At 40.7% G+C, this 72,089-nt stretch overlaps 1 protein-coding gene across 9 annotated transcripts; it reads right to left on the reverse strand.

Annotated features, from left to right (window-relative positions):
- Positions 1-12,429: 12,429 nt before the first annotated feature.
- On the reverse strand, positions 12,430-45,777 carry ZBTB14 (zinc finger and BTB domain containing 14). Of its 9 annotated transcripts, none has more exons than XM_057699997.1 (5): positions 19,445-19,835; positions 17,605-17,826; positions 17,203-17,287; positions 17,020-17,101; positions 12,430-15,901 (listed from the first exon to the last, which is right to left on the reverse strand). In XM_057699997.1, exons 4-5 carry the CDS (start codon positions 17,020-17,022, stop codon positions 14,555-14,557), a joined length of 1,350 nt encoding a protein of 449 aa, XP_057555980.1. In that variant the 5' UTR covers positions 17,023-17,101; positions 17,203-17,287; positions 17,605-17,826; positions 19,445-19,835; the 3' UTR covers positions 12,430-14,554. The 9 variants fall into 9 exon arrangements, with proteins under 9 accessions (XP_057555980.1, XP_057555977.1, XP_057555979.1 ...); XM_057699994.1 differs by having other exon boundaries at positions 17,605-18,651; XM_057699996.1 differs by lacking the exon at positions 19,445-19,835 and adding an exon at positions 18,482-18,886.
- Positions 45,778-72,089: the final 26,312 nt, after the last annotated feature.

Consider the following 72,089-nt stretch of genomic DNA (forward strand, 5'->3'; position numbering starts at 1 on the left):
CCGCCTTCTGCAATATTTTGGAAGAGTTTGAGAAGGATAGGTGTTAACTCTTCTCGAAATGTTTGATAGAATTCGCCTGTGAACCCATCTGGTCCTGGGCTTTTGTGTGTTGGGAGATTTTTAATCACTGCCTCAATTTCCGTACTTGTGATTGGTCTGTTCATGGTTTCTATTTCTTCCTGGTTCAGTCTTGGAAGATTGTATTTTTCTAAGAATGTATCCATTTCTTCCAGGTTATCCAATTGATTGGCATATAGTTGCTTGTAGTAGTCTCTCATGATCTTTTGTATTTCTGAGGTGTCCGTTGTTACTTCTCCTTTTTCATTTCTAATTCGTTGATTTGCATCTTCTCCCTTTTTTTCTTGATGAGTCTGGCTAATGGTTTATCAATTTTGTTAATCTTCTCAAAGAACCAGCTTTTAGTTTTATTTATTTTTCTTATGGTTTCTTTCCTTTCTTTTTCATTTATTTCTGCTCTGATCTTTATGATTTCTTTTCTTCTGCTCACTTTAGGGTTTCTTTGTTCTTTCTCTAGTTGTTTTAGGTGTAAGGTTAGGTTGTTTATTCGATCATTTTCTTGTTTCTTAAGGTAGGACTGTATTGCTATAAACTTCCCCCTTAGAACTGCTTTTGCTGCATCCCATAGGTTTTGGGTTGTTGTGTTTTCGTTGTCATTTGTTTCTAGATATTTTTTGATTTCCTCTTTGATTTCTGTAGTGATTCCTTGGTTGTTTAAGAGTGAATTGTTTAGCCTCCATGTGTTTGTCTTTTTTGCAGTTTTTTTCCTGTAATTGATATCTAGTCTCATGGCGTTGTGGTCTGAGAAGATGCTTGATATGATTTCAATTTTCTTGAATTTGCTGAGGTTTGATTTGTGACCCAAGATGTGATCTATCCTGGAAAATGTTCCGTGTGCACTTGAGAAGAACGTGTATTCTGTCGTTTTTGGATGGAATGTCCTATAAATATAAATGAAGTCGAGATGGTCTAATGTGTCATTTAAAGCTTGTGTGTCTTTATTTATTTTCTGTTTGGATGATCTGTCCATTGATGTAAGTGGGGTGTTCAAGTCTCCCACTATTATTGTGTTCCTGTCGATGTCCCCTTTTATAGCTGTTAGCATTTGCCTTATGTATTGAGGTGCTCCTATATTGGGGGCATAGATATTTACCATTGTGATATGTTCTTCTTGGATGGATCCCTTGATCATTATGTAGTGTCCTTCCTTGTCTCTTTTAATAGTCTTTACTTTCAAGTCTAATTTGTCTGATATGAGTATTGCTACTCCAGCTTTCTTTTGACTTCCATTTGCATGGAATATCTTTTTCCATCCCTTGACTTTCAGTCTATATGTATCCCTTGGTCTGAAGTGGGTTTCTTGTAGGCAGCATATAGAAGGGTCTTGTTTTTGGATCCATTCAGCCAGTCTGTGTCTTTTGGTTGGAGCATTTAATCCATTTACATTTAAGGTGATTATTGACATGTGTGTTCCAATTACCATTTTCTTAATTGTTTTGAGTTTGTATTTGTAGGTGTTTTCCTTTTCTTGTGTTTCCTACTTAGAGAAGTTCCTTTAGCAGTTGTTGTAAGGCTGGTTTGGTGGTGCTGAATTCTCTTAACTTTTGCTTGTCTGGAAAGCTTTTGATTTCTCCCTCAAATCTGAATGAGATTCTTGCTGGGTAGAGTATTCTTGGCTGTAGGTTTCTCTCTTTCAGGACTTTCAGGATATCCTGCCATTCCCTTCTGGCCTGCAGAGTTTCTGTGGAAAGGTCAGCTGTTATCCTGATGGGTTTTCCCTTATATGTTGTTTGTTGCTTTTCTCTTGCTGCTTTTAATATTTTTTCTTTGTGTTTAGTTGTCATTAGTTTGATTAATATGTGTCTCGGTGTATTTCTCCTTGGGTTTATTCTGTATGGGACTCTCTGTGCTTCTTGGACTTGGTTAATTATTTCCTTTCCCATGTTGGGGAAGTTTTCCACTATAACCTCTTCAAATATTTTCTCAGACCCTTTCTTGTTTTCTTCTTCTTCTGGGATGCCTATAATTCAAATGTTGGTACGCTTAATGTTATCAGTGAGGTCTCTGAGACTGTCTTCTAATCTTTTTATTCTTTTTTCTTTTTCCTGCTCTGTGGCAGTTATTTCCCCCATTCTATCTTCCAACTCACTTATTCGTTCTTCTGCCTCAGTCATTCTGCTGGTTATAGCATCTAGAGTATTTTTAATTTCAGTTATTTTGTTATCCATTGCTGTTTGTTTTTCTGAGTTCTTATGAACTGTTTCTTGTACTTTCTCTATTTTGTTATCGAGATTTTGTATCATTTTTACTATCATTACTCTAAATTCCTTTTCAGGCATTTTTCCTATTTCCTCCTCATTTATTTGGTCTTGTGGGTTTTTTTCTTGCTCCTTTGCCTGCATGGTGTTTCTTTGTTTCCTCATGGTTGTCCAAACTTTTGGGGTTGCTTGTCCTTGGGTTTTTTTGCGTTATTCTGTGACCAGCAGAGGTTCCTTTATTGTTCGTCTGTAAGCGTCGGTGTGTGGGGAGGGAGAGGGTACAACAGTGGCTCCTTCTCCTGGGAGGGAGTGAGCAGTGGCGCACTGATGTCTCAGTCAGGCTTGGAGGTGCCTGTTGCAGAGGGCGCTGGTGGCTCAGGCGTAAACAGAAAGTCTTAGAGATGGGCCTCTCTCGGGGTTTTTTTCTTTTCTTTTTTTTTTTTTTTTTCTCTCGGCAGCCTCCCTGCTGCTGGCGTTGCAAGGGGTTTTAATCTAGCCCCACCCGAGTGCCTGAGGGTACTTGTTATCCCTGAGCGCCTTAGGTGGCCCGCAGGGCGTCTCTCCACTGCCTGTTGCAGAGGCGCGGAAAGAGAGAGAGAGGCTATGTGCGTGGCTCCTCCCAGCCGCCAGTGAGCCTGCAGCCTCCAGCCACCATCATGGCCGGGCAGCTCTCAGGAGCGGGCACTCCTCTCCGCGGGCCTCCTCCCTCCTGTCCTCTCGGTCCGTCACCCTACCGGCAACAATGTTTCCCACACTGATCCAGCTCTCCTGTTCCCACACTCCCGCTCCTGGACCCTCCGTTCAGCCGCGGATTGATGTCTTGGTCCGGGAACGCTGAGCTGCGCTGCGGACCCTCCGAATGTTTCTCACTCCCTCCCGTCTGCCACAGCTCCACCGCTTCACCCTCTTTGAGCCCTCATAGATGCCTCCCTACCGGCTATGTCGGGCTCCCCGCAGTCCCATCCGGTGTCCGAGGCCGTCTGCTGGTGTTCAGCTGGTTCTCTGTGAGAATTACTGCGTCCTTCCGTGCATTCCCAATGGATCTGTGGGGAGGGATGCACTCCACGTCTCTCTACTTCGCCGCCATCTTTTCCTCTGCCTAAAGGTTTTTATCCCAACTAATTAAATAATTTCAAAACAATAGACTTGAATCCTGAAATAAGCTTAAAGATCATCTAATACAAGTCCCTCCTTTAAATCAAGGACTTAGGAGGATCAAATCAATTACTCACAGTTCACATAGCAAATTTAAGGCACAGAAGAGACTGAAGGCCAGGAGTCCCATCTTTTCATTGAGAGATAGGAAAATAGCAATAAAATACAGTCTTTGTCATGTGTAAAAACCTTCCATAGATTATTTCACTTAATTCTTACATTATTGTTGTCCCATTTTACATGTAAGAAAATGTAAAACTAGAAAACTTCAAGTGTTTGTCCAAGGCCACCAAGTTAGTGGTAGAACCATAAAACTAATTTTAGAGATTTTAGAGTCATAAGTGCAGTGCACAGCTAAAAATTCAGTTACTATAGAAAAAAAAAGTAGAATGGATACTGGAAGAAGGCTAGTAGATAGTCAACCATAGTAAAAACAAAAAACAACAAACTTTAGGAACTCAGGAATCTTAAATCAAATCTTAGTCTTTTATATTAGGAAGTTTTAAGAAGAGCCAAAAATTTATATAAACTAAACAGACCCTATACATACTTAGTATTCTACTTTAGCCTGCTTATAATTCAGATATTAATGTATCTTAACTTACCAGAATCAAAGAATCTAGGTTTGAACCCATTTAAAAGGTTTTTTGTCTGTAAAATGACAGTAATATCTACCTCGAAATATTGTCAACTAATTAAAAAATGTAAACTGTAGAGCTTTCTGTAGATGTCAGATATTAATTAGCATAAGTCTAGTTCCACTCTATCTCCAAAGTCAAATTGTTTTCTGTGCATTATTTACATATCACTTAAAAAAATGAAAGCAGTACAATAACAATTGGGAACTTTAACACCTCACTCTCAACGATGGATAGACTATACAGATAGAGAATCAGTAAGGATACAGTGGATTTGAACAACACTAGAGATCAAATGAACCTAACAGATATATATAGAACATTTTATCATACAACAGCAGCAGCAGAATACACATTCTTCTCAAGTGCACATGGAACATTTTCTAGGGTAGATGATAAGTTAGTCTACAAAACAAGTCCTTGCAAGTTCAAAAAGATGGAAATCATAACAAGTACCTTCTCTGACCACAATGGTATGAAACTAGAAATCAATAACAAGAGGAAAACTAGAAAATTCGGAAATACAATGGAACTGGAAGCCATAACTTATGGGATGTGGCAGAAACAGTTCTAAGAGAGTTCATAGCAACAAACACCTACATTAAGAAGCAAAAAAAGATCCCAAATAAACAGCCTAACTCTACACTTTAAGGAACTACAAAAAGAAGAACAAACTGAGCTCAAACTTAGCAGAAGAAAGGATGTAATAGAGGTTAGAGTAGAAATAAACAGAGAACAGAAAAACAATAGAAGAGGTTAACCAAACTAAGAGTTGGTCCTTTGAAAAGATAAACAAAATTGACAAACACTTAGCTAGGCTAACCAAGGGAAAAAGAGAGAAGACCCAAATCAACAAGAGACACACACACACACACACACACATTACAACTGATATCACAGAAATACAAAGGATTTTAAGAGGCTACTACAAACAACTATCTGCCAACAAACTGGACAGCCTAGAAGAAATTTTAAAATTGAAAAATTCTGAGAAACATACAAACTACCAAGGCTGAATCAGAAAGAAATAGAAAATCTGAATAGATCCATCACTAGTAGGGAGATTGAATCAGTAATCAAAAATCTCTCAATGAAATAAACCCAGGATCAGATGGTTTCACTGGTGAATTCTACCAAAATTTAAAAAGAATTAACACCACCTTTCTCAAATAAATCAAAGAGGATGTAACACTCCAAAACTCATTTTATGAGGCCAGCATCATCCTGATACCAAAGCCAGATAAGGACACTACTATCTCTGATGAATATAGATGCCAAAATTCTCAACAAAATAATAACAAACCGAATTCAGCAGCACATTAAAAGGTTCACTGTGATCAAGTGAGGTTTATCCCTGGGATGCAAAAATGGTTCCTCATACACAAACCAATCAGCATAATCCATCACATTAATGAAAGAAATGAATCAGAATATCATCTCAATAGACATAGAAAAAAGCATTTGACAAAATTCAACATCTGTTCATGATAAAAACACTTAAAGTTAGACATAGAAAGAACATATCTCAATAAAGGCCATATACTACAAGCCCACAGCTAACATCATACTCAATGGTGAAAGATTGAAAGCTTTTCCTCTAAGATCAGAAACAAGATGAGGGTGCCCACACTCTCACCATTCCTAGTCAACATAGTGCTAGAAGTCCTAGCTAGAGCAATTAGGCAAGAAAAAGAAATAAAAGGCATCAAATTTGGAAAGGAAGAAGAAAAACTGTCTCTGTTTAAAGATGACATTTTATGTGTAGAAAACCCTAAAGATTCCACCAAAACTCGGTAAGATCTAATCAATAAATTCAATAAAATTGCAGGATACAAAATTAACATGTGAAAATCAGTAGTATTTCTATACACTAACAATGAACTATCTGAAATGAAAAACAAATTTAAAAATTAATCACATTTATAATAGCATCAAAACCAATAAAGTCCCTAGGAATAAATTTAACCAAGAAGGTGGAAGATCTCTACTCTGAAAACTATAAGACACTGATGAAAGAAATCAAAGAAGACACAAATAAATGGAAAGGTATCCCATGTTCACAGATTGGAAGAATTAATATTGTTAAAATGTCAATACCAGCTAAAGCCATCTATAGATTCAATACAATACCTATTAAGATTCCAATAGCATTTCTTTTACAGAAATAGAAAAAATACTTCTAAAATGTATATGGAACCACAAAAGACCCGAATAGCCCAAGAAATCCTGAGAAAGAACAAAGCAGGAGGCATTACACTTCCTGACACAAGCTATAGTATACTACAAAGCTACAGTAATTAAAACAGCATGGTGTTGGCATAAAAACAAATAGATCAATGGAATAGAATCAAGATCCCAGAAATAAACCCGAGCATGTACAGTTAACTAATATTTGACAAGGGAGCCAAAAATACTCAATGAAGGAAACACAGTGCCTTCAATACACAGGCTGGGAAAACTGGATATTCACATGTAAAAGAATGAAACCAGACCCTTATCTGACACCACTCACAAAAATTTACCCAAAATGGATTAAAGGCTTGAATGTAAGACCTAAAAACATGAAACTTGCAGAAGAAAACATAGGAAAAAAGCTCCTTAACATCAGTCTTGGTAATGACTTTTTGGAAATCACACCTGAAGCACAAGCAACAAAATTAAAATAAAGAAGTGGAACTATATCAAATTAAAAAGCTTCTGCACTGCAATAGAAACCATCAACAAAGTGAAAAAGCCTATGGAATGGGAGAAAATATTTGCAAGCCATATATCTGATAGGGAGTTAATATTCAAAATATGTAAAGAATTCATACAATCAAAAAACCCCAAACAGAGTTTAGGATTAGCAGATGTAAACTATTATATATAGGATGGATAAACAACAAGGTCCTATGTACAGCACAGGGAACTATATTCAATATCCTGCGATAAACCCTAATGGGAAATAATATTTAAAAAAAAGAATGTCTGTGTATAACTAAGTCACTTTGCTATACAGCAGAGATTGGCACAACAGTATAAGTCAACTATACTTCGATTAAAAAAAATAAAATTAGAAATCTAAAAAAAATCCCTACCCCAAATAATCCAATTAAAAAATGGTTAAAGGATCTGAACAGACATTTTCCCAAAGAAGATACATAAACGGCCAACAGGCACATGAAAAGGTGCTCAACTCACTACTTATTAGGGAAATGCAAATTAAAACCACAATGAGATATCACCTCATGCCTGTTAAAATGCCTGACTTCACTTATATGTGGAATCTGAAAAACAAATGAACAAACACAACAAAACACAAACAGAGTCATAGATACAGAGAACAAACAGGTGGTTGCCAAGGGGAGGTAGGGGAAGAGAGAAATAGATGAGGGAGATTAAGAGGTACAAATTTCCAGTTACAAAATAAATGTCGCAGGTATGAAACATACAGTGTGGGGAGTACAGTCAATAAGTATTTAATATCTTTGTATGTGACAGACGGTAACCAGACTTATCATGATGATCGTTTCTAAATGTATAGAAATACCAAATCACTATTTTGTGCACCAGGAACTAACACAGTGTTGTAGGTCAATTCTACTTCAGAAACAAACTCATAGAAAAAAGAGATTAGATTTGTGGTTATCAGAGTTGAAGGGTGGGAGGAGGGGAAATTGCATGAAGGTGGTCAAAATATACAAAATTCTAGTTATAAGATAAATATGTACGAGAGATATAATGCACAACGTGATAAATATACTTAACACTGCTGGATGTTATATATGAAAGTTCTCAGGAGAGTAAATCCTGAGACTTATCACAAGGAAAAAATTTTTTTTCTATTTCTTCAATTTTGTATCTATAGGAGATAGATGTTCACTAAACTTATGTGGAAAATAAGAAAATTCTTATGATCTCATAATTCACAGAAGTGAGTTTGGGAAAATAATGATTAATTATATTGCACCTAAAGTTAATTCATTGCAACCACTGTTCATTCCTCATTTCTCAATGCCACATTTTATTAGAGTTATTAAATATAATTTTGTCTACACTTATCAGATCAACTGATCCAGTAGCCTTCCAATCTGGTTAATACTTCCTGTTTCATATTGGCTGAAAGTTTGCTGGATGATTGCACAAGAGCAGCTAAAATATTCCAATAGTTAGGAAAAAACACTACTCATACACACACCCTTCATTTAATTAAATGTAAACCGTGTAAGAATGATGTGTAATTAAGTTCCCTGTTACCCTCTAACCTTCTCTACCAGTCATGCTGTTGCTAACATTTTAAATCAATTATATCTGATCTTAAAAAACATTTTAAAGCTAAATTTCCTCTCTGTTACTTATGCAAGAAATGAATTTATCTTTGAAATAATAAGCAAGAGTGGGGTAAACTGGGCAGGCAATCACTGTTTGCATTTTGGCTGAAGAAATTAATTATGCAACCAGCCCAAGGTGGTCACAGCTTGAAAGCTAGAGGTAAAACCTGAATTCAAGTTTTCTAGCACCTTTCAGAGAGAAGGGAGCAGATGGGAGGACGTAACCATTTTGATGAACATAAAGAGTTAATTTTTGCACCAAAGTATGTGGCCTCTGATCTGGTGGGATTTCCCTGGCTCACTGCACCATGGGATGTGTAAAGAAAGCAGAGGGGTAGCTTTGTTATTTTGCAATCATCCATGACATTCTATTTGCAGTTTTCCACACCATTTGGGGGCAGCCTCTAGACCGGGAGAGAGGCAAAACAATGTTGGTTGGTACTCAGGCCCCTTGCATGGGAAACGTCTTACAGAAATTAAACTATTGGGAGTAATTTATAATACAAAACTAGGGGCAGCTGTTTGCATAAATGCTTTTCTCTGTCCTCCAGCTGCTCTCTCCCTAACAATGGATCGAAGGTGGTAGGAACGTGTGCAGGGCCAGAGTTGCTCCTTTCTCTGTTTGAGGGCATATGACACAGTGACTAACAGCACAGGCCCTGAAGGCAGACTTGTTCTTCTGGTCTGGCTCTGATAACAACTTGACGTTGGCAGCATTTTTAACTTCTTTGAATCTTGGTGTCTTCATCTGTAATAATGTGTACACAAGAGTTGTCACCAAGCATACAAAGAGACTGTATACATAGTGCCTGATACCTGGTAAACATTCAACATATGCTAGTTTCCATTATTAAACTCCTGATCCTCTTAACTCTCCAGTGACCGAAGTTCAAAACAAGTGAAAGCAAATAAAAAGAAACAGCCACGATCTATAAGAATCACTTACAGGAATCATCTATAAAAGGCTTCTGCCCTCTGACTGAAAACAAAAAATAACCACGTTCCAAATAAATTTAATAGCACAGGATGCTTTCCACAGAACTCCATCGAAATGACAGTCCACCTTATGGTGATTTCAAACCAACAGACAATTTCTTTTTGGGTCTCGCTTAGCTTACTTGCTACCCTGTCCTGATCTATGGGCTCTAAAGGAATATCTGCTGAATCTCAGTTGGGTACCTTGTATTGCTCATGGAGGTCCCTCTTTCCAAGGTATTATCATCCTTGTTCAATGCTGCAGGAAGCCCAGGTTATCATGCTTTTACTCTTCCAATTTTCTTTACATCAATACCCTTTCCTGATGACAGGATCCATTATTTTTAAGAAATGAACCATAGTCTCATTTTACACTCCCGTTTCCAAAATCCAGTATCAGTGAGAGAAGCTGAGAACCATTCTATGAAAATGGTAATACTGAACATATATTTTTTTCTCAGTATACATTCAAAAAAGTCATCTGAGAATGTTTCTTTTGGTACAACTAAATTTCATGAGTATGTATTAAAAATGCTTAATTACTTTCTAAAGTATATTCCATGAACTGCATTGAAATACATGTCACAGCAGAGTTTTTAAAGCATTTTTCACATTGATGATTTTTTGTAAATCTTTGTAAAATTTGGTAAGACCTGGAAAAGTCACTGTTTAATTCCATCCTGGCCGGTGAGCTCCATGAGGTTGGGGGTGGTGTCAGCCCTGTTCACTGCCGCTTCCTCAGCATCCAGTCCAATGCCTGCCACACGCAAGACAGCCAGGAAGCATCTGTTGACTGATACCCTTTAATCTTACTCCATAAAGTACTTTTATGTAAGATGGATGGAAATATCATCCAAAAAAGAGCAAAGTGATTCATTAAACTGGTATTCTGGAACTAAAGATCAGAATTTCTGAGCAGTAGTCTAAGCCCCTTTGGGGAGACGGCAACAGATCACCCTGGAACTTATACAAACCAGAAAGGGAAAGGTCAGGTGTAGACTCAAATACACTCCATTTCTGAAAAGCAAATGTAAACCTATCTCCAAAAATGCACGATTTCAGAAGTGAAACTCAAAAGCCAGCTCTCAAAATTGCAAAGAGCAGGGAGCCACCCAGAAGCCTGTGTACACTGGACTACACTCCCACGACCTACTTAAGGGATGGGGGACTACAGAACCAAAGACAACTTTAAGAGGGATATCGGCTTGTGAGGACAAAGCTGGGAACTGGTAGATTACAGACACGCTAAGATAAACACAGCTTCTGTAGACATCACAGAATGAGGCCTAGGTCTACAGCTTGGGGCGAATGGTTGACAGACGTCAACGTCAAGGGAAATTCCATCTTGCTCCTGCTTCTCTATTCAGAACGCCCTTTAAGAAGCAGGGAAAATTTACGGTGCACCTCAAAAGGAGTAGGTGTGTGCTGGTTATCACTCATTCTTAGACCATAACGTAGAAACCCCATCACTATTGTAGAGATAATGAAATGAAGACTTGGGGCAGCTAAGAATTTGCCTAAAATCATATGTTAACTGAAAAGCAGAGCCAGGATCCAAATCGTTTGACTTCAAAATTCTTAACAGGCACCCACCCTCCCTCCTTGCTATGCTGAAAATATTTATGTGAATAAAATTGGGAGCACCTCTGGAAGAGACCACGGAGTCACACAACTGCGGAAATCGGTCACAATCTACAGAAATTGCATCCAGGGCCCTTGAGATACGATCAGTATGGCAACCTTTAAGGAATCAGGGACAAACGCCACTTCATTTTTTAAAAGGATGCTTAAGACAAGACTGGGAAAGGGCCACTACACTAGCCAGAGGCCAAATTTCTTCTGCCTTTATATCTCATGATTCAGCCCAGGGCCTCACACGCAACGCTCAAGACATGCTGACTTAAGGACACACTGTCTTCATGCACCTGAAGCTTTCTCAAGCGGGACTAAACATATTTTGAACAGCTCCAGGGGGAGAAAGCTCCCAGTTAAAAGGGGGGAGGAAAAAAATGGAGACAGGATGCAGGCACAAACCACAAGGAGCAGTTAGACGTCTCAGGATGGGAGTGGACATTCATCAAGGAGGCAGGGAGGCCCCGTCCCTCATGTGCTCAGATTCAGTGAAGTATGAGACGGAAGCAGGAGAATACATGTAGGCCCTCGTCTCTCACTGGGATGGCCTTCAAGAGTTACCTTGCCTCCAGCTGGATGTCTTATTTGTCTCCCATAGATTTGGTGATGGTGGGGTGTTGGGTAAAGGAGAAAGGCAGGCAGGTGTGCAAGGTAAAGAGCAGAGAGGAACGTGAGAGGTCTCCTCCCTTTCTCTTTCCTTAACTCCTAACTCAGAACTCAAGCCTAGAACCCTTATTATACTAGTTCAATTCCACTTACACAAAAGGCTTTTACATCTGCCTTTGGAACTAATCACCACTAACATCATCACTTGGGAAAATGAACTCCAGGTTCCCAATGACTGAGTTACAGATAACCTTACACAACATAACCCATCACGCTGGGTTACATCAACGTGCATCACTCTCTCATCACCATCTTTCCCCCCCCAACACAACAGGAGGAATTTGTTAGTATCAGCCTCCCTTGATAGTGACCTCTGGAATTTCTAACAATTCTCAATTTGTGTTGAGTTAATTAGCAGTCAGATTACCTACATTTTAGACTTCCTAAAATCCCCTTCCTCAATCACTACCAGTGCCACGGAAGTTGGCATAAAAGCTAAAATCAAGTTTGTAGATATTCTCTTTGGACAAACAGAAAAAATGTAGGTTTTTACACAATGAAAAGGTATTAACGTGGACACTGGAATTTCCTTCCCTCTCACAAGGCAGATTCAGTGTAAGCACATTTCACAATGAACTCACTGTGACAGCAGGCACCCCTGAACTGCTGGACATGAGGGCTTCATCATCCAGGGGACACTAAAGCCAGCTGGTCAGGGAGAGGCAGGCTTAATGACCAGGAGACAGGAGAGCTGCCATGTCACCACCCTGCTGCTGCCCAGAACACAATGAAGACACGCACCCCTAAACACAGATGAACCCGGCACCGGTGGCAGGAATTACAACACAAATATATTTCTCATGCAATATACGACAAATGACACATATTTACAGGCTGCAAATAAAGTGCTGAAAATTAAGCTTCCTTTTTGGGAGACCACCGTGATTAGGTGGTTTCAATGAGGGTTAATGCCACACAGTGAACTTGCAACTCTGTAAAACCAGGACGAAGACAGTATAGAAAATGAACTTTGGTAGAAACCTGGGTATGTGACAGGCTGCTAGGAAAAAATGAAAACAGGAATGACAGAAGTGTATTTTCTTTTATATAAAAAAACGAAGGCCCCAAAAATGATTTGCTGAAGTAGCTATCCACAAGATGTTAAACTATTTTTCCTTTGCTTTGGTTAAAACAGCCTAGGAACCGCAATCGGTTCCCCTTCTATTAATAGTATATAAACAGTGACAAGACTATTTTTAGGACAAAATAATCAACTTTTAAGAAAAGAAGTTAAATTAGTTTTAAACTAAATTAAACATTTACCAATAAATAAGTTCCTTAAAAAGGTAGCATCTTCATCCTACAATCTTGGGTATAACATACACACCAATTTAAAAAATAAAATTTCTCTCACAATAATAATTACAGGTGTTAATGCAACAAGCTAGGAAATGAAATTACTTTAATATATCTTTAAAAAAAAATCCTAGCAACCAAAAATAAATTTTAAAAATTGACATCTTTTGAAAATGGTACATTCTAAAATAACTGACGAATACTTTATTACAGAACATAATTCAAACTATTGTTGATATTTCAATATATTCCTAAAGAAATGTTTGAAAAGTTTCATACACCAGAATTGAAACAGCACTTAGAATTCCGTTTACGGCTATGAAAAGGCAGTCAATTTCCACTTAAAACTGTAACCAGTGAGGAAATATACTTCAAAAACAGAAACATTTGGTCTGACAATCTTTAATATCAGTTAAAAACAGACTGATGTTTGTTGCTGATGGAAGTAACTTTAATCCAATGTGCAAAAAAAAGTGCAGCTGTCTACTTGTACTTGAGATACATAAGACCAACGCTTCTGTACTATTTACACACTTAAAAAATTTTAAACATATTGATTTAAGGAAGGACACTGCATCTCCTTTATGGATAAATCACGTGCTACAGAGAGCCCAAAAGCTTGATGACATTCTTTTAAGTTACACAAACGTATCCGAAGAGGCATACTTGTTCTTGCCCTGATTTTGATCCTAAACAAAAATCCAGTTTCAAAATCAATTAGGAATTATTTTGATCTGGGAAATCTTGGAATTGCTGCAAATGTGCAAACCTTGTCTCTGAGAGCCAGGTTCCTATACTCCCTTTTCTAACCCTCTCACCACTGGTCCATCCCACAATCCTCATCTGCTGCAGAGTGGCAATGCCCGAAATAAGAGGAATGAAAAAACTCAACCCTCACATCACCAACATGCCTTCAGGACATGTGACAACATCTTTGGGGGCAGGTACGGGCAATCAAAAGGGATGAAGAAACACTTCAGCAAAGCAACCATTATTTGTCCACGAAAACCATGAAAAACAGTGATAGAAAATTAACAAACCAAATATATAAATCTGAGACCATTTTGCATTTCCAGAACTTGTTTTCATATCTGCGCACACAAGGTTCTTGGTCAACCACCCACCCGTATTTTCTGCGTCGACCTGAAGTACTTTTACTAAAGTTCTTAAAAATGCCATTGTGACCCTAAGTCACATAGACCGGTGATGATCACGAAATCAATTCACTCAATTATCTCTCTGTGCAGTGCACTCCCGGGTGCAGCAAGCGGAGAGAGGAATTTTAAAAAAGGACAGAAGTCTCTCACTTCTGAACTGGACACAGTTCTCAAATTAAAATCAGAAATCATAAAAAAAAGGGGGGGGGGCGGGTGCTTACTGGCAACATTAATACTAGACACCAGACGGGACAGGGAGACTGTTCGGTCAGAACCAAGGAACGGTATTTCCTTGCAAAGTTTTCAAAACACCCAACCAAGCGCTGCCTTAAGTCCAGTGAATACAATGCTCCGTAAGTTTCCACCGAAATGCAGCGGCTGGCGTTCATGGGTCAGGATGCAGGATGCGGGCGGAGCATCCCTGCCCCCAGCATCCTGGTTCCCCGCCTCTAGCTGCAGGCGATGGTCTCCAGCTGCTGCTCTGCCTCTGCGGCCATAGCCGCTGCCTGCAGCTGCTCCGTCTCGCTCTGCATGGCGCTGGGGGTGACCTGCTTCCGTTCGCTGTGCATATTGTTCTCGTGCCGTTTCAGATCGGACGCCTTGGCGAAGGCCTTGGTGCAGGAGCCGCACACGAAGGGCTTCTCGCCCCGGTGCCTGCGCTCGTGGTCCTTGAGGTGGGACTTGTGTTTGAAGGCCTTGTCACACATGTGGCAGGCGAAGGGCCGCTCGTTGCTGTGCACCCGCTCGTGCTTCTTCAAGTCCGGGGCGCGGATGAACGACTTGCCGCACACCTCGCAGCTGTAGGGCTTGTAGCCCGTGTGGATCTTCAGGTGCTCCTTCAGGTGAGCCTGCGTGGTGAAGCCCTTGGTGCACATCTCGCAGACGAAGGGCCGGTCGGCCGTGTGCAGCTTTTCGTGCTTCCTCAGCCTGCCCTCGTCGGAAAACGTCTTCCCGCAGGCCTGGCAGGCAATCTGCTCCCGGTGGTGGCCGTAGAGCAGGTACTCAAACTTCATGTCGCTGGCAGCTGTGGTCCAGCCTGGCGTCTGTTCGTCCTTCACTTCGCTCATCCCATCATTAAATGTTAAGGCTTGAGGGGTCTGGGACCCCAGATCCTTGGACTCGGGGGTCTCCATGGATTCGACTTCCTGGCCGTAGCAGTTGACTTTCCGCACCTCCTCGCTGCCCAGCTCTTTCAGGATCGCTTCTTGGACCCGGAGCGTCGTGGTGGGCGACTTGCCGTCCTCCTGACTCGGGGGGGTGCCTTCTACCGTGTCGTCGGAGGGGCTGTCGTCCTGGTCTCCGATCTCCTCCACATCATCATCCTGAGTGTCAGCAGCATCTCCGAGGGGGCGATTGATCTTGAGGCAGTACTTGCTCTTGGACTGGCCGTTGTTTTCATCAGGGCTGGACACGTCTCGCTTTTGAGAACAGAGTTTATCCAAAAATCGGATACCGAGAATCTGACCCGATGACATCATGAGGTTAACATCTTCTTTCTTCACAGAAATCTTTGCTGTGTACATGTAATTCAGGACCTCTTCAAATATATCAGAACGGAGAAAATCTATCTCTATTACCGAAGAGCTGTCAACCTCAAGCTTCTTGAAGAGCTTTTTAAAGTAGGTGCTGCAGGCGGCAAGGACACACCTGTGTGCTCTGAACTTCACATCCTCAACCACGATCGCGATGTCGCAAAATTCTCCTTCCAGGCGCTGCTCGTTCAGTGTTTTCAGAAATAGAGTTTTATGATCATCGTCATTATATTTAATGGTTTCAGACATACTGATGAAAAACTCCTACAAAAAATGTTTAAAAAAAATTTTGGTAATTATGAACAACACTTCCATACAGAAAATACAGGGAGATTTTCATTTTCTGATCAATTTCCGGTCCCTAACAATTTCAGAAAGTCAATGTCAGGAGTGGTTCAAGAATGTGAGGAGAAAAGGCAGATCCCCACTTAGGGATTTCCATATTGTTCCTTCTACTTATCTTCACTGTGCTCAGCATTTGCTACTCATAATAACAGCAACTTCTCCTGAGAATGTAATACGTGCCTGGCATTGTGCTACATGCTTTCCTTTCCGTGTCTTCACAAAAGCAACGATCAAATGACCCTGAGAGATAGGTATTACTACCCGCACTTTATAAATGAACTGAGGAACCTGCCCAATATTCTCGTTATTTAGTGGAGTGTCGGGCCTCAGATCCAGGCACTCTAGCTCCAAAACCCGTGCTTCCTGACAACTAGATATAATAAATACAAATAACTCAGCTTCACAGTTTAAGAAACAGGTCTCCCGCAAGCATCCACCAGTGCCGTTGGCTGCATCTATTCTAATTTCACGCAGAGGAAGATTCAGTAAAGTAACTAGCAGCTCTCAGCATTCTGCTTCCTTGACGGAAGAGACAAATCAGTGCTGCTGCATCAGAGAGGTGTATCACTGGCAGAACATTCCCGCCAGTGTTGTCTCCTAGTTTTTCCACACCAGTTTTGGGCCACTTGTGAACAAGGGTCAAGGTTTACTATGACCCTCAGAGGATGAGATGACATTTGGGAAGAGAGTGACCATCGGCTTCATCCCCTCTGGATGTCAATGTATCTGCCATCCAGATAAAAGTGTCATCAAGACTGGATGCACTTGACAAGTGCTGCGAGTGTTTTACAAGCAAAAGAAATCTAGAACTGGCACGGAAGGCATCTGCCACCGTGTTACAGAAGTGATCTTTTTAAAATAAGATGGTACTGTATGTTTCTTTTCAAAAACATTGGTTTTCTATTATTCAACAAAGTATAAATATGAAGAAAATACATATGTCCCCTAAAGAACGCTAATACATAATCGAGAGAGAGACATTTTGAAGCTAACACCAAATAATACTTTCAAGACTTAATATCCAAAGTCATAGTTACCATGAACAACTCAGGCTATTATCTTAACGCTTTAAACACCAAATTCTTCGGATCAGAATAACTCTGATCAGGGGCACGCCAGTCCTACAAGAGAAAAGGACATACAAGAGTAAGGTTGGCTCTTCCCCTATCCCAAATTCTAAACAAGAATGTTTTCGAGAATTGATTTTTAAAAAGAAACTTTCCTTTTTTGTCCTGCCACTGGCACCTGTACCCATTTTCAAGTTTGGAACAGAGAGGAGGGTGGCTGGCAGCATCGGGTCCAGCTCTGAACAGATATGAAGGAGAAAAGGTAAGGGCTGGAGCACTTGCAGCCTGGAGGGGGTATGTGCCGGGAATGGGAAGCATGGGTTGGGAGTACCACTAGAATGTCCCCTCACAAAGCCCATAACAGTATTTGTAAGGACGTTGATTACTGCACAGACTGAGAAAAAGTCAGTGAGTACCCCCTCGCCCCACCATCTCCTGCTGGATACACAGCCTTCCACATTTTTCTCTAGGCTTATATAAACATAAGAGTATATATATATATATATATATATATATGTTTTTTATAAACATAGACAAAGTTAGAGAAGTACATACACCCAACAGTTAACACTGGAGGAGAGGGAACAGTAGCTGCTTTCTTCTGTCCACACTTCTGTGTGATGTAGCACACAATTACTTAAGCCACTCTCATCTTGAAGCTTGCACGTGAGAAATCCAGGTGTTTCTGCCTCTGTCCCTACAGGGAAACTCTAAGGATTCTAAATTTTTGCGGGTTTTAACTATTACCAAGTAGACTCCATCCTGCAGACCAACATCCTGAAAAACATAAAGTCTGCTCTACTGAACAGTGAGTGAGCACACAAACTTGAGTGTGGTGGGTGGGACCACAGTCCTGAAAAGCCCTCCAAAGGCCCCTCTAAAGAAAAGCGATAACACCATTAAGCTGCTAAAGCAGCAGGCTGTCTTCTTATCTGCCAAGTGTGAGGGTTGGGCAGAATTATTTCTAAGGATGCTTCCCACTCTGCCCGTTCCCTGGATGCACCCCAACCTATAGTCACCCCCAAGGGAACGTGGCCAGGCGAAACCTTCCTACCGGGTCACTTCCTACAGTGTCCAGTCCTCTCCCTAGGGCTTGTGGGATAAAAGAGCAAGGACCAGGCAAAGGAGTGGCGTACAATACCCATGGCAACATACCACACTGTGCTGGATTTTTTTTTTTCTTTCTTTGCCAGTGTGTTATTTGGCCCCCATTCTCTCTCCAGATCTCTGGGGACCATGTTTTTCTGTTGAGACGTTCCTATTGCTAAATTCAGGTGAGTCAAACTAGAAGATACCCGTTGCCAGTATCCCTGTAGGTGGAGGGAAAGATGCAGTCCCAACCACACCTCCAGGACTGAATCGCCCCTTTATTACGCTTCTGCAAACAGCTTGCGCAGGGCCGGAGCAGGGGCTCCTGCAAAGACGAACTTACATAAGCGGCGGCGGCCGCCTCCCCGACCCCGGGGCCGCCGCGACAATGGCGGCGGCACCACTTCCCGGTCGCGAGCTCGCAACTTCGGGATGGGGAGGAAGCAGGGAACGGAGCGGGGACCCCGGGCGCCTCCAGAGCCTCTCCAAGCCTCGCTCCCATCTCTTTGGGCCCTGGAGGTGGGGGACCGGATCGAGCCCTTTGCATTCCTTTCCGAACAAAAGCTCCCGCCCGCTTTCCCTTTCAGAATTGGGCTTCTCGGCGCGGGCCGGGGCCGCGGCTCCAAGCGCGGGAGGGAGGACAAACGGCGGCCCCGGCGGCGGGGAGCGGGAGCGGGCGTGCGGCCGGGCTCCGCAGCCCCGCGCCGCGCCGCGCCCCGCTCCGCCCGCGAGCCCGGAGCTCGCGCCCCGCGCACTCCCCGGCCGGCTCGCGCCGGGCCCTCCCCCGCCCTCCCGCGGCCGGGGGCGGGGGCGGCGCGCGGCCGGCTTCCCGAGCTCCGCGGGCGCTCCCGGGAGTGCGAGCGCGGGGGTCCCGGCCCCCTCCCCCTCCGCGGGCGGCTGGGGGCGGCGCGGCGGGGCCCGGAGGCGGAGGGGCGGCGCCCGGCGGGCCGCGCTCGGCGCCGGGCTCCGGGCCGTCCCCACCCCCACCGCGGTGCACTGCGGCGGTGCGAGCGGGGGCGGCCATGAACTCCGCCGCCGAGGCTCTGCGAGCGCGCGCGCGGGGCCGCCACTGCCGCCGCCCGGCCGCTGCCCGAGCCCGCTCGCCGGCCTGCGCGGCCCCCGGAGCGCCCCGGCCCCGCTCGCGCCGCGCCGCCCGCACATCCTGGAGCTGACTGCTGCCCCGGAGCGCGGCGAGAACGCGCTTCTTCCGGGCGGCCCCGCCGCGCCAGCCGCCGGCCGCCCCCGCGCCCCCGCGCCCGCCTCGCGGCCGGCCCGGGCCCCTTCCGCACCCCCGGCCCGCGCTTACCTGCAGCCTGGCACAGCCACAGACACTCGCCGTGGGCTCCCCGCGCTCACCGCACGCAGGCCGGGGACGGGATGGACGCGGGGCGCGGGGGCACGGTGGGTGGCAGTGTGTTTTGGATTTTTTTTTTTTTTTTTTTTGGAGTTTGGGCAGGGGGCGGGGTGGGGGGAATCGTGCACGTCCCTGATGGTAGGAGCCCTCCTCCTGCACGAGCACAGAATGTCTAACCGGCCGTGAACACCCCCACCGGCACCCCCCCACCTCCCGTGCATGCGCGGTGCGGGCCAGGGGGAAGGCGCGCCGCCGGCTTGCGCAGGCACGGAACCCGACCGGGCCTCTAAATGGGCGAGCAGGGAAAGGGTTAATCCGGGACCTTGCGACGCTTTCGTTGGAGACTACGGGGCCGCCCCCGGAGGGCCCTGGCCTGCGCACGCGCGCGCACGCGCGCGGCTTGGGGCGCGCGGAGCCCGCGCGCGGGAGAAGCGGGGGGCGGGGGCGGGGCGGGGCTTCGGGAGCGGGGGAGCGAATGCACGAGCGCCGCTCGCGGGCACCCGCCCCGCCTGTAGCTCCCGCCTCCCGCTCGGACTCTCGAGCTCCCGCCCGCGCCCGGCGCCGGCACAGCACCGGGGACGCGGGAGCCCGGCGCTCCCGTGCGTGTGCATGTGCGTGGGCAGTGCCGCCCTCGGGCGCGCGCAGGCCGGGCTCTGCGTCTGCGGGGCTCGCCCGAGACTCGGGGGGTGGGCGCCCCGGGCCCCCTCCCCTCCGCGCACACCGGCGACAGCGAGACGCGCGCTCTCGGGCGTTGGGTCCTAGCTGGTACCGCTACCGCATTTTTATATAAGGGGGAGTGATAGGCGCTCAGGAAACGTCTGCAGAACAAATGCAAACAGCGACACTTTTCATGTGGAGTGTAAGGGCGACCCCAGTCCCGCATGAGAAAGGATGGCCCCTAAAGCTCTGGATCCGGCCCGGGGCGCGCCCACGCTCTCGCATTTCGCCGGAAACTCGCAAGGAAAAGTCACGCGGCTGGAGGCCGTGGAGCGCCTGGGCTCGGTTTCCTCTCCAGCTACCTCGGAGAACTCAGCACTGTTCCTGCACACCTGTTCAGCAAAGTAATGACTCCACTGCTGTGGAAGCATCGTCGCCTGCCCTCTGACGCGGTGACCGACCTGGGAGGTCCCTCCTGCTCCCGCGTTTTCTGCTCACCTACACACAAGAAGCTGGACGGCACCGCTGCTCCCTAGAGCCGATGGTGCAGCTTTATCACACTTGCTTTAACGGCGTTCCGCCAAAACAGTCGTAATTGACATCCAAAAATTAAAGCAGGACCGTCCTCTTGGGCTTGTGTGATGATTACAGAAAATGCTTGTAACAGGTGCATAAGGTACATACACTTTTAAGAAATTATGATTGTGTTAAATTCCGAAGAAATTCTGTACGTCCGAGGTGATTTTGTAGTACTAATTGACATTGCTTTCAGCCTTTCCAAAGGTGCTTTTTATACACATCCTTTTTGATGTTGACAAAAGCATGGGGGTTAGTGGGTCTATTGAATGAAGCAGGGTGGAATAGACCAGTTCTAGAGTAAGACCTATCCAGCTCAAATATTGGGTACATTAACTTCTCTAAACCTTACTTGTTCTCTGATAAGAACAGGGAATTGGGAGGATTAAATGGAATAATGCTCAGTTCGGTGCTTAGCTCGAATATGAGCCCGATGGTGTTAAATGACCTGCCAGCTCTCGGCAGATAGTGGGTTTAGGCAGCAGGGGCAGAAGCGGAACCACCAGCGTTCAAGCCTACACTTGACACCCAGTTGCCAGTGCTCCCTCGGATGCCATGCTGGGCCTGGTTATTCTTACGTAGCTTTTAAGGTTACACTTCAATCTTGGCTTTCTTTTAAATAGGGGGGTAATAATAGTACTATATCATACGATGATGTTGTCAAGCACTAAAGCTGTCACTGCATTTAGCCGTGAGTGGACAAGCTCTGCTAGTGATGGTTCATCATCTGATGCGAACCCCCACTTCTCCCACACCACTTTGTGGCACAGGTTTATACAATCATGCTGCACCTATACATCATCTGTCTACTCTGTAAAGACTGTCCTTTCGCATATGGTTAGGTAACGTCTTCCTAGGATTTCACCAATTCGATCCAATTAAAATAGTTTGGAAGAGTTCTCAAGCACCAGAATGCATTTCTCAAGAGACAGATCCCTGATATCTTGGTTTTCCATCAATGAATCCTCCTTTTCATTTGCTTTATGCACTAGTCACCTGGGCTCTGCCTGGCTGTCCCTTACTTCATGGGAATCATGGGATGAGTCTAAATGAAAGGGGCGATTCCGTGGGATGGAGGGCGGCGGGATGGAAAACTACAAAGGAAGGGCCTGACCCAGACCTGGCACCTCACCTGCACCCAGCAGCCTTACCCGGGTGCCGCCCAGCATCCATTAGGCCCTCAATAAATATGGGCTGACAGATAAGTGACAACCCAGAACTCAATACCATGGGGAGTTATGAGGACACTGAAGGGTTGATGGGGGAGTCAGGACCTTTCTGAAATACATAGACCTGAGGCCCCTGAAGGAAGTCTTCCTGTCTCTCCCGCCAGGAATGCTGTCACTCTAGGTGGGACTCTCAGGCCGACAACTCTGCTGGGAACACCTGTTCCTCACCTGGGATACCCACAGCCTCATCCTGAGTGGAACCTGCCTGTAAGAAGATTCCTTGTAAGGAGGTTGCTTGTGAGGCCTTTGCAGGAGTCTGGGGCGCCTGAGCCTAGTGTGGCCGCGGGGTGGCCCCCAAGGGACATTGGTGATGCTATTTATCATTTGGGTGGAGTTGATTTCTCCATCACACTGGTCTTGGGCCCTCTGACCAGTGGAAGATGGGCAGACAAGAGGGTGCATGAGTTCTGAGCAGAGGCTAAGAGAAGCAGCCTGTGTTCCACTCTCCCACCTGGGCTTGTGCGGTCCACCGTGAGGGGACCAGGCCCAGGTTGCCACTGCCTCTTCTGCCTGGGCCCTCAAATGACAAACGGGCCTCAGGGAATGAAGCTGACCTGAAACCCAAGCCTAGCCAAGCCCAGGCAGGTGACAGCTCATCCACAAACCCACGAGTGAGAAAGAAACACTGGAAGACTGTGTTTTATGCATTGTTATTGCAGCCAAACCTAAAACATCTACACAAGGAAAACTATCCCACCAAGTGCCAAAAGCACCCTCCCCTTGCTGTTCTGAAAACACTGGACACGGTAAATGAACAAGAAATAGATCTAATCCCTGATGACACGGAGGTATGAATATATGCATTCAAACATGATCACATAAATAATTATACAATTGCACGTTGTGATAATGCTGCTAAAGAAAAGTTACAAGTCCCGGAGTGTTATGGAAAAGAGGAACTCATTCTGATTGAGAACTCAGTGAAAGCTTCTCCAAAGATGTACACGTGAGACCAGAAGGATGAGGGAAGACAGGCATCTTTGGGGTTGGGAGGTAGCATCTCAGGCAGAGGGGGAATAGCATGAACGAAAAGGTGGAAGGGGCTTGGTGGCTTGAGGCTCCGTGGGAGGACAGAGTGAGATGGGTCAGTCGAACAGCGGAGCTCAGCACATTTGAGGCTTTGTGGTCCATAGTGAGGGCTGTGGATTTTATGCTATGCACAGTGAGAGTTATCAGAGGGCTTTTCTTTTAAACTAACATTCATTTAGGTAAATATATTCATCTCATAACTAGGGTAAATGCAGCCCTTGGAAAGCAGATATGGACTCTGAATTTCAGTTACTTCCTATGGTGCGGCTGCTCACGTAAAACTTTTCTCACAGTTCAGGTTATGGGAAATATTTTGGACACCATCAGCTAAAGTACTATCTTTCATTATCTAGAAGTAAAAGTTAACAATTTACTCATGAAATTTACTTTTGAATGAAATACATTTATCACACTGTCCTAAGAAGTATGATTCTGGTCAGACTTCCATTGGAGCAAGTAAATGATGACTTAACAACAACTTTGGAATGAAATGAGGGAAAATGCTAAATTAGCAGAGAGACAAAACACTGCTCTGTTTCTGGGTGAAGAGAGGAAACTTGTTAAATAACAACAATAAAAATACTATACATTATCTGGAAATCAATAGAAAGCAAATTACTGAAATTCACATTTAGAGAATATACATTTATAGAACATTATCCTAAGAATTAGGATCCCATGAAGTTTTCACTGGCGTTACTGTATAATCACTTAAATAATAGCAATGAAACCAAAAGAGGAAAAGCTCAAACTTATTTTAGAAGAAAGATCAAAAATTATTATTGCTGTTTCTAGATGATTTTAGTGGTCTTGTTAAGAACAAAAATACTATAATTATACTACCTACAAATAGAATAAAATGGAGCAATTAATTGATAAGATTTACATTTAAATAATCTAGTTATAAAACATTTTTCTAAGAATTGTAATGATATCAAGCTTCCTTTGGAGCCACTGTATAATCTCTTAATTAATAGCAATAAAACTTCAAGAGAAAAAAATCAAAGTTATTTTAGTAGAAAGGGGGGGAAACACCTTGTTATAGTCCTGTTATCTTCAGAAATATGTTTCTTGGAAGGTGGGTCTCCTTACAAGGTAATTCACTTCTATTTTCTGGTTTTGTAGATACAGATTTGAATCCAGCCTTTGCTATGGACTTTTCTTGTTGCCCATTGGTTGTGCTGGGCCAGAGAAGTTCCTTGGTGGAGTGAAATTCTGGGGAAGTTTGTTCTCACTTTCCAGCGGAAGAGAAGAACAGGGTTTCTCCTGGAACTGCCCCCGAGACTTCTCTGTCACATCTGACCGCTGAAGAGAGAACCTGGGCTAGGAGCTCCCTTTCAGGTGGGAGGGTTGAATCAAAACAATTCTCAGCATCTTCCAAGGTAAGGGGCACCAGGACAAGCTTTGCCTTGCACTTAGGGAAGAACTGTTGCATAAGGATGGAGTTAGCTGAATGAAGGGATCCTTTCTCTGTGGGCTTGAACTTGATGGAGCATCTGGTCTACCCTGGGCACCAGACCCTGAATCTCCATGCCAAGATAGCCTTTGCATCTCCCTCCTCTGGAAACTAGTCATCCAGAGGATCCTCTCATGGTTCTCTTGGGTTAACATTAGAGGAAGCTGGGTGAAGGGCTTATAGGAATGCTGTATGTTTTTGATAACTCTTCTGTAGGTGTAATACTATTTCAAAAGCAAAAGGTTTTCTGTATAGGAAATTATTTTTCTCTGGTTACTTTCAAGATTTTTTCCTTGCTTTTAGTTTTTAGTATTTTAGTTATGATATTTCTGGGAATGCATTTTATTAATATTATCCTATTTGGGATTTACTGAGCTCCTTGAATCTGTAGGTTTATATATTTCTCTAATTTGAGGACATTTTCAGCCATTATTTCTTCACATTCTTTTTCAGCCTCCCATACTTTCTCCTTTTCTTCTGAGATTCCAATGACATAGACATTGGATTTTTTAAAAATTTCTCTTAGGATTGTAAGACTTCATTTTTTAAAATATTTTTTCCTTCTTGTTCAGATTGAATAATTTCTGTTGATCTATCATCAAGTTAACGGATTTGTCCTTTTGCCATCTCCAATCTGCTATTTAGCCCATTCAGTGAGATTTTCATTTCAGTTGTCTATTTCGGTTCTAAAATTTCCATCTTCTTTTTCTTTTAATCTTCTCTTTCTTTTCTGAGACTTCCAATTTTTTTGATTTAAGAGTGTTCATAATTGCTTGTTAGAGAATTTTAATAAAAGCTGCCTCTAAGTCTTTGTTATTTAATTCCAACATCTTCATCATCTCACTGCTACTTTCTGTTGATTGTCTTTTCAGAAGTGAGTTGAAATTCCCTGGATCTTTTGATACGGAATAATTTTGGATTGTGTCTTAGGTATTTTAAATATTACATTACAAGATTCTGGGCCATGTGAAATCCTATGGAAAAATATTGATTTCTTTTTCTTTAAATTTTAGCAGACAATCAGCTAGGTTAAGTTCTGGTCACAGGTTTTAACATCCTTTCTGTAGGCTCTTGCTTGGTATATTTGGATGCTATTTGGATCTGTCTCAGGTGTTGTCATTCATTGGCCAGTGTAGGACCTGTGCAGTGATCTGCGAGTTCAGTTCTCAAAGGTTTTAATGTGCTGAATAGGATCAGATCCACACATGTGCAGCTCCAAGGTGAGCCTAGGATTTGTAAACAGCTTTATGGCATTGCTTTCCTAGGCTTCTTCCTCTTTGTGACTCCCTGGTACCTTCTCCCTTTTCCTATCCTTCAGCCAGAAGGTAGGGGAAGTTGCGTGACTGTCCCTGCATCTAAAGCTGAGTGGTAGGAGAACCAGAAGGAAAACCAGTGTTTAACTCATTGCTGCTTTGGTGATAAGCTTGCTTGTTTCCTGATACATTTATTTTAAAGAGCTATACATTTCCTCCTCAGGACTGCTTTCCTCCTTCCTAACGTATTTTTCCATGTAGTTTTATTTACATTCAGTTCTATGTATTTCTTAGGTTTCTTTATGACTTCCTTTTTAACCCATGTTATTTCATAATCCAAGTGGGATAAACGCTATTTTGTTTCTAATTATATGGGAATTTTTTTGAGTTATCTTTTTTATTTTGGTAACTTCTTGTTTTGAAAGAATATAGTAAGAAGAATTCCTATATTCATTTTACCTTTATCCAGATTTACCAGTTGTTAACATTTTGCCTCCATTTGTTTAATCATTTGCTTACTGGCTGCTTCTCTTTCTCTTTCTCAGTCCCTGTCTACACACACACACGCTCACACACACTTACACACTTTTTCCTGAACCATTTTTTAAGAGTAAGTTACAGATATTATGCTCTCTTTCCCTAAATCTTTCAGTGTGTGTTCCTAAAAATAAGGACAATCTCTTCCATAACGACAGTATTATGATGAAAATCAAGCATTTAACACTGATACACTATTATCTAATCCACAGCCCATATTCAAGATTTCACCAATAAGATCCCTTATAGCATATAGCGTCCCCCCCCCGCCCCCCCCCCCCCCCCCCCCCCCCCCGGTTCAGGATCTGATACAGGTTTACCCATGGCATTTTTGCATTTAGTTATCATGGAGCCGTACTTTCGTCCTTTATTTCCTGAACTTTTTTATATGCTTCAACACCAACACTGGTCCTTTTTCCAATTCTGTGATTTGTGTTGCTAAAACATCCCTATGAGGATGTTTTGCATCTTTTAAATTTTAGAATATCAGGGGCAAGACTCCTTCTCTTTCTTGCTGTCACCTTCTCCATTATCAAAGAATGTCATTATCTTCTTAGAGGCTGGCATTTGTAAAAACTCAGAAAAATTTTGGTTGCCATTCTTTCTTTTTCTCTCTACCTTGTGTCAGTTGCAAAGCTCAGCTACTTGATTTACAGCAAAGTAGAGCATTGATCTACACTTGAGAGTTTTCTTCATTTCTGGAGGACAAACCTTAAGATTTGACTTTTGTCCTTGAACAAAGAATATTTCATCTGTTAAAGTGAAACATATTCTTGTATTAATACTAAAAATATTTTATGCTCCTTGAGCTAGTTGCTGAAGCTTACATTGGTCTCCTTTGGGCTTTTTAAAAAATGTGAACATTTTCGATGTGTGGTACAGCTCTTCATCCATCACATGGGCTATTGGTTGTCAATTATCCTTCTACTCGGTGACAGTGTCTAGACACATGACACTCCAGGCTGTCTGAAGCGCTGCACTCCAAAAGAATGACACTTTTCTAATTTACAACTAAAATTCACATGAAATCTCCTATTATTAATACTAGAAAGAAATATCTACCAAATTTTATTTATATCAAATTCCTTTTTCTGTGACCCAAACTGTTTATGGTCATTTTCCAGCTACTTTTTGAAACTGGTCATTTATCCTATTGACATTATAAGCCTAAAATATGTAAACTATATGTTATATTATTTTTCATGTTTAGTGAACTGTCTAGCGTATGGATCACATATAGAATCATGTTTGCTTTAGAATTTAATATTTTAATTTATCAAAATTATCATCATGATGCCAAATATTATTAAAACTGTTTCAAAAAAACAGCAAAGTATTTATCCTAAGTTCTGGTGAGCTAAAATTATAGTTTCCCTTCAGGTACAAACAAAAAGTATATTGGTAAACTGTTTTCTCAATCATAAAGACTTCACATTCAACATAATAAGTAACTCAATGAAAAACTGAAATAAAAATTTCTCCAACTGGAAAAGGGAACCCGCGTACACTGTTGGAGGGAATGTAAATTGGTGGAGCCACTACAGAGAACAGCATGGATGTTCCTCAAAAAACTAAAAATATGATCCCACAATCCCATTCCTGGAAACATACCTGGAGAAAACTATAATTCAAAAAGATACATGCACCCTTATGTTCATAGCAGCACTATTCACAATAGCCAAGACATGGAAACAACCTAAACGCCCATTGACAGATGAATGGATAAAGAAGATGTGGTACATATATACAACGGACTACTATTCAGCCATAAAAAAGAATGAAATAATGCCATTTGCAGCTACATGGATGGACCTAGAGATTATCACACTAAGCGAAGTAAGTCAGAAAGAGAAAGACAAATGCCATATGATATCACTTATATGTGGAATCTAAAATATGACGCAACTGAACTTATCTCCAAAATAGAAACAGATTCACAGACATAGAGAACAGACTTATGGTTGCCGAGGGGGAGTGGAGGAGGAAAGTATTGGGAGTTTGGGATTAGCAGATGCAAACTAGTATATATAGGATGGATAAACAACAAGGTCCTACTATATAGCCCAGGGAAGGAACTCTATTCACTATCCTGTGATAAACCATAATGGAAAATAATATGAAAAAGAATATCTATCTATATTTACATCTATATCTATACCTATGTATGTATGTATCTATCCATCTATATATCTGAATCACTTTGCTGTACACCAAACACTAACACATTCTAAATCGACTATGCTTCAATTAAAAAAATTTCTCCAGCTGGCATCTGTCTTCATAGATTTGTGCAAAGGAGATATTACCACCCCCAGTACCAGCTCTTTGCTATTCCTTGAGCCCATCAAGCACGTTTCCCCCTCCGTACCTTGTGTACCTCTGCAATATTTAGGCTGAATTTTTTTTTAACGTGTTTAAGATTCTTATTGTCTAAATAAAATTATATAATAGTTGGTCAAATGACCATTGAAACAGCCCAAGCCCATCAATATAATATTCTTCCATTTCTCATCTACCTCAAAATTCAGTCTTCATTTACTGAGTTAGGAGACGAATCTTCCCCGTAACACACAGAAAAGCAGTGGAGTAACGAGTGCCTAATTGCCCAGTCTCTATTTAGTGAATTGAGATCCTGCTGCTACTGCTTACTAGCCAATGTTCCTAGGCAGGTTACTTTGTGGCTCAAGATTCGTTTCCTTATCTATACAATCAGAATAAAAACAGTACCTATGTCATCGTGTTAACGGGTTAATTGAACGGTTATGAGTATTCATTTTGTACCAATTGTGAGCACTGTGGATACAGCAGTGAACAAAACACACAAATATTCCTGCTCAGAAGGCAGACAAGAAGCAATTCAGTAACTGAAATACCTATTACGTCACCTACTGATAAGTGCTATGGAGAAAAATACGACAGGAGAGGGACAAAGGAAGGCTGGAAATATTGGCAAGGCATGTTAAATGAAACCATCAGCAAAGCCTCCCTGAGAAGGTAACACTGAATCTGAAGGAGGTGAGGGGGCCAGGTGGGCAACGATCAGGAAGAGCCTTCTAGGGAGAAGAGACCGGCCAGGAGCCTTTCATGGTGAAGAAACAGCAAAGACAGAAGTAGAGGAGAGGGGTACCCAGGAGACACACGTTCCCCACCCCTCACCCTGCACCAGTCTGGGAGGGACAGGCGACCTGGGACAGAATTTGTTTCAGGTTTCTACTGAGGTACTTCGTTTACGTTTTTTGAACATGAAATGCCCAGCACCCTCTACTTTAACAATAACTTTACATTCTTGCAGACAGCTTCTAGCAAGGCTTCAGAGACTCCTGGGACTAAAATCTTCGAAGGAGGCGTGACAGCGGTGGGTAGGGGGCAGTGATGGATCATGGTGGCCACAAAGAGGCGCCGCAGGTCGGAGAGCTGGATGCCCAGACAGTCACAGCCACAGGCTGTTCCAGAGAGGAGAGAGGGGGTAGGGAGAGCAGACACCTCTCAGCTCCAGGTAGGAGGCGGTAGACGCCTGAGAGCAGGTCTTGTCGACCTTGGCTGCTCCTACTCGCCACCTGGGGGGCTTTAAAGATACTGGCGCTGGGGGTCTCACCCTCAGAGATTCTAATTAATTGCTTTGGGGTCTACCCTGAGTTATCAGAAGTTATGATAGCTCCGCAGGTGACTGGAAGGTGTAGCCACCGGTGAAAAACCACTTCCTTATAGCAAAAGGGAAGGGACCAATCAGGAGCATTCAGAGTGCTAAGAAGTTTACACAGGATGGTACTTGTAAGATATTAACACAATTCCTGGCACAGAGTCCACTGCTGGCTTCCTTCTTCAGACACCACTGCTTAACTTCTGGCATGACTAAGAAGGGGACGTTTGCTCTGCAGGATGGGGTTGACACTAAATGCATAAGGACATCTCAGAGGAGTTCTTTACTCCATCAAGTTAATATCTCTACAGGACTCATCCATCTTTCCATGAACTGCCCATAGTTCTGTCCAGAAATGAGCCGTTCCTTAGCTTCCATGCTTTACAAATGAGACTGCAGATGAGGTCAAATGGAACAAGTAGAAGGTTCATTTTCTCCTCATAATTAGCTGGGGACTCAAGAAGATTTGTCTGCATAACTAGATACCACGTTGGTTCTGAATTCCGGTTTTCCTTTGGGATGAATAGGCTGAGCATGAATTTAAGCCAGTCAATTTGTTAGCTGCTACTATATTCAAACTGTAGAATAATAAAAGTAACAGATGACCCTAAATAGTCCATGATTATCTTTATGCTTAGGGAACAAGCTAATATATGTTCCCATCCTTCTCTTATCTGATATTAATAAAAGTCATGGTCTCAATCTCCAGTTATGAAAGGAACAATTCAACAAAAGCCCTAAGAAATTCATAAAGACACATAGATCTTTTCAGAGCTAATATTTAAACCATTTCTGTAACAGAGAAAGGAAATAATCAGACAAATTATGTTAGTGGCTTCTTCTATGTCTTCAGTTTTGGAGGGAAATTGCTTATCTTTCTAAACAGATCTGTTTGGAAAACTCTTTATTATATTTAATTTGGAAAAGTTATTTGTAGAGTTCCATTCTACTATTTGCACAATAGTATTTAGAATAAATGAATACTCATGGGGAAACGTGAGTAAAAAATAAATTCTTAGAAAACACAGAGCAGTTAGGAATGCTCATATTTTCCATCCCAGGGAGATACACATTTCAAATTTCCCATCCAAGGGAGTTACAGATTTAGTAGTATGGTTGTTTGAACTGTGAAGAGTCCACATACTTACTGTAAGTCAGCACTAGGGCAATGTTCTACCAAAAAAATGTTCTACTTCTATTTACATTAGAAGTTTCTAACTAGTTTTCAACAAGCATTTATTTTGGAATAATTTTGGATTCATGAGAATTTGCAAAAACAGTACACAGTGCTCCTATATACCCCTCCACATAGTTTTCCCATCTTATCATCTTGCATTTCCAAGGTACATTTGCCTAAAGTAAAAAACTGACATTGGTGCATTACTATTATTTAAATTCCTGACTTTAAAAAATTTCATCATTTTTCTTAAAAATTTCTTTTTCCTGCTCTAGGATCCAATCCAGGGTCACATACTGCATTTTGCTGGCATGTCACTCAGTCACTTCTGGTCTGTGACAGCTTCTCTGGCTTTCCTAATTTTCCGTGACTTTCCTCCAGTTTGGGGGAGTGTCGGACAGGTATCCTGTAGAACACTCCCCCAGTCGGGGTTTGTCTGATGTTTTTCTCCTGAATCCACTGGTGTTATGGGATTCTGGGAAGAATATCACAGAGGTGAAGTGACCTTCTCATCACATCATCTAACTATTTTAAAGTTACCAAATTTGGACTAGATAAACTCTCGGATCCTTTCTGGTTCTAAAATGCTATGATCGTATATTTTATAGAGTCCACTATTTTCTGAAGCAAATGTGTATATGTGTGTGTATATGTGTGTGTGTGCATATATATTTCCAGCTTTGTAAATTTTGCTCCCTAATTTCACTCAAATGATGAATAGGCAGGCAAGCCCACATAATACACAGCCTGCAGCAGATTACTTTTACACTTTTTCCCACAAGCCATGTGCCCTGCCTGGATCACTAACATTCACAGATTTATGATAGATTTTAGTAAAATCTATCATAAATATTTCCATCTTTGGCGACACTTACCCATTGGAGGCAAATATATATTTTATTTTAGAATAAGAGGAAATAAGTGAAAAATCCAATTTTTAAAAAAGGACAGGAGGGATTTCCCTGGTGGTGCAATGCTTAAGAATCTGCCTGCCAACTCAGGGGACACAGGTTCGAGCCCTGGTCCATGCAAATCCCACATGCCACAAAGCAACTAAGCCCACGAGCCACAACTACTGAGCCCATGTGCTGCAACTACTGAGCCTCCACTCTAGAGCCCGTGAGCCATAACTACTGAGCCTGAGCGCCACAACTATTGAAGCCCGTGCGTCTAGAGCCCGTGCTCCGCAACAAGAGAAGCCACTGCAATGAGAAGCCCGCGCACCGCGATGAAGAATAGCCCCCGCTGGCCGCAACTAGAGAAAGCCCCTGCACAGCAACGAAGACCCAACGCAGCTGCTAAATAAATAAAATAAATTTTAAAAAGGACAGGAATGTATTCAATTATGGGGACATCAAGAATGAGACAGATGCTTCCAGTTGTAGGAACCCATGATTCTGGAGTACGAGCAGGAGGAGAAGTCTGAGAAGGAAGAAATGGACAAAGAGAGAGCGGAGGAGAAAGAAGAGGAAATTGCTAGTCAGCCCGCAAACCATTTTATCCAAGAGATTTTTAGTTGCCTTATTTCCTTTCATGAGCACTCAGTTTTAAACTTGAAGAGCAAGTGGGACTTATCAGATTTGGAAATTAATATTAAAATGTTTTTATAATGAATATAGTACTGAACACACCCTATATTGATACATTTGCTTTGCACCTGTGTGATACTTACATAGTCATTACTCAATTTGATCACTGTCATGCCCCTGTGCATTTTTATCTTAGGGAAGAAATTGTTATAGGATTTGAAATCTGGAAGTTCTTTCTTGTGGCCTACACCCTCATTTACAGATGAGAAGACAGAAATCTAGAGATGTTAGCACCGACACTTAGAGCTAGTTAGTGGTAGAGCCTGGAAACAATCTCTGATCATCTGGTCCTGCAGGCCTGCTTGGGGCTTCTTGAGGGTAAAGTATACTGGAAACAGTGAATGCCCATACAGTACTTGTCATGAGTTGGGAAGTCTTCCAAGAACTTCATGTGTATTAACCCATTTATCCTCACAACACCCTAGGAGGTAGGTATCCCCATTTCCAAGTGATAAAACTGGAGCACATCGAAATGAAACAATTTGCTTGGCATCATACACCTAGCAAATGGCCAGCCAAGGATTTGAACCCAGGTCACCTCACTCCAGCATCTCTTTTTTTTTTTTTTTTTTTTTTTTAATTTTTATTTATTTATTTATTTTTTGGGGGGGTACACCAGGTTCAATCATCCGTTTTTATACACATATCCCCATCTTCCCTCCCTTCCTTGATGCCCCCCCCCAAGCCCCCGCCACCCTCCCCGCCCCAGTCCTCAAAGGCATCTTCCATCCTCGAGTTGGACTCCCTTTGTTATACAACAACTTCCCACTGACTATTTTACAGTTGGTAGTTTATATATGTCTGTGTTACTCTCTCGCTTCGTCTCAGTTTCCCCTTCACCCCCCGCCCCCTCCCATACCTCAAGTTCTCCAGTCCATTCTCTGTATCTGCATCCTTGTTCTGGTCACTGAGTCCAACAGTACCATTTTTAGATTCCGTATATGTGAGTTAGCATACAATATTTGTCCTTCTCTTTCTGACTTACTTCACTCTGTATGACAGACTGTAGTTCTATCCACCTCATTACATATAGCTCCATCTCATCCCTTTTTATAGCTGAGTAATATTCCATTGTATATATATGCCACATCTTCTGTATCCATTCATTTGTTGATGGGCATTTAGGTTGCTTCCATGTCCTGGCTATTGTAAATAGTGCTGCAATAAACATTATGGTACAAGTTTCTTTTGGGATTATGGTTTTCTTTGGGTATATGCCCAGGAGTGGGATTACTGGATCATATGGTAGTTCTATTTGTAGTTTTTTAAGGAACCTCCAAATTGTTTTCCATAGTGGCTGTACCAATTTACAGTCCCACCAACAGTGCAGGAGAGTTCCTTTTTCTCCACACCCTCTCCAACATTTGTTGTTTCCAGACTTTGTGATGATGGCCATTCTGACTGGTGTGAGGTGATACCTCATTGTGGCTTTGACTTGCATTTCTCTGATGATTAGTGATGTGGAGCATCTTTTCATGTGTTTGTTGGCCATCTGTATGTCTTCTTTGGAGAAATGTCTATTTAGGTCTTCTGCCCATTTGTGGATTGGGTTATTTGCTTTTTTGGTATTAAGCTTCATGAGCTGCTTGTATATTTTGGAGGTTAATCCTTTGTCGGTTGTTTCATAGGCAATTATTTTTTCCCACTCTGAGGGTTGCCTTTTAGTCTTGTTTATGGTTTCTTTTGCTGTGCAAAAGCTTTTAAGTTTCATGAGGTCCCATTCATTTATTCTTGATTTTATTTCCATGATTCTAGGAGGTGGGTCAAAAAGGATGGCGCTTTGATGGATGTCATATAGTGTTCTGCCTATGTTTTCCTCTAGGAGTTTGATAGTGTCTGGCCTTACATGTAGGTCTTTAATCCATTTGGAGTTTACTTTTGTGTATGGTGTTAGGAAGTGTTCTAATTTCATTCTTTTGCATGTTGCTGCCCAGTTCTCCCAGCACCACTTATGGAAGAGGCTGTCTTTTTTCCATTGTATATTCTTGCATCCTTTGTCAAAGATAAGGTGCCCATATGTGTTTGGGCTTACTTCTGAGTTCTCTATTCTATTCCATTGATCTTCCTTTCTATTTTTGTGCCAGTACCATACTGTCTTGATCACTATGGCCTTGTAGTATAGTTTGAAGTCAGGAAGCCTGATTCCACCCACTCCATTTTTCCTTCTCAAGATTGCTTTGGCTATTCGGGGTCTTTTGCGTTTCCATACAAATCGTAAGATTTCTTGCTCTAGTTCTGTGAAAAATGCCATTGGTAATTTGATCGGGATTGCATTGAATCTGTAAATTGCTTTGGGTAGTACAGACATTTTCAGGATGTTGATTCTTCCAATCCAGGAACATGGTATGTCCCTCCATCTGTTTGTGTCGTCTTTGATTTCTTTCATCAATGTCTTAAAGTTTTCTGCATACAGATCTTTTGCCTCCTTAGGCAGGTTGATTCCTAGGTATTTTATTCTTTTGGTTGCAATGGTGAATGGGAGAGTTTCCTTAATTTCTCTTTCTGCTCTTCCGTTGTTAGTGTATAGGAATGCAAGAGATTTCTGTGCATTAATTTTGTATCCTGCTACTTTACTAAACTCATCAATGAGTGCTAGCAGTTTTCTGGTAGAGTCTTTAGGGTTTTCTATATATAATATCATGTCATCTGCAAAGAGTGACAATTTGACTTCTTCTTTTCCAATTTGGATTCCTTTGATTTCTTTTTCTTCTCTGATTGCTGTGGCTAAAACTTCCAAAACTATGTTGAATAATAGTGGTGAGAGTGGACACCCTTGTCTTGTTCCTGTTTTTAGGGGGAATTCTTCCAGTTTTTCTCCATTGAGAACAATGTTGGCTTTTGGTTTTGCATATATGGCTTTTATTATGTTGAGGTAATTTCCTTCTATGCCCATTTTCTGGAGAGCTTTTATCATAAATGGATGTTGAACTTTGTCAAAAGCTTTTTCTGCATCTATTGAAATGATCATATGGTTTTTATCCTTCAATTTGTTGATATGATGTATCACATTGATTGATTTGCGTATATTGAAGAATCCTTGCATCCCAGGGATAAACCCCACTTGATCATGGTGTATGATTTTTTTAATGCTCTGTTGCAGTCTGTTAGCTAGTATTTTGTTGAGAATTTTTGCATCTATATTCATCAGTGATATTGGTCTATAGTTTTCTTTTTTTGTGACATCTTTGCCTGGTTTTGGTATCAGGGTGATGGTAGCCTCGTAGAATGAGTTTGGGAGTGCTCCGCCTTCTGCAATATTTTGGAAGAGTTTGAGAAGGATAGGTGTTAACTCTTCTCGAAATGTTTGATAGAATTCACCTGTGAACCCATCTGGTCCTGGGCTTTTGTGTGTTGGGAGATTTTTAATCACTGCCTCAATTTCCGTACTTGTGATTGGTCTGTTCATGGTTTCTATTTCTTCCTGGTTCAGTTTTGGAAGATTGTATTTTTCTAAGAATGTATCCATTTCTTCCAGGTTATCCAATTGATTGGCATATAGTTGCTTGTAGTAGTCTCTCATGATCTTTTGTATTTCTGAGGTGTCCGTTGTTACTTCTCCTTTTTCATTTCTAATTCTGTTGATTTGCATCTTCTCCCTTTTTTTCTTGATGAGTCTGGCTAATGGTTTATCAATTTTGTTAATCTTCTCAAAGAACCAGCTTTTAGTTTTATTTATTTTTCTTATGGTTTCTTTCCTTTCTTTTTCATTTATTTCTGCTCTGATCTTTATGATTTCTTTTCTTCTGCTCACTTTAGGGTTTCTTTGTTCTTCTTTCTCTAGTTGTTTTAGGTGTAAGGTTAGGTTGTTTATTCGATCATTTTCTTGTTTCTTAAGGTAGGACTGTATTGCTATAAACTTCCCCCTTAGAACTGCTTTTGCTGCATCCCATAGGTTTTGGGTTGTTGTGTTTTCGTTGTCATTTGTTTCTAGATATTTTTTGATTTCCTCTTTGATTTCTTTAGTGATTCCTTGGTTGTTTAAGAGTGAATTGTTTAGCCTCCATGTGTTTGTCTTTTTTGCAGTTTTTTTCCTGTAATTGATATCTAGTCTCATGGCGTTGTGGTCTGAGAAGATGCTTGATATGATTTCAATTTTCTTGAATTTGCTGAGGTTTGATTTGTGACCCAAGATGTGATCTATGCTGGAAAATGTTCCGTGTGCACTTGAGAAGAAAGTGTAGTCTGTCGTTTTTGGATGGAATGTCCTATAAATATCAATTAAGTCGAGATGGTCTAATGTGTCATTTAAAGCTTGTGTGTCTTTATTTATTTTCTATTTGGATGATCTGTCCATTGATGTAAGTGGGGTGTTCAAGTCTCCCACTATTATTGTGTTCCTGTCGATGTCCCCTTTTATAGCTGTTAGCATTTGCCTTATGTATTGAGGTGCTCCTATATTGGGGGCATAGATATTTACCATTGTGATATGTTCTTCTTGGATGGATCCCTTGATCATTATGTAGTGTCCTTCCTTGTCTCTTTTAATAGTCTTTACTTTCAAGTCTAATTTGTCTGATATGAGTATTGCTACTCCAGCTTTCTTTTGACTTCCATTTGCATGGAATATCTTTTTCCATCCCTTGACTTTCAGTCTATATGTATCCCTTGGTCTGAAGTGGGTTTCTTGTAGGCAGCATATAGAAGGGTCTTGTTTTTGGATCCATTCAGCCAGTCTGTGTCTTTTGGTTGGAGCATTTAATCCATTTACATTTAAGGTGATTATTGACATGTGTGTTCCACTTACCATTTTCTTAATTGTTTTGGGTTTGTATTTGTAGGTGTTTTCCTTTTCTTGTGTTTCCTACTTAGAGAAGTTCCTTTAGCACTTGTTGTAAGGCTGGTTTGGTGGTGCTGAATTCTCTTAACTTTTGCTTGTCTGGAAAGCTTTTGATTTCTCCCTCAAATCTGAATGAGATTCTTGCTGGGTAGAGTATTCTTGGCTGTAGGTTTCTCTCTTTCAGGACTTTCAGGATATCCTGCCATTCCCTTCTGGCCTGCAGAGTTTCTGTGGAAAGGTCAGCTGTTATCCTGATGGGTTTTCCCTTATATGTTGTTTGTTGCTTTTCTCTTGCTGCTTTTAATATTTTTTCTTTGTGTTTAGTTGTCGTTAGTTTGATTAATATGTGTCTTGGTGTATTTCTCCTTGGGTTTATTCTGTATGGGACTCTCTGTGCTTCTTGGACTTGGTTAATTATTTCCTTTCCCATGTTGGGGAAGTTTTCCACTAGAACCTCTTCAAATATTTTCTCAGACCCTTTCTTGTTTTCTTCTTCTTCTGGGATGCCTATAATTCGAATGTTGGTATGCTTAATGTTATCAGTGAGGTCTCTGAGACTGTCTTCTAATCTTTTTATTATTTTTTCTTTTTCCTGCTCTGTGGCAGTTATTTCCCCCATTCTATCTTCCAACTCACTTATTCGTTCTTCTGCCTCAGTCATTCTGCTGGTTATAGCATCTAGAGTATTTTTAATTTCAGTTATTTTGTTATCCATTGCTGTTTGTTTTTCTGAGTTCTTATGAACTGTTTCTTGTACTTTCTCTATTTTGTTATCGAGATTTTGTATCATTTTTACTATCATTACTCTAAATTCCTTTTCAGGCATTTTTCCTATTTCCTCCTCATTTATTTGGTCTTGTGGGTTTTTTTCCTGCTCCTTTGCCTGCATGGTGTTTCTTTGTTTCCTCATGGTTGTCCAAACTTTTGGGGTTGCTTGTCCTTGGGTTTTTTTGCGTTATTCTGTGACCAGCAGAGGTTCCTTTATTGTTCGTCTGTAAGCGTCGGTGTGTGGGGAGGGAGAGGGTACAACAGTGGCTCCTTCTCCTGGGAGGGAGTGAGCAGCGGCGCACTGATGTCTCAGTCAGGCTTGGAGGTGCCTGTTGCAGAGGGCGCTGGTGGCTCAGGCGTAAACAGAAAGTCTTAGAGTTGGGCCTCTCTCGGGGGTTTTTTTCTTTTCTTTTTTTTTTTTTTTCTCTCGGCAGCCTCCCTGCTGCTGGCGTTGCAAGGGGTTTTAATCTAGCCCCACCCGAGTGCCTGAGGGTACTTGTTATCCCTGAGCGCCTTAGGTGGCCCGCAGGGCGTCTCTCCACTGCCTGTTGCAGAGGCGCGGAAAGAGAGAGAGAGGCTATGCGCGTGGCTCCTCCCAGCCGCCAGTGAGCCTGCAGCCTCCAGCCGCCATCATGGCCGGGCAGCTCTCAGGAACGGGCACTCCTCTCCGCGGGCCTCCTCCCTCCTGTCCTCTCGGTCCGTCACCCTACCGGCAACAATGTTTCCCACACTGAACCAGCTCTCCTGCTCCCACACTCCCGCTCCTGGACCCTCCGTTTAGCCGCGGATCGATGTCTTGGTCCGGGAACGCTGAGCTGCGCTGCGGACCCTCCGAATGTTTCTCACTCCCTCCCGTCTGCCACAGCTCCGCCGCTTCACCCTCTTTGAGCCCTCGTAGATGCCTCCCTACCGGCTATGTCGGGCTCCCCGCAGTCCCATCCGGTGTCCGAGGCCGTCTGCTGGTGTTCAGCTGGTTCTCTGTGAGAATTACTGCGTCCTTCCGTGCATTCCCCTGAATGTCAAGGAGAGCCACTTTTTTCTGATTATAGAGTTATGGAATCCACTCCAGCATCTCTTAACCGCTATACCAACTCCCCTGACTCAAATGCCAATTTCCTTGCCTCTTAGTTCCATTTTCTCCCTCATGAAAAGGAAACTTTAAACTGTTGTTATTGTTTCAGGCATTCACAGGAGCCCCATGTTGCTAATATTTGTAATCAACATGGAGGAGGTTCTCCCAAGTTGAGCTGAAATAATATTGCTCTCTTGGGACCACTGCGACAGTTGCTGAATTTCTCCTTACACTGGTCCCTTCCACTTTCACCTTCACAGTGCATTGAAAAGGCTCCTGGATCATATGGTAACTCTAAAAATATCCCACTCCTGGGCCTATACCCAGAGAATACTCTAATTCAAAAAGATACACGCATCCCAATGTTCACAGCAGGACTATTTACAATAGCCAAGACATGGAAACAACCTAAATGTCCATCGACAGATGAATGGATAAAGAAGATGTAGTACATATATACAATGGAGTGTTACTCAGCCATAAAAAAGAATGAAATAATATCATTTGCAGCAACATGCATGGATCTAAAGATTATCATACTAAGTGAAGCAAGTCAGAAAGAGAAAGACAAATGTCATGATATCACATATATGGAATCTAAAATATGATACAAATGAACTCGTTTACAAAACAGAAACAGACTCACGGACATAGAAAACAAGCTTATGGTTACCAAGAGAAAAGGGGCAGGGGGAGGAAGGATAAATTAGGAGTTTGGGATTAGCAGATACAAGCTACAATATATAATATAGATAAACAAGTACCTACTGTATAGCACAGGGATCTATATTCAATATCATATAATAACCTATAATGGAAAAGAACATTTTAAAAAATGTGTGTATAACGGAATCACTTTGCTGTATACCAGAAACTGACACATTGTAAATCAACTATACTTCAATTGAAAAAAAAAAGAAAAAGAAAAAGAAAAAAGAGGTTTTTGCTTCAATTTGGTCATTCACTTCACAAATGCATATTGAGCACCTTCTATGCATAAGGGATTGAGGACATAGCCGTGAGCAAGAAAGACATAATCCTGCTCTTAAGGAGATTATAATTTGGTCCTGGGCCGGGGGTGGGGGGGGTGGGGGTGGGGTGGGGGGGCTGGGGGTGGGGGGGTGGGTGGGCAGGGAGGGCGTGCGGAATTTGGGGTGGTAGAGGTAAAATGTCCTCAGGATACCAGAGCAAAGGGGTCAGTTGCCAACAAAACAAAGATGTGGCAAATTGTAGCTGCAAATAAAGTCACCCCAATAGATTAATAAGTTCACAGTTAAATACTAGGTAGGGTCCTGGCAATGTTTTAGAAGAGACAGTCATCATGACTATGGCAGAAGTAAGTCCAGTAATAATGGCTAAGACACGATGTAAGTTTCACTTCATTTCGAATATTCCTTAAAACAAATCTGTTTGCCAAAGTTTGCTTCTCATATTTCAAAGGGAAAGGCCTTTATCAGATCTGTATTTTAGGGGAAGCAAAACTGCATAATGTTTGAAACTCATGAGGAGACATATTCTTTTCTGGCCCCGAACAATTTCTCTATTCCCCAAAGACAAAAAATTTCCAAATGTACCCTACAACGTCTTGGCAATCTCTGAAAGCCGAAAATATTTTAGTACCTGAGATTTAAGCTAAAAATAATTCTTCGATTTTTATCTGCTGACAAGAGGGAGATTATGATATCTTCTTTGATAGATAAAAGTCCATGGAATGGGAGATATCTGATAACTTATCTTAAAAAAATCTTCATGTGGAATGCTGGCTTTATTTTGAACTTCCAATCCAACTCATGGGCATGCATTCATACTGTTCAGTTTTTATTTATGATTCTGGTATAACGTTAAGAATAGGCAGTTAGACAGGAAATAGAAGCAATTATTTAGTCTCCTAGTCAGCACTTTTATTTATTGATGCTGACTCATAAATTCCCTGATATGGTCACATCGAGCCAACTCTTCCTTAATTTGCATGCAGTCGCAAGAAGGAATTACAACTCCGAAATCAAAGCCGGAAATCTCTCTTTCAGCTTTCGTGACTCCACAGGGCATCCACTGATAACTGGCTTGTCATTTGTTCATTTTTGCCTTTGCTATTATTTTGTCCCCACATGCGTCGCTTGCCAAATGCTTCTGGAAGCAGCACAGTTGTTTTCACTTGGAACAGCCCACTGTTGGATGCTTATATTTCTTCTGCCATCAAATTCAGTAACTTGGTCCGAATTGCTATAGTTCTAGTCATGAGTAAATCAACGCTTCATGTGAAATCTCTCATTTTTATTGTCGAGGTGTTAAATGCAATCGAGACTCATAAAATGATTTATTTCCCCGCTGAGTAGAAAGGATGGTAATCAAGTATATCCAAAATCATCATAGTCGCCACAGCAGCCAGACTGAACTAGAATCCAAATTATCTCTATAGAATCTGTCATGCATCCCAAGTCCTTTTTTCTCTCATACTTGCTGGTCTTAGAAAAACAAATATTCATCTCAGTAGCCTTTAGATGAGATGGTCATTATGATTTTTGTACAATGCTATGAAATGAACATTTACATGTGTATTTCACGTGGTTCCCCTGCATGTACAAAATGCTGTTGGGAGAGCACTGGACTGGGACAGTCGATATTTGAGAAATGGAGAAACCAAGACTCGGAAGCTAAATGACTTGTCCAGGATGATAGAGGTACCAAGTGGCCCTGCCAATGCTAGAATCCTCTGACTCCCTGACAATGTTCCCCTCTCTGTATGCCCCTTAACAAATCAAATAAAACAAATGCAGTTAGAAAGTAGAGGCGATGTGTCTGACAATTGACAAAAGGATCTCACTGCTGGGATAGACAAGCAAATGTGACCTTTTGTTTGGTTCTGTTAAAAAACCATGATTCTCTGTCTTTCATTTGATGTCTGTAGTCCCTGGGGCTTCTTGCACGCCTTTAACCAATTCCATTTGGTAAAGATGCCCTTTGTCTAAAGTTGCTTTTATTTTCAGACAGTGATAATAGTATGGGCTTTGAAATTTTATCAACCCAGATCTGAAGTTCAATTCTGTTACCATTTGTGTGACCTAAAGGCATGAAAAAAATCTCTCCCAAGCAAAACAGTAGATAAATGAAAATTCACCTCCTCGTCAAATTGCTGTGAGGTTTTTAATGATAATTCCGTTTATGCACTGTGCCTAGCACAGTGAAGGTAATCCACAAATATAAATGCCTTTCCTTTTATATGATCATATTCTGCCTTCTTTGTGCATTTAGGTTATGTACTTGTTTCATAGTTACAGGGAACTGCAATGATGGCCAAGAGAATAAGGGGAAAGTGAGGCTAAGATGAATTCAATATACATCCTCTAAATATAATATTTATCTGGTCTAACATCTGTATCAGCATGATGAATTTCAATTAAAGTATCCAGAATATCCTACTGGAGCAAAACTCTCTTAGTAATTTTTACATGCAACTTACTTAAACCTTACATTTAGAAAATGTGAACAATACAGCAGTTCTTTCAAATCAGTGCCACAGACTTACATGAAAGGTTGTGTGAACCTAAGTGCACCTGGTTATTCTACAATTCTCTCATTTATTAAATAAACATGTATTGAGTTCCTATGATGTGTCTGGCTTTCTGGAGCCTGTTAGTTTCTAGGTAAAGAAGCAACCAAAAGTTATGATGGGCATTCTTGAATTCTAATGTGTCTCTAATGTGGGGAAAGATGGGTTTCAGGTAAACTTGGAATCCATATAATTTCAAACTCTGACATTAAGGAATCCTTGCAACTGTCAAGCTATTTCATGATGGCAGGTAACCGGAAGGGGGAGCTAGCCCCTTCCATTCAGTGTCACCAGTGTTATTTCTACAGACTTCAGGGGTTATGTATCATGAAGTGTTGCCTTCTGGGCAGCTGGCCCCAGACTCCTGGACACACCTGGGAAAATGACATAAGAATGTTCCTTTCGATTTGGACTCTAATTTTAATCATGAATGTCAAAGGTGAAGGAAGCCTTAGATCATCTAATCCATGACTCTCTTTTATAGATAAGGAAACTGAGGTCCAGAGAGGCAGAGCCTTGCCCTACATAAGTAACTGTGCCCATTTATACTAAAAAATATTCATTGTTAATCTGAAATTCACATTTAACTGAGCCCCCTGTTTTGCTATTTGCTGAATGTGGTACCTCTAAGCCTGAATAATGATGCCCGGCAAAATAAAATGTTAACCCAATGTAAGCCTTTAAACAGTGTTATCAGCCCTGTTCCTATAATCATTTGTTTATTTTTAAAGGTCTGTATGATACTCCTAACTCATATTATTCGGGGATCTGTAACTTCAAGGATACCTTTCATTTGTTGGAATGGAAGTGATTTTAATAGTGATCTGAGATCATTTATATAATTATAACTAAGCTTCAATGAATAGTAATAGACATCCACCATATTTAAGAATAATTCTAATTGGTAGCGGGTCCTTTTGTTTTTCAGAATTAGCCTGATAACCGCTGAGAAATAGAGAGACTGAGGTTACATTCAATTTGGAAAATGATTGGATCAGAGGTTCGTTTTCAGCAAGTCACTGATCAAGAGGATGGTGACTGAAATACTGTAACAATACCAGCAAGGAGTCAGTCCCTTGCTGTTTCACAAAGCCATAATCCCAGTAATGACGATTTCTTCTTGTAACAAAGAAGACAGTAAAATCAAAGGGGATATATTCAAAGTGGAATGAAAAGAATTGGCATTAGAAAAGACGACGTGGTGACTGGAGAAAAAAATAGGAAAAGATTTTAAAAAGCTCTCCTTTGTGGGGACATTCTACAACTACTGGCTTTGTCTCTTAACCAGTTTCCTTCCTTGTTGTACCAACCCTGTGCTTCCCAGGTGTCTGCTGGAAACCAGCAGAAAGTAAAAGGTTTCCACATGCTAATAGATAAATCCAAGCAGCCAGTGTCTGCATGGAGCAACCAGCGACTCAATAATGCTCCAAAGCAAGGTCAGAGGCAAAGCAAACCTGCCTTCTCCCAGATGCTCAATGGCTGTGTTCCAATAATCCATCCTGAAAATTAGAGCCTGAGGGCAAGTATGGGGCAGAGAGGAGCTGGCACAGAAACATCTCGGTTGGTGCAGTGGAAAACACAGAGAGTCACAAGTTCTAACTTTTGGATGCCACTCTGCCAGCAATGAGCTCCGATTTTGGACAAGTTCTCCAGCCTCTCCCTTTATAGAATTAAGAAGCTGAACAAGACTAAGCTCCTTATCCTGTGAAGCTCCAAAGAAACTTAGTTTAATTACCTTTCCCCCAAACCCTCATATCTCTTGCCCATCTTTCCCCTCAATCTGCTTGGCCAAGCCCGAACCCTCAATCAACCCAACTCTTCTAATCTTTGCGTCACCGTCCCCAGGCAGCTGAGAAGCACGGGAGAAAGTGTCGCAACTGAGAAGTTGGGCGCCACCCAGATCCACATCCAGCACTCCACCCTCACGCAGCAAAGGTCCTCCCTGGATTTAGAGAGAATAGAGAACTCCTCGGTCCCCACCTTCTGCCTGTTCTGCAGACTCACTGCGGCCACAAGTGCTCTCCTCTTCCCTTTGCAGCGGAAGAAGAGCCTTTCCCTAGATGATGCTCCATTGATTATCATTTCTATGGAATATAACTTTCTTCCATTTTACTGAGGATTTCCTCATCATAAAATGCTATATAATCTATTATTTTTTTAACCCCCCCCCCCCCCAGTGTCCTGATGGCCATTTCCTTTCTTGAGTTAAGCTCTTCAAAAGGGTGGTCTGTAACCATCATGTCCACTTTCTTATTTCAATTCCCTCTTTCACTCACTTTTACCCGGCTTCTGCCCCGGCCACCTCAGTGAACACACCCCTCCAAATCATCACCTGCCTTATTGCTAAAGCCAGAGGACACATTCCAGCCCTCAGGCCTAACAGTACTTGCACTGAAATGCCCTTTCCCTTGGCTTTTATTATCTCTCTCTCTCTCCCTTAAATGCTGATGTCCCCATGGTAGTGTCTCAGGCTCTTCTTCCCTGGTTGGATTAACTTACCAACTTTCTAGCTTTCATTTTTCCAAAACTAAACTAGTTATCCCACTCCCTAAACCCTCTACATCCTTCTTAATTTGAGGGACCAGCAGCCACTTTTTCACCAATATCAGAAACCTTAGCCCCATCCTTAAATTCTCCATTTCTCTCACCTTCATCATAATTGGCCACTGAATCACATCTGTTCCACTTCTGTAATGACACACTCATTATCAGGCAGATCTGATCTTGTCATCACCAACAACCACCTCTGCGACACCACACTGAAAGTTTTTAGAGGTTCCAGAGCACTGACAGGATACAGCGCAGCTCTTGGCCATGGATCTCAATGCCTTCTGAAAGCTATCCCTTATATACCGCATTGATCTCACCTCCAGCCACTCTCTGCTCTTGCACTCTGTATTTCCATCAAAACAAGTGCCTGTGGTCTCCAAAATGTCTCATGCTGGTACTCACCCAGGGCCTTTGCACGTGCTTCTCCTTCTGCTGAATACTCTCACTGCTCCTCCGCTCCCCATGTCAGCTGACTCGTGCCTGCACATGCTCCAGACTCAGCTCTGGTGTCTTCTCCACCAGGGCCTTTCTTGGCGTCCCAGTCTAGGTTGCTCTAGTCCAGTATCTGGAATGCAGCAAAAGTTTTAAATGTTTTTGAAAGTTCAATGATCTGCTTTAATGATTTTCTCTTTCAAACAATTACATTTATCCTAATTTCATACCCCGACTTCTTCTGTACCTCAAATTTATTTGTACATCACTTTCTGTTCTTTGGGTCTTAATCCCATTTTCAGTGTATCGCTTAAAAAAATTTTATTTTATTTTTATTTATCGGCTGTGTTGGGTCTTTGTTACTGCGTGCAGGCTTTCTCTAGTTGTGGAGAGCGGGAGCTACTCTTCGTGGTGGTGCTCAGGCTTCTCATTGCGGTGACTTCTCTTGTTGTGGAGCACGGGCTCTAGGCACTCAGGTCTTCAGTAGTTGCAGCATGCAGGCTCAGTAGTTGTGGCTCACAGGCTGTAGAGCACAGGCTCAGTAGTTGTGGCGCATGGGCTTAGTTGCTCCATGGCATGTGGGATCTTCCCAGACCGGGGTCAAACCCACGTCCCCTGCATTAGCAGGCTGATTCTTTACCACTGTGCTACCAGGGAAGCCCTAGTGTATCACTTTTAATTCGGTCTTAAACAGTTCTTACAAAACATTTTCTAAATAAAAATGTTTAAAGAGAAGCTGATGAAGGCATAGGATTAATAGACAACTGTAAAATGAAAACGAGATGGGATTGGGGCATAATTTACCATGGAATATCTAGCCCTCCAGCTATTTCCCCAGTATGATATTACCAGAGCTTCTTCAGTTACAATTCCTTAAATTTTAAATATTGTGTAAAGCTTCTAGCTGCCTTGAACACAGGGGTTTTCAAAGAGGGTATAAGTACTATAAACATGCATTTAAGTGTGAGTGAGTATTGGTGAAGATACAGGCTAAGTTTCTGTGATAAAGAAACAAAAAAACACTGGCTCCAGCAAGGGAGAAACTAATTTTTCACATAACAGCTACAGCCAGACAGTCCAGGGAGGCTGGGCAGGTGTACACAAGAGAACCAACTTCCTTCTGCCCTCTTGCTCTCCCATGCTCTGAACTGCTCTGTCCAATATGGCAGCCACTACCCATGAGCTCTTGGAGTGTGGCTGGTTGGACGTGGGCATGCTGCAATACATGTACAAACACATACCAGTTTTCAAAGACGCTGTATGAAGAAAGAATTCAAATATTTCATTAATAACTTTATATTGATTGCATGATTAAATAATATTTTGGATGCATTAAGTAAGATATGTTATTAAATTTAGTTTTATCCATTCTTTTTTTGTTTTTTTTAGAAAATCTTTAATTACACGTGTGGCTCACATTATATTTCGCTTGGACAGTGCTGTTCTAGAATGTAGTGTATTATCTTCATCTATATGGTAAAGGCTGGCTCACAGTACCACATATGTGGTCAGAAAAAAGCAGGAAAGAAAAATAGTAGAAGGCAAATCTCTAAGGAGATGATATTCAGTTAGTTCACTCAGATTCCACTGGTGAGGACTTAGTCACATGGCCCCACCAAACTGCCCAGAATACAAGGAAATGTAGTGTGTGGATGGGCAGCCATGTGCTGTACTAGAAAGAAAGGAGGGAGAATGGATTCCAGGGTAACAGATACTAACTGCATGGTCTTTGTCACAGGTATGTTTCTAGAAAGAGTTATCAGAGTTGACTTTGAGTAGAAGGGAGCTGAAGATGTTTCCTGGGTTGAGGGGATAGGGGAAAAGAGTAGAAGGACATTCAGAAATCTGATGAAAAAATAACCAGAGTAAGGTATTTCAACATCTGGTTTGGGGAAGTAAAAGAAGGAAGAGGAGATAAACAATACCTCCACGGGATTGGCCAAGGGGGAAGATGTCCTTATGCTCAAGGCAATGCTTAATAGAAGAAGGTAGGAGGGTGAAGGTAGTCAGCTTTCTGCTTCTGTAGGTGGGTCTGAGGAAGATGGGAGAATTGATACAGGAAATCAATAGTCACCTGAGATCCAAAGAGGCTCAAGAACCCAAGACAGAGGATGATGAAGAGAGAATGTAATGGTGCACAAATGTACACGGGTGAATCTCCCAGACACAGTGTTGAACAATAGAATGAAGACACAAAAGAATATATACAGTATTGTTCAATTTATATAATAGTTCCAAAGCAGCAAATCTAATCTATGGTTATTGACAGCAAATGCTGATTGCCTTGGGGGAGGGTAATGCATGAGGCAGGCTTCTGAGATGCTGGTAATGCTCTCCAGCTTCATCTCAGTCACGTTTATATGGATATGCTACTTGGTAGTAAGTCATTATTCATGTGTCTGTGCTTGTCTGTATTAATATTGTATTCAATAAAAATTGTATATAATAAAACCAGTCAACAAGGGAATGGGTGACCATGAGTGATAGAGTGCCTACATTATAGACCAATCATGATTCATTCCTTGCGACTGGGGAGAGGCTGGCCTTTCCTGAGCACATTGCTGCTCACTTAATACCTGAATAAAATCAAGGTTCTGTCTGCAGGGAAGAATAGCTGTAAAGTAGGCAGCAAATAGTGACTGATAACATGCAGTTATTTTTAAAGTATCTTAGCTCCACAGCCATTGACCTGGGTGAATAGCCACCATGAATTTTGAAATAAGGTAAGATGCTAAGTAATAATCTCATTCTACTAAAAATATCTTTCCCATATATGGAGAAAAGTGTGGATAAAGATACACCAGGCTATTAAGACTGGTTCCCTGAGGGCAGGTGGGTAGGAAAAATGGGGCACAGAGCTTAGAAGGGTTTTCTTGGTTTTGCATTGTTTTACTGATTATACATGTATACTTTTGTATTTTTTGAAGCAGAATTTACTAGGAAGGTAACAATTTAAAAGGCCAATAATCTAGTCAATTAGAAACTAAGGTACTAGTGTAAAAGGAAAGAACGAAACTGACTCCATATTGAATCTATTCCTTTACTTCTGATCTTTGGGCTCTGTTGCCTGTGCTTAGTCATGCTGGCTCTGCACCATTTGTAAAAGAACGTTGCCTAGAGCCTGAAATATACAGGACAGCCCATTCTCAAGGCTCTGACCTTTAAAGGTATAACACTTTTCCACTCATACAGAGACAAAAAGTTGCAGAACAGAGAATAACAATTGTCTTGTTGGAGGTTTATAGGTACATTGTGACCAGACCAACATGGACAGCTGCAAGAACAAAGGATTCCTGTACCAAGAAGTTTGTAACAACTAGCCACACCCCCTCCCCTTTTAGTATAAAAGAAGCCTGATCCTAACTTGGGTAAGATGTTTCTTTGGGACACTAATCCACCATCTTCTCGGTCTGTTGGCTTTTCTAATAAAGTTGCTATTCCTTGCCCCAACACTTGGTCTCTCCATTAACTGGCCTGTCGTGTAGTGTGCTGTACAAGCTTGGATTCAGTAACACTAGGAATGGGTGAATTTCATAGAGCAGAGTAAGGATAAGACTAGAGTAGACAGGAAGGCCAGGTAGCAACATTTTGTCTTTTGCTCTTGGTTTGTCATGAAAAGAAATGCTGCTTTAGCTGATTGCTCCCTTTAAATAAGCCCCAAAAGCAGATGGTATGGGGCTTTCTAAGTGCTTTTGTTCCTTAGGATGAGTTCTTGAGTAAAGTTTGAAAATTGTTTTCAAAGTATTAACACAGAGCAGAATTCTCAGCAGGATCCAACTTCTTTCTGTGTCTTAAAATCGGTGGAAAAAGGGAAAGTGGGAAAAAGTCAGTTTTGTCTTGCAACACCCACCTGCCAGAGGCATTTGTTTCCTGAAAAGAGAAAAGGTACCACCATTCTGAACAAAATGAGCCTTTCAGCAATCTGATTCACATATCTGAGGACTCAGGGCATTCACACCAAGCTTTTTCATTAGCTATTTGGACATCATTACCACTTAAGCTAATAAATGCTAATTAATATCGACACTACAGTGTCAAATTCACCTTCAGGACTTTTCCTCATTTGTGGAGATTGTCTTAACTTTTTCTCATGTGTGAAACAAATAGCTGTAAAAACTTTAAAATCTGCTGTCATTTGTTTAGTACTGGAATTACTAATTTTTGCCTTCCTTCTTGACTGAATTTCATATTCAGCTATGCATAAAACAACTATGCAAATACAATTAAAACTTAATTGTCAAACTGGTATGCATAAGATTCTTTTTGAAGAAACATTTCTAGAAATATTGGCTTTGGATTCCTCAAATTAGAGTCAAGTCCTTTCAAACAAGGTGACAATGAAAAAAATGATACACATATCATTTTGTATATACTATGTGACTATATCTGTAGAATTACCAGAAGTGAAAGTTTTTACTTTTTTTGCAGGGGGGAGCTTTATAGGATTTTTTCCTTGATTGCCAAAGTACATACATACTGTTTATATATATATGTAAGATATATACATATATATGTAAGATAAAAAGGAGCAGAAAATAGTCCATTACACAGATGCAACCACTGTTACTATTTTAGTCTGTTATTTCCAATCTTTTTTTACATACAATAAACTGCATATATTTAAAGTGTACAGTTTGATTTTTTTTTTCCTTATTAGTAATGTATATACGGCAATCCCAACCTCCCAATTCATTCCACCCCAACGCCCCCCCCCCCCCACCCACTTTCCCCCTTTGGTGACCATATGTTTGTTCTCTACACCTGTGTCTCTATTTCTGCCTTGCAAACTGGTTGATCTGTACCATTTTTCTAGATTCCGCATATAAGCGTTAATATACGATATTTGTTTTGCTCTTTCTGACTTACTTCACTCTGTATGACAGTCTCTACAAATGTCTCAATTTTGTTCCTTTTTATGGCTAATATTCCATTGTATATATGTACCACATTTTCTTTATGCATTCATCTGTTGATGGACATTGAGGTTGCTTCCATGACCTGGCTACTGTAAGTTACTTCCAATCTTGTATCTTTTCTTCTATAGGCTTTGGTGTTAAGCAGTCCAAACTTTTGCTCTACTGATAATAAGCTGTGTGACCTTAGGCAAATTATTCACTGTCTCTGACTCTTAGTTTCCTTATCTGTAAAATAGGGAGTATCTACTTATAATTGTTATGTGAGTGGACTAGAATATAGCAATGTATAGTAAAGTCACTGTCTCTTTTAAAAACTCAGGTTTATTAAGGATAATTTACATAGTACAAAATTTACATTTTGGAGTATTGAGTTTTTTTAAGTTTTGACAAACATATACAGCCATGGAATCATTACTACAATGAAGATATAGGGAATTTCTGGCATGAGCAATAACTAATCTAATTTCTCTCTATATAGATTATACAACATATGGTCTTTTGTGACTGGTTTCTTTCACTTTGCGTAGTATTTTCAAGGTTCATCCATGTTGTAACATGTACCAGTACTTCATTCCTGTTTATTGCCAAATAATAAACTCCATTGTATAGATATACCATACCTAATTTATCCATCAGCTGATGAACATTTGGATTGTTTCCACATTTTGGCTATTATGAATACTGCTGCCATGAACATTCATGTAAAAGTTTTTTGTGGGAAACATATGATTTCAACGTTTTGGAGTGTGTAGCTAGGGGTGAAATTGCTGGGTCATTTGATAATTCTATATTTAGCATTTTAAGGACCTGCCAAACTGTTTTTTAAGGCTGCTGAGCCATTTACATTCCCACGAGCAACGTGTGAGGGTTTCTCCCACAACCTGGTCCATGTTTCCTTTGTCCTCAGCAAGCACCTCAGTTGCTTGTGGCTTTTTGCCTGGTTGGGTGAAACAAACCTTTTTTCCCAAAGGGTCTGGGCCATTAGTAGTTTTGCTGGTCTTGCTTTTTGTCTTAGGCTGCTGCAGTTTTCCACTGACTTTAATTCCAAGGCACAGAGGCAATAAGGGCTAGCCTATATTCTAGACATACTCTTTCTCACCTCCACTGTGGAATAGTAGTCCACTTTCCCCTTGGTACCTAGGATTCATTGCCCCAGAGCACAGTAACTCTTTTCTTTGCCTAGTGATTTAGAGGCAAGAGTGGCCGGGTGACAGTCTTCTCTTCCAGTTCAGTGGAATCATTGTTACATCTTTTGGTGGAACCATTCCTCCCTTTAAAATACGACCTATAGGCCAGCAGAACATGAAGTCACGGGAACAGGAAGCAAAAATATTGCTACTACATCACTAGGGGTAATAGTAAGTGGTTCTACTCCCATTTCCACCCCCTTGATTCCTGGACCCATGAATCCTGGCTAGGACAGAAAGAATATCATCTACTGAATGCTGACTCAGGACACAGTCAGCCTCCTGGAGAACCCTGCCCCAACCCTGCAAGGTACTGCCACCTAGCTGACACGATAACTGAGTCTTCAAAAGGCCATCCCACCGTTCTATCAAGACAGCTGCTTCAGGATGGTGAGAAGCATGGTAAGACCAATGAATTCCCTAAGCATGGGCACACAGCTGCATTTCATTTGCTCTTAAGTGAGTTCCTTGAGCAGAGGCAATGACAGTGGGTAAGGCATTCCGGAAGCCCATAGATAGCAGTTTTGGCAGAAATACTGCATGCAGGGAAAGCAAATCTATACACTGAGTAAATGTCTATTCCAGTAAGAACACAACACTGCGCTTTCTATGATGGAAGTGGACCAATGTAATCACCAGGCTGATCACCCCCTGGAAATGGTGCCACCTTGGGGGCTCAGTCTTGGTCTCTGCTGCTGGCGGGCTGGGCACTCAGCAGTGGCTGGAGCCAAGTTGGCCTTGGTGAGTGGAAGTCCATTTTGCTGGCTGTTTTTATAACCCCCATCCCTGACACCAGGGCCACTTCGTTCACAAGCCAATTGGTGGATGGCAGGAGTGGCTGGGGAAAGAAGCTGGCTGGTATCCACAGAAGGGGGTCATCTGGTCCACTTGATTATTAAAATCCTCCTCCGCCGAGATCACTTTATCTTTGATAAAGATTCACATAGGACATAAATATCTTCATAGTTTTCACTCATTCAGGGAGGTCTACTCACACTCCTTTAAACCTCCTTGCCACCAATTTTCCAATCATGTTCTTTCCAAGTCCCTGACCATCCAGTCAAACCATTGGCCACAGCCCATAAATACACAGTATTCAGTGCAGAATATATAATTGCACATCTTGCTATTTCTCCTTCCAAGAAAAATGAACAACCAGGTGCACTGCTCGAAGTTCTGTCCACTGGGCAGATTTCCCTTCACAACTGTCCCTTACAGGTGGCCTAGAGAGGGGCTGCGGAGTTGCAGCTGTCCACTTTGGGTGGTTTCTGTGTATTGTGCAGACCTGTCTATATACCGGGTCCAAGTTCTCTCTTTTTCTGTCAACTGATTGTAGGGGATGCCTTACTCCTCACAGGCACAGGCGGGGAGAGAGAAGGTGGGGGGGGGCAAGAGTGGAGACCGAGGGCATGTGGGCCACTGTTTCATGTAACTTACTTTGCCTTCAGGGCCCACTTGAGCCCAATCTTGTATATTCCACCTCCACTTGATGGTGGGGTGTTTCTGTGAACAGCTGGCTTTATGGCTTGGTGGGTCAGACAACACCTGCAGTACATGATGGGTGGCACAGTTTGCACAGTAACTTGATGGCCCCTGGGTAAGTGTTCAGCCTTTACCAAGGTCCAGTAGCAAACCAAAAGCTGTTTCTCAAAAGGAGAGTAGTTATCTGCAGAGGATGCCAAGGCTTTGCTCCAAAATCCTAAGGGTCTGCACTGCGACTCCCCTACTGGGATCTGCCAAAGGCTTTAAACAGCATTCCTAGCTGCCTCTGACACTATGAGCATCCTTGGATGGGCTGGATTGTATGGAGCAAGTGGCAGAGTCGCTGGTCCAGCAGCCTGGACTGTTGCAGAGCCTTCTCTTGTACGAGATCCCACTCAAAACAAGCAGCTTTTCAGGTCCCTTGGTAAGTGGGCCAGAACGCCATACACGAATGAGCAATATGTTGCCTCCAAAATCCAAAAAGGCCCACGAAGTATTGTACTTTTTTGCTGTTGTTGTTGGGGGCGCCAGATGCAACAACTTATGCTTTCCCTTAGAAGGTGTATCTTGACATGCCCCACCTCCATGGACCCTGAAAAATGTCAACAAGGTAGAAGGCCCTTGAATTTTTGCCCGATGTATTTACCAACCTCTGATAAACCAGTGTCTTCTCAGTAAGCCTAGAGTGCTTGCTACTTCTTGCGCACGAGATCCGACACCATGATGTCTTCAGTGTAATAGAGCAGTATGATGCCTTTAAGGAGAAAGCAATCAAGATCCCTGCAAACTAAATTATGACACAGGGCTGGAGTTGATACACCCCGGGGATAGGACCATTAGTGTGTATGGCCAGCCTCGCCAGCTGAAAGCAAACCTCTTCTAATCGTCTTTGCTAACAGGAATGGAGAAAAAAACATTTTTCTTCTAAATAGCTGAATACACGGTACCAGGGGATGTGTTAATTTGCTCAAGCAATGAAACCACAACTGATATAGCAGCTGCGATTGGAGTCACTGCCTGGTTAAGATTCTAATAATCCACTGTCATTCTCCAAGACCCATCTGTTTCTTGCATGAGCCTATTAGACGAGCTGATTGGGGATGTGGTGGGAATCACTACCCCTGCATCTTTCAAGTCCTTGACGGTGCCTCTCATCTCTGTAATCCTCCCAGGAATGTTGCTTTCAGTGTACTGTTTTCCTAGGTAGGGGCAGTTCTAACGACTTCCACATGGCCTTTTCCACCATAATGGCCCTGACTTCGCAGCTCAGGGGACCACAGTGGGGATCCTGCCAGTTGCTGAGAATATCTATGGCAATTATGCTTCCTGGGACGGGGGAAGTAACCACAGGACAGTGTACTCAGGGCACCTCTTGGCCTCTGCTGGTGGATCCTTGAACCCACTGTAGATAGACCTGAGATGAAACTCCATTGATCACTTGACCATCATTAGTACACACTCTAACTGGTGGACCATAGTCCACAGGTTTGGGTCTTTTGGAGTTAGTGTTAGATCAGAGGCTGTGTCTGGTAATCCCTGAAAATTCTAATTATTTCCTTTCCCCAGTGCACAGTTACCTTAGTATAAGGTATAGGTCCTCTGGGGGAAAGGCTGGGAGAAAGATTAGCAGTATAAAATTTTGGCAGTGTCGTGGGGTTTCCCTCAAAGGATCTCAGCCTCTCCTTTATTCAAGGGGTTTTGGTCTGTAAAGCGGAGTTTATTAAGGGGCCATGACTCTGTTTTTATGATTTAGGTTAGACTTCTGTTTAGTTGACTCAGAACTCTTCTACTTATGAATATGGATGAAGAATTTAGTAGACTTCCCATCCGTTTTACTTCTGGGAAGGCCAGTGCCGCAGGTCTCAGTGAAGAGTCTGCTGCCCGTGATGGTGACCATGACCACCTTGCCTTTGGCAACTAAGTGCACCACCAGGACCCTCCCAGCTGGGGTCCAAATAGCCCCTTGCATTTAGGTTTCATAATTCAGTGGCAGCAGTTTCCATTGTAATTTCTCCCCCCACCCTAGATTTATTGAGGGATAATTAACATAGAACATCGTGTAAGTTTAAGATGTACGGCATGATGATTTGCTATATGTATATACTGTGAAATGATTATCACAATAAGGCTAGTTAACACATCTATCATCTCACATAGTTACAATAATTTTGGGGGTGTGGTGAGAACATTTAAAATCTACTCCCTTAGCAACTTTCAAAATATACAACACAGTATTGTTAACTATAGTCACCATGCTATACATTACACCCCCAGAACTTATTCATCTCATAACTGGAAGTTTGTACCCATGACCGCTTTCACCCACTTCATCCACCCTCCCACCTACACCCCACCCCCCTATACCCCAGTTCCTGGCAACCAATCTGTTCTCTGTTTGTATGTGTTTGGTTCCTTTAATTGCACATATAAATGAGATCATATGGTCTGACTGATTTCACTTAGCATAATGCCCTCAAGGTCCACTCATGTTGCTGCAAATGGCAGGACTTCCTTCTTATTTGTGTCTGAACAACATTCCATTATATCTATACACCACATTTTTTTTATCTATCCATCTGTTGATGGACACTTAGGTTGGCTGTTGTAAATAATGCTGCAATGAACATGGGGGTGCAGATGTCTCCCTGAGATAGTGATTTTATTTTCTTCAGTTATATACCCAGAAGCCACTGTAATTTGTATAGAGAGAGAAAGAAGGAGGGAGAGACAAGCGAGTAAACTCATGAGTGTATCCAAAGATCCCCTCTATCCTGACTTCTAACAGCATAGATAACTTTTCACGTTTTTGAAATTTATATATATATGTAGATATATATACATAGACATATAAAATATACTTTTTCATGTATGGCTTTTTTCCCCCTCAATGTAATGTCTCTGAGACTTAACAATGTTATCGGATATAACAGTTCTTACATTGCTTTTTTTATTGAAGTATAGTTGCTGTACAATATTATATAACTTACAGGTATACAATATAATGATTCACAATTTTTAAAGGTTATGCTCCACTTATAGTTAGTATAAAATGTTGGCTATGTTTCCCACATTGTACAGTATATGCTTGCAGCTTATTTTATACCCAACAGTTTGTACCTCTTACTCCCCCACCCCTCTATTGCTCCTCCTCCCTTCCCTCTCCCCACTGGTAACCACTAGTTTGTTCTCTATATCTATGAGTCTGTTTCTTTTTTTGTTATATTCACTAGTTTGTTGTATTAATATTTTTAAGATTCCACCTATAAGTGATATCATATATATTTGTCTTTCTCTGACTTGTTTCAGTTAGCATAATGCCCTCCAAGTCCATCCATGTTGCTGCAAATGGCAACATTTCATTCTTTTTTATGGCTGAGTAGTATTCCATTGTATACATATATCACTTCTTCTTTATTCACTCATGGGTTGATGGACACTTAGGTTGCTCCCATATCACTGTCATTTTAGTTTATCACTATGTGAATATATCATAATTTATTTGAATTGTCTATTGAGACAATTATAAATAATATTGGTATGTTATTTTTAATATATGGTATATTTTCTGTATTTCTACATAGATACATTTCTGTGCAGTATATGCCTCATAGTAAACTAGTGACATAGTGAATGAATTTCCAAATTTAATAAAAACTACTATATATAGAGTTCCAAAGTTCTACCATTTTACACGTCTAGTAGTTGAGAGTTCCAATTACTCCACATTCTTGCTTTTTTTCCTAATTAAAAAAATTAGCCCTTCTGATGTATATGTGTGTAATGCACAGTGTATTGTTGTTTTAATTTGCATTTTCCTGTTTACTGATGGTGTTCAACATTTTCATGTGTCTTTTGACCATTTGGGTAGCCTCTCTTACCCAGTGCCTATTCAAGTGCCCCTCTCCATTTTTCTTTTGGGTTGTTTTTTCTTTTTCTGTAGAAGTTTAAAATATATATATTCTAAGTTGAAGTCCATTGTTACACACATATATTCCCACTTTCTGCCTTGTTTTTAAACTCACCGTGGTGTATTTTGATGAAATAAATTTCTTTTTTAAATTTAATTTTATTTTTAAGAACTTTTATTGAGATATAATTGACATAAAATAAACTGCATGTATTTAAAGTGTACAATTTGATATTTTTTCTCATTAGTAATGTATATATGGCAATCCCAATCTCCCTGAAATAAATTTCTTATTTTAAATGCAATTCCACTTATTCAACTTTTCATTTATAAGTTTTATGGTCCCCTGTTGAAGAAGCCTTTTCTTATGTCATACTATAAGTTCGTATTATATTTTTCTTTCACATTTATATCTAAAATTCACCTAGAATTGATTTATGTGTGGTGTAGGGGTCAAGATTCATTTCATGTGTTTGAATATCTAATTGTCCCAACACCTTTTATTGAACGGGTCATTTTTCCCACCCTGCTCAGCTATGTGACCTTTTTCATAAGTCAATCACCCGTATAAGTATACTACTGATTGTAGTTTCTCTGCTCTGTTCCTCCGGTATATTTGGTTATCCTTGCAGAAAAACAACACTCCCTGAATTACTGTAGCTTTATAATAAATCTTTTTATACACTAGAGTAAGTCCTCCTGTTTTTTTTCCCCTTTAACATTTCTTTTTCAATATTCGTGGCCCTTTGCATTTTCAAATAAAATTTAGAACTATCTCATATAAGTTTTTATACAAGCTAGCATTTTTTAATGGGATTTTATTAAATCTATAAATCTATTTGGGGAGAACTGACTTCCTTAACTTTAATCCATTAATATGAATTCCAAGTCTTAAATCAATTAATCCAAATCTTTAATCCATTAATATGTTATGTCCCTTCCATTTATTTAGGTCTCAATAACGTTTCTTTAGTTTTTGGTGCAGTGGTTTTGCACATTTTTTGTTTGACTTATTATTTAAAATGTCATCTATTTGATGCTACTTTGAATTAAATCATTTAAAATTATATTTTCTAATTGTTTATTGCAGGTATGAAGGAATACATTTGGGTACCTGATGATTTTGCTAAATTCTAATAGTTTGTGTCTTATTTTGGATTTGACATGCATAATTATGTCATCTGCAAAGAACACTTATTTTTTTATTCCAGTCATTATGCCTTTTCTTTATTTCATTCGTTTGTTTGCTTTTTTAATGCCTTACTGTGCTGGCTAGGACACATTACAGTGCGGTAAGAGTCGTAAGATTGGGAACCTTGTCTGGTTCTCAACTCAGAGGAAAAGCTTTGTTTTATCATGAAGTATAATTCTTACTGTAGTGTTTTTGATACTCTTTATTCTCTTTATTAGATTAAGGGAGTTCCTTACAATTAACAGTTTGCAAAAAGTATTGATCTTGGATGTTGTTTTATCAAATGCATTACTATCGTTTTTATGACCATATGTGATATTTTCTTTAGTATAATAAAGAGAGGAATTGCAGTCACTACTTCTCGAATGTTAAAACAACCTGTGTTCTTGGAATAAACCCAACTTGCTAGTGATGAATTATTTTTATATAACTAGGACTTGATTTACTTATTTTTTTTGTTTAGGATTTTACATCCATGTTTATAAGAGGTATTGTCTGTATGCATTCTTTGATTTTATTTAAACTTCTCCATAATAACAATAACTTCTTCCCAACAAGATGTTCTTGGTACAAATGAAAATGCTGTCACTGGCTATGAACTGAATCGTGTCCTCCCCCCTCCCCCAAATTCATGTTAGAATGCTAACCCCCAGGGTAACTGTATTTGGAAACAGAGTCAGTAGGAGTTAATTAAGGTTAAGTGAGGTCATAAGAATGCAGCCCTAATCCAATAGGACTGGCAGCCTTATAAGAAGAGGAACATCTCTCTCTCTCTATCCCCTGATGCATGCACTGAGGAAAAGCTGTGTGAAAGGCAGCCTTCTACAAACCAGGAGGAGAGCTCTCAACAGAAATCGAATTTTCTGGCACCTTGATAATGGACTTCTAGCCTTCAGAACTGTGAGAATGTAAATATTTGCTGTTTAAGCCACCCAGTCTGTGGTCTTTTGTTATGGCAACCTGAACAGACTAAGACATCACCTATATCCAAGAAAGAGACATATACAATCCCACCAGTTACATATCCACCTCTGGGTGTTAATTGCTTTCCTAGCTCATTTACAAGCCCACTTGAGTATGTTAATAATACAAAGACAAAACTGCAAAGTCAACAACCATGAAATTTCTTTATACCAAGTAGTATAGAAAAGGAGGGTGATGGCAAAAATATTCAAAATATGTAAATTCTTCAAAATAAGCAAGAAAAATATGGCTCACTGCTACAGTCTTCATTTCTACTACTGACTGCAAGGCTGTGGTTGATACTAATAATTTCATTTTTTCTACTAACAATTCCATGGTTCCTGGGCCCTTGGCCGGCACCTAAGTTGAGAATTTTTACTTGGTGAAGTAATCTGAAGTTTCATTTCTGAAGGGCTTGAGTGCTTAATGGTTCTGTCTTTGCTGGGTTGCAGCCGTTTTCTGTTGACTTTTTTAAATGGATGGGGAAGTAGTAAAAAGTGCCCCCAGGAAAGTCTTCTCATGTCCAAATTTTATTAGCTGATCCTATTTCATAAGACAAATCAACATTTCACGGACTTGTTAATCAGAATCAATGTCCCCAACTAGTCTCTGTCAGTTCAGGGACATGGGACCTGAAATGGCTAGATGGCAGTCTCTACTTCCAGTCCAACACACCCTTTTATTGTGTCTCCTGGTGGAAGCATTCCTCACTTGGGAAGTAAGACCTTGAAACCAGCAGAAGCTAAATGTGTAGGAATTAGAAGCAAAAATTCTGGGAGCGGGTTATTAGATTTAATAGTGAGAGGAGCCACTCCTACATCCACCTCTTCATTTCCAGAACAATATACCAATATATGCCAGCAGTTAGAGAAACAGCATCATATATTGGGTGCTGCCTCAAAGCATGTTATGTATGATAATGTCCAACATAAAATATGGGAGGGTGGAGTAAAAGTGTACAGTTTCTGTATGTAATTAAAGTTAAGTTGTAATCAGCATAAAATAGACTGTAAAATCTATAAGATGCTTTATGTAAGCCCCATGGTAATGACAAAGAAGGAAGCCTACAGGAGATACACAAAAGACAGAAAAGAATCAAAGTATACCACTATGGAAAATCATCAAATCACAAAGGAAAATAGCAAGAGAGGAAGAAAGGAACAAGACAACTACAAAACATCCAGAAAACAATGACTAAGATGGGATTAGTAAATCCTTACTTATTAATAACTACTCTAGAGGTAAATACATTAAATTCTCCAATCAAAAGGCATAGAGTCGCTAAATGGATTAAAAAAAAAAAAGACTCAACTATATGCTGCCTACAAGAGACTCATTTCAGCTATAAGCATACACATGGGCTAAAATTGAGGGTTTAGAAAAAGATATTCCAGGGCTTCCTAGGTGGCTCAGTGGTTGGGAATCTGCCTGCCAATGCAGAGGACATGAGTTCGATCCCTGCTCCAGGAAGATCCCACATGTTGCGGAGCAACTAAGCCCATGTGCCAAAAAAAATAAAAAAGAAAAAGATATTCAATGCAAATGGAAACCAAAGAGATTACTGGTAGCTATAGTTATACCAGGCAAATAGACTTTAACTCAAGAACTGTAACAAAAGACAAAGAAAGTCATTATATGATGATAAAGGAGTCAATTCATCAAGAGGGTATAATAATTGCAAATATATGTGGATCCAACATTGTAGCATCTAAATATATTAAGCAAATACTAACAGATCTGAAGGAAGAAATAGAAAACAATACAACAGTAGGGGACTTCAATACCCTACTTTCAAAATGGATGGATCACTCAGACAGAAAATCACCAAGGAAATGCTGGATTTGAATTATACTTTATAGCAAATGAACCTAATATGCATACACAGAACATTCCACCAACAGCAGCAAAACACATTCTTCTCAAATGCACACAGAACATTCTTGAGGACAGATCACAAAACAAATCTTAGAAAATTTAAAAAGATTGAGATTATAGCAATTATTTTTTTTCTTACCATAATGGTATGAAACTAGAAATTAGCAACAGGAGGAAAACTGGAAAATCCACAAATATGTGAATATTAAACAAGACACTCTGGTCAATCAATGGATCAAAGAAGCAATCAAAAGAGAAATTAAAAAAATCTCAAAACAAATGAAAATGGAAACACAGCACCCCAAAACTTATGGGATTCACCAAAAGCAGTTCTAAGAGGGAAGTCTATAGTGGTAAATGCCTACATTAAGGGAAAAAAGATCTCAAGTGAACAACCTAACTTTACACCTCAAGAAAGTAGAAAAAAAAAGAATTAAGTGAGTTTGTTAAAGTTAACAGAAGGAAGCAAATAAAATTAGAGCAGAAATAAATGATACAGAGATCAGAAAGACAATAGAAAAGTCGGTGAAGCTAAGAGCTGGTTGTTTAAAAAGATACAAAAGATTGACAAACCTTTAAGCTAGACTAACTAAGAGAAAAAGAGAGACGACTTAAATAATATCAGAAATGAAAGAGAAGATATTACACAGATACCACAGGAATACAAAGGATTGTAAGAGACTACTATGAACAATTATACACCAACAAATTGGAGAGCCTTGAAGAAATGGATAAATTCCTAGAAACATACAACTTACCAAGACTGAGTCATAAAGAAATAGGAAACCTGAACAGACTAATAATGAGTAAGCAGATTGAATCTCTAATCAAGCCAAAAAACAAAATCCAGGACCAAATGGCTTCACTGGTGAATCCTACCAAACATTTAAAGAATGAACACCATCCTTCTAAAACTCTTCCAAAAAATAGAAGAGGAGGGAACACTCCCAAGCTCATTTTCTGAGGCCAGCATTACCCTGATACCAAAGCTAGACAAAGACACTGCAAGAAAATAAAACTACAGGCCAATATCTCTGATGAATATAGATGCAAAAATTCTCATCAAAACATTACCAAACAGAATCCAACATAATATTAAAAGGATCATACACCATGACCAAGTGAGATTTATCCCTGAGATACAAGGATGGTTCCACATACACAAATCAATCAATGTGATACACCACATTAATAGAATGAAAGATAAAAACATATGATCATCTTAACAGATACAGAAAAATCATTGACAAAATTCAACATTCTTTCATAAAAAAAGTTCTTTACTAATTGGGTATAGAAGGAACATAATATAATAAAGATCACACAGGATAAGCCCACAGTGAACATCATACTCAATGATGAACAGTTAATAAGTTTTCCTCTAAGATCAGAAACAAGACAACTATGCTCACTCTTACTACTCCTATTCAACAAAGTACTAAAGATCCTAACCCAAACAATCAGGCAAGAAAAGGAAAAAGGTGCTCAAATTGGAAAGAACAAGTAAAACTGTCTCTGTTTGCAGATGGTAAAATCTTTTTTTAATGTATATATATTTTAAATTTTATGATAAAATCTTATATGTAGGAAATCCTAAAAACTCCACCAAAAACTAGAAAAACTAATAAATCAATTCAGTAAATTTGCAGGATACAAAATCAACATACAAAACTCAGTCGTTTCTACATACTAACAACAAATTAGCTGAAAAGGAAATAAGGAAAATCTCATTTATAATGTCATCAAAAACAATAAAAATAAGGATAAATTTAACAAAGCAGGTGAATAATCTGTATGCTGAAAACTGTAAGACTTTGATCAAAGAAATAGAATACACAAATAAATGGAAAGATATCACATGTTCATGGATCAGATGAATTAGTGTTGTTTAAATGTCCATACTACACAAAGCTATGTATAGATTCAAGGCAATTCCTATTAAACTTTCAATGACATTTTTCACAGAAATAGAAAAAAAATCCTAAAATTTGTATGGAACCACAAAAGACCCCGGATAGCCAAAGCAATCTTGAGCAAGAATAATGGTGGTGACCTTACACTGTCTGACTTCAAACTGTATCGCAAAGCTGTGATAATCAAAACAGTATGGTATTAGTATTAAACAGATACATAGACCAATGAAACAGAATAAAAAACCCAGAAATAAACCCTTGCATATACAATCAACTCATATTTGACATGGGAGCCAAGAATAATCAATGAGGGAAAGGATAGTCTTTTCAATACATGGTGCTGGGAAAATTAGATAATCACATGAAAAACAAAGAAACTAGATCTCTGTTTTACACCATTCATGTAAATTAACTTAAAATGGATAAAAGACTTAAACATTAGACCTGAAGTTGTAAAACTCCTGGAAGAAAACATACAGAAAAAAACTCTTTGACGTGGATCTTGGCAATGATTTTTTGGATATGACACCAAAAGCAAGGTGACAAAAGCAACAATTAATAAGGGGGACTACATTAAACTAGAAAGCTTCTGCACAGCAAACAGAACAATCAAGAAAATGAAAAGGCAACCTATGGAATGGAGAAAATAATTGCAAACCATCTATCTGTTAAGGGGTTAATATCCAAAATATATAAAGAATTCATAGACTTCAATAGCAAAACCCCAAACAATCTGATTAAAAAATGGGCAGAGGAAGTGACTAGGCATTTTTCCAAAGAAGACATCCAAATGGCCAGAAGGCAGATGAAAAGATGCTCAATAGCACTAATCATGAGAGAAATGCAAATCAAACCCAAAATGAGATATCACCTCATGCCTGTTAGATTGGATATTATTATTTTTTTTAAAGACAAGATATAACAAGTGGTGGTGAGAATGTGGAGAAAAGGATGCCCTTGTGCACTTTCGGTGGGAATGTAAATTGGTGCAGCCACTATGGAAAACAGTATGGAGGTTTCTCAAAAAAAATTAAAAATACAACTATCATAAGATATAGCAATCTTGCTTCTGGACATACATCCAAAGGGAATGAAAATAGGACATCAAAGAGCTAACTGCTCTCCCATGTTCATTGCAGCATTATTTACAATAGCCAAGATGTGGAAACAACCTAAGTGTCTATCAACAGATGAATGGATAAAGAAAAATGTGGCATGTATATATATAATGGAATATTATTCAGACAAAAAAGAAGGAAATCCTGCTATTTGTGACAACATGGATGAACCTTGAGGACATCATGCTAAGTGAATTAAGTCAGACAGAGAAAGACAAATATTGTACAATTTCATTTATGTGTGGAATCTAAGAGTTGAACTCACAGAAACAGAGAGTAGAGTGGTGGTTACCAGGGACTGGAGGGCAAGGAAACGGGGAGATGTTGGTCAAAGTGCACAAACTTCCAGTTATGAGTAAATTCTGGGGATGTAATATACAACATGGTGACTGTAGTTAACAATACTGTATTGTATTCTAGTGTATACCCTAGAAAGTTGCTAAGGGAATAGATCTTAAATGTTCTCAACACAAAAAATCGTAACTATGTGAGGTGATGGAGGTATTAACTAACCTTGTCATGGTAATCATTTCACAAAATATATATACATGTGTATCAAATCATCACACGGTACACTTTAAACTTACATATACGTCAATTACATCTCCATAAAGCTGGAAAAAATACATTAAAAAGAAGAAAAGAACAAACAGGCCTAGGATAAACCCTAGGGAAAGAAAAGGAAGTTTATAAAGAATTAAGAAAGGCAGCCAGAGAAACAGGGGAGAAGCAAGAAGAGTGGGTGTTGTGGTAGCTAAGGAAACAAAATATCTCAAGGTGGGAGAGCGCAGTGGTGTCAAATGGTGCAGAAAATGAGGGGTGATTGGGGAGGTCTTTGATGACCTTGGCAAAAGCAGTTTGGAGGAATGAGGAGGGTGGAGACCAAAAAGGGAGAGACGGGTGGGCTGAAGTCTGAGAGGAGGCGAGCTGGTGGAGCAGCTGTGGTCAGAGTGGGGCGTGTGAAAGCCAAGTCAGTTTCCTGAGCTGCCTTTGTGGCTCTTCCTCTGCCCACTGCTCCCAACCCGGCCTCACGCCCACACGTACATTCCTCTGCAAGTACTGTTGGTGGCGGAGCCCTGCACATCCTGAAATTCGGTGATACACTTCCTAGATAGCTTTCATCCTTCATCCCTCAGTCCCACCTCCACAACTGCAGCACAAACGGGTCATTACCCATAGCCTCCCTGCTGGCCTCCCTAAGGGTAGTCTAGTTTGTTTCCAATTTCACAGGCCACACAGCCATCAACTTTTAAAATGCAGATACCATCATCTTTTCCCTCTGCTTAAATTAAGGACACTCCAGCTCGTGGAATTTAAGTGCTAATTGCTCAGCACAACATCCTAGGCTCTCCAAGTTCTGGTTCCTGCCCCTCTCCTCTTGGCCAATGATGTTTACCCTCTAGCAATATATTATACAACTCCTCAGACCTTTTCAAACTAGCCCTGCTCTTGTGTCTTTTCCTTTTTCCAGGTGTTTGGAAGAGTTTCTACTCATCTTTCAAGATCAGCTTCAAGCACATCTTCCATGGCAATCCCCTCCCTGGCCACCCCATGATCACACCTGTCCTGCATTCTTATTTATTTCTATTATTGTTCGCTACCGTTTATCCAATCCACCCTTCATTGTGTTGTATGTTTACCTTCCCCAATGGACTATGACTTCCTGGAGCACAAAAACTATGGTATTCATCTTCGTATTTCTAGGATTTGTGACAGTGCCTGGCACAGTGAGCAGATCTTAAATTGCTGTAGCAATTTGGGGAACATACCGATATTTCTTTTTTTTTAATTTTTATTTTATATTGGATTAACAATGTTGTGTTAGTTTCAGTTGTACAGCAAACTGATTCAGTTATACATATACATGTATCTATTCTTTTTCAAATACTTTTCCCATTTAGGTTATTACAGAATATTGAGCAGAGTTCCCTGTGCTATACAGTAGGTCCTTGTTGGTTATCTATTTAAAATATAGCAGTATTTCTAATATCAGTGTTCCTGTTTTACCAATATCAGAGCTGTGTCTGCAGAGTGGTAAAGTATGCATGTCTCCGTAATCACATTAAGTCCCCAGGTGTCCCCGGGCTCCAATGATCAAACATCATCTCCTCCGCAGACTTGGGTCTTTTGTTCAAGTCCACCTGGGACATCAAAGACCTTTCTTCCCATTGTCAGGATTCTGGGGCTCTCTTCCTAGCTTTTCAGTCCAATTGGCTTCCTGAGGATTCTGCCCCAGAGACCCAGAGGGAGCCCCGTGGGCTGCCAGATGGATACTAATTGCTTGTCTCCCGACTGTGGACTCAGGGCTAAAGGAGATACTTGCTTCTGGGAAATATCGAAAGCTGGAAATAACAGAAGCTGCTGTAGCACCCAAGAGGCCAGTCTAGGTAAAACTCAAAAACAAGAATGATTCCAAATGTACCTATCTCGTACTCTTTGTTCTATTTGATTATATTCTTTCTGCTTTTATCCCATGCATATCTGCTTTAGGCCAGTTGACAATGGGTATAAGCAATTTTTCTTCCTGGTCACTTCTTCAAGTAAATCACATCTTCAGTTGGCCTGGGCTGCTTTCAAAGTTCCCCCATCACTAACTATTATAGTTTAATTCTTGAATTCTGATAGCATAAAAAGAAAATGACTCCCGGCGAATATCCTGCTTGTGATCAGTTAGGCACAACTGAATTCCCATCCACTAAATTGATACCAATATGAGTCACGGAAGATCGTTCTTAATAGGCCAACTTGTAGTAATTGTTCTTGCTATAAAGTGATTTCCACTTCATTTATATAGTATTTCATTTTTTAATGTGTTCTAAGGAATAATCTGACAGGGTCTAATTTGACCATTTCTATAGATCAGTTATGTCAAAGACAATAACTTGCCTTATTAAATGACTCCAGTTACCATCACTTCCAGGTGGGTTTCTTAGCATTGCACTTTTTGAATGAACCAGGAACATCTTTATGTACTTGGGTCACATAAATTGTATTTTTATGTCTCCCCTCCTTGGGCAGATAAGACTCTAAAGATGGTAGGAAAACCACAAGCACCCACTAATGAGGGCCAGGTGCCATCATGTAAGGCCAGACTCTCTCCCCTAATAGCCCAAATGGGGTACACTTCGTTGCCCCACTGGGTCTAGCGTGTGGAGTTCTCCCTCTCGCTATGTGTGAGGAGTATAGACTAGGGTAGGGTCAAACTCTGACGATATAAAGAGAGTGGCAGCCTGGTTTGTTTGTTTGTTTTGGCCACGCCACGTTGGCATGTGGGATCTTAGTTCCCCGACCAGAGATCGAACCCATGTCCCCTGCCTTGGAAACATGGAGTCTTAACCACTGGACCGCCAGGGAAGTTCCAATCTGCTTGTTTACCTGGCCAATTTCACCCCTGTGTGGTGCAGGGCTCAGGGTGAATTGCTGTTTACCTGTCTACAAGTCTGCCTTGTTATTTTCTTGTTTCCTACATCCCAGGCTGATTCTGGCAAAGTTATGCTTCAACATCAAAGTAGTCATTTACTGAATTACTCAGTAGCTTCCAAATGACTTTTGTTAGTCATACTTCTTCCTGAGCGGTAACAATGAATCTTGACATGAAGATGTGACTTCCTAAAGCCAGTGCCGCTCAGGACCACCCCTAAGAGCCCCTTCGCCAGGGCCACAGGACCCAGGAGGTCTTCAGGACTGTGACACCCAGCAAAGACCTTGGCCACCTGCAGAAGTGGTCAAATTGTCTCTCAGAGAATATTGCTCTAGGGCCTTGGAGACTTCAAGTTTACTTTAGAGAATTCTCTTTCAGACAAACTCAGACCTAATGACTTGTGAGATTTGTGAAAAACAAAGATAATGTAGCGGAGATTTGCAGAGCTACTTAAAGCAAGTTCAGCAAATGTCTTATTACTTTAGGAAAAGGAATGGCCATGTTCTTGGGAAATCTAATTTGTTCAATAACAAATCATCCCAGAAAAATGACAACTCATGCTCAAAATGTCACAAGACTTGTGCAATATTCCAGTGCTGAATCATTTATTCAATAATACTGACTGTCACCTAGAGGTTACAGCCCAAAGGAAAATATCAAATTATGTGAGATTTTATCTGTAGTGCATATGTCAAGCTCAGATGAAAATCATATTAAAATAAAACCAAAAGTCTTTGAATGTCCTTCCGGACCCTTGGAAATGGCAAACCATTTCTCATATTCAGATTAGCATTCCCAGGTGACGTCTTTTAGGTTGATTTCCAGGTTGATGCCAGAGGTGATGCCACAATCACTCCATTCAAAGACTTGCCTAGTCTTGGGTTGGAAGAATTTACAGTTTCCAATTCCAGGTGTGAATGAAAAATGTTACGCCATCTTAAAGTCTCCAGTTAAGTGGAAACTACCCTCAAGTTTGACCCCTGCCCTCCACCAAAGGAAAAAGAACTCTATTGATAAAGAATCTGGCACAGAGGGTGAAAATAATTTAGTGGAGCCCAAACCCATACCAGAAATACTTTCAAATAGTCATGTGTATGTAGTCCAAGGATGAGATTAGAAAGGCCCAGAGGTGCATTTTTATACTTCTGTCCTCGTTTCTTCCAATGGCATAAAAGTCAAACATGACATGAAGTAGGGGGTTGGTAAAAGGAAGTAGTCTGTAAAATATGACATGATTACATTAGAAAACATTTTCATGTTAACAGTTTTTTTAACCATACACTCTCTTTACGACATAGCAGGGCAGGAAGCATGGAGGTGGGGGTGGGGTTGAAGGGTGAACTAACCTAGTGAATAGAATTCCTGAAACAATTACAGGCAAATTGGTTTCCTCTCTACACACTGACAACGAGCGATCCAAAAAGAAGAGTAAGAAAACAGTTCTATTTACAATAGCATTAAGAAATTACTTAGGAATAAACTTAACCAAGAAGTCAGAAGACTTATACATTGAAAAATATAAAACATTGCTGAAAGAAATTAAAGAAGACACAAATAAATTGAAAGACATCCTGCATTCATGGATTGGAAGACTTAATATTGTTAAGACGTTAATACTACCCTAAATGATCTACAGATTCAATGCAATCCCTAGCAAAATCTGCCAATGATGGTTTTTGCAGAAATAGAAAAATTCACCCTAAAATTTATATGAAATCTCAAGGGACTCTGAATAGGCCAGACAATCTTGAAAAAGAACAAAGTTGGAATTCTCATACTTCCTAATTTCCAAATTTACTACAAAGCTACCATAATCAAAACACTGCGGTACTGGCATAAAGACAGACATATAGATTAGAGAGCCCACACCGAAATCCCCACATATATGGTCAAATGATTTGCAACACAGGTGTCAAGAACATTCAATGGGGAGAAGACAATTTTTTCAACAAAGCTGCACTCTTATCTTATACTATATGCAAAAATTAACTCAAAGTGGATTAAAGACCTAAAAGGAAGAGCTGAAACTATAAAACTCTTAGATTGATACACAGGGGAAAGACACATGTTATTGGATGTGGCAATGAATTCTTGGATATGACATCGAAAGCACTGGAAGCAAAAGGAAAACTAAGTAAATGGGACTTCATCAAAATTAAAAACTTTTGTATATCAAAGGATACTATCAACAGAGGGAAAAAGCAACCCATAGAATGGGTGAGAATATTGGCAAATCACATTTCTGATAAGGGGTTAATATCCAGAATCTGTAAAGAACTCCAACAACTCAGCAACAACAACAACAAAAAACAACCTGATAATGGGTAAGGACTTGAAAAGACATTTCTATAAAGGCATACAAATGGTCAATAAGCACATGAGAATATGTTTAACATCATTAATATTTAGGGAAATGCAAATCAAAACAACAAGATACCACTCCACACCTATTAGGATGACTATTATTAAAACAACAACAACCCCCAAGCCAGAAAATAACAAGTATGGGTGAGGATATGGTGAAACTGGAACTCTTGTGCACTGTTGGTGGGAATATAAAATGGTGTAGCCACTATGGAACACAGTATGGTGGTTCTTCAAAAAAATAAAATTATCATCTGATTCAGCACTACTGCTTCTGGGTATGTACTCAAAAGAACTGAAAGTAGGCTCTCAAAGAGATATTTGTATAACCGTGCTCTTAATAGCATTATTCACAATAGCCAAAGTGTGGAAACAACCAAAGTGTACAACTGATGAGTGGATAAACAAAATGTGGTACGATGGAACATTAGTCAGTCTTAAAAGAGAAGCAAATTTTAACATCCGCTACAACATGGATAATCTTTAAAGTCATTATGCTAAGTGAAATAAACCAGTCACAAAAGGACAAATACTGTATGATTCCAGTTATACGAGGTACCTAGAACAGTCAAATTCATAGAGACAGAAGGTAGAATGGTTTCCAGGGGCTGGGGGGAGGGGAGTATGGGGAGTTATTGTTTCATGGGTACAGAGTTTCTGTTTGGGATGGTAAAAAAAGTTCCAGAGATGGATGGTGGTGATGGTTGCACACTATGTGAATGTATTAATGCCACTGAAGTTGACACTTAAAAATGGTTACAGTGATATATTTTATGCCATGTATATTTACCACACACACACAAAAATGCAGGCAACCCTATAAGGATGGTTTAGAATAGAATAATTTAAAGACAATAACTTGTGCATCCTCTCTGATAAAGCAACACAAAAAGTCCTCTGTAAACAACCTAAGTGTACATTGACAGATGAATGGATAAAGAAGATATGGTACATAGATACAATGGAATACTACTCAGCCATAAAAAAACAATGAAATGGTGCCATTTGCAGCAACATAGATGCAACTAGAGATTATCATACTAAGTGAAGTAAGTCAGAAAGAGAAATACAAATACCATATGATATCACTTACATGTGGAATCTAAAACATGGCACAAATGAACCTATCTATAAAACAGAAACAGACTCACAGATATAGAGAACAGACTTGTGATTGTCAAGGGGGGGGGGAGGGATGGACTGGGAGTTTGGGGTTGGATAGATGCAAACTATTACATTTAGAATGGATAAACAGCAAGGTCCTACTGTACAGCACAGGGAACTATAGTCAATATCCTGTGATAAACCAGAACGGAAAAGAATGTTAAAAAAATGAATGTATATATGTGTATAACTGAGTCACTCTGCTGTACAGCAGAGATTGGCACAACATTGTAAATCAACCATATGTCAATAAAAAAAAAAGTCCTCCATAAGTAAGACATGAATCATATTTACCTTGGGTGTAAAAGTATTATAGTATCTAAATGTGTTCTGATTTCTAAATTGTAACCAAAGGAATAATAACAGGAAGTTAAAAATTGACATTGTTGATTCCCATACTCATGTTGTGAAAGCATTACAAGCATGAATGCAAAATATCAAGAATTAAACATATTTCCAGAATAATCAGTGCTAAAAGAAAATGTAGCAACCAGAAGATGTAGATTTGTTTCTGGAGAGAAGACTCAGAAAGATTTCTGAGCCTCAGGGTGTACTGAAATACATCTGGGGATGTTGCCTTCAAAGATTTATTCAGAATGCTTCTGGGCTATTGAGAAAATATGTTCAGGGACAGGAAAAACAGGAAAATAATTAACCAATAAAACTTTTAATTTTTTAATGTAACAGAGTTTCTTCATAGCAATATTTACATTTTTTCTGTTTTGTTTACCTCTTTAGCCTTTCCTGTACCAGAATGCAAGCTCTGAAGATCGAGATCTTATCTGCCTAAATCACCAGGCACC

This window comes from Hippopotamus amphibius, chromosome 11 (assembly GCF_030028045.1).
Source record: "Hippopotamus amphibius kiboko isolate mHipAmp2 chromosome 11, mHipAmp2.hap2, whole genome shotgun sequence".
Lineage (NCBI taxonomy): Eukaryota > Metazoa > Chordata > Mammalia > Artiodactyla > Hippopotamidae > Hippopotamus > Hippopotamus amphibius.